Genomic DNA, 72,089 nt, shown 5'->3' on the forward strand with positions numbered 1-72,089 from the left:
ATAATTAAATGACCTAAAATGTTTCAATGAGAGCATAGGCAAATCAGGAAAAAAAATCTCAGATGAGGAAATTATTTCAATAGTAAATGTCTTTAAAACCAGAGGTGGGGCACAATCAGAATTATAGGATGAGGGAATTTCATAAACTGAACGCAACTAAACTGAATGTCTGAATCACACATTGCACAAAGACAAAATGTGGTTGGCTTGGATGCCGTCTGAATCCAGCCATTTGTTTGGTTTGTAAAGCATGGCTTATATTGTACTACTAGGAGCAAAACTGGCCCATTTGTGGCCTGCATGAGCCATCAATAAAGGCTTTGTCTGAATGTCTGAATCAGTAAGAGAGAATCATCCATGACTCAACCAATACTCCATTTTCAATATGGCCTAGAGCAGGGGTCTTCAAACTTGGCCCTTTTATGACTTGTGGACTTCAACTCCCAGAATTCCTCAGCCAGGCACACTGGCTGAAGAATTCTGGGAGTTGAAGTCCACAAGTCGTAAAAGGGCCAAGTTTGAAGACCCCTGGCTTAAAGGAACCAAGGGAGCACTGGGGGACCCTGAAGCTCCGTCCCAAGATATGTACAATTTGGGGAAACAGTATCTGTCACCTTTCAAATTTTCTATTTTTTTTTCTTCATATCTTTGCCACTGACTTATCAGAGCATCATGTATGTCCTTCTGATATGTTAAAGGGATCTGAGCAAAAATGTAACAATATTTGGTACTTGTTTCAGTTACTTCAAAAGCAAAGATATTAACAGCTGGGTGATTTTGGGCCAGTCATTTTCTCTCAGCCTAATTCACCACACAAAGTAGTTGTTGTGGGGAAAATAGGAGGAAGAGCGTGTGTTGGATATGTTTGCTGCCTTGAGTTATTTGTGAAAATAATAAAGGCAGGCTATATTTAAAAAAGTAAAGTAAAACATGTAAATTAACAGTGTGAAAAAGGAGTTCAATTAAAGGGTTAACTCAGGCTAGTTGTGAAATTATTAAATTATTAAATAAGCAAGGCTGACTACTCTATATAAATCTCACACATTTTGACTCCACTTACCATAGTCAATTTCTTACTGCACAGATTGTAAAGGTATGTCATACTTCATTCAAATTCCTGAAATTTCTTTTTAAAAAACACTAAAGTTCTGGGGCTTTACTAATCCACAGAAAGATATCCAGATGTTTCCATAATAGGTCAGAACTTTTTTCAGAAACAGGTAAGTTGATGGCATTGCCCTCTATTAATTTGGAGGGGAGGGGAAACATTTATACCCCAGAAAAGTGGGAAAATGACAAAACAGCATATAGCATACAGTTTTGTTAAGGCAACTGTTATAACCATTCATCATAAAGGCAGTTGTAAAGGGAAATCAATAAGGGAGAAGAAAAGCAAAAACAGTTTGCTTGCATATACACGCATTTTAAAGTTGTAACTTTGTTTGGACGGAGAATGAATACACACACCTATGCGAGGAGAGATCTCTCAATGGGAAGAAACTGGCTATTGCTTTCCTGGTGCAGTAACAAAACAATTGATTAAATTAAGGTGGTTGCATGCAGTCTAGACTGCAACATGTTGTAAATTATCTGAGTCCTGACAGAATTTTCTTAAAGTGGCCTAGAGTCAAGGCCATACAGTATATAGTACATGCACATACCCATAGTCTTGAAAGGAGTTTGGAACTATCTGTCAAAGTATACCTAAGGGACAACTCTGAATTCCCCCTGGAACCCAACAGCACCCATTAGAAATCTGGGAATATGGAGCTTCCTGTTCACCATATAAGAGAAGAGATACAACTCCAGTTATATTTTTAAGTTTAAAAGTGAGTTGGTAACTTGCACAAATGCTTCTTTTAGAGTGGGCAGTTGTCTAAATCCAATGCTTCTTCTCTCCCTGTATAATAATCACAATTCCATTAGCTAAACATGTCAGCTGAAAGTCTGTAAAAAAAAATATACATTTGAAATTGCATGGGTCTCTAGTCATGAAGAGTTGCCTAGAAAACATCCACCATTTAGCATTTCCACAGTTTGAATTGCATGTTCATGTAGAATTATTCAATTTTTTAAAAAACCCAAATTGGGGGCCAAACTACACCATGCAGGAAACAGTAACACAGCCTCAGGAAGGAGACTTGGATAAAACCTTTTTTTCTATTACAGTCAGCTACTTCCTTTCATTTAAGCTACACAAAGTATGGCTGATGGCCTGTTTCATTTGCTTCCCCATGCAGACCTGGAATGTTCATCTACTGAGACAGAAAGCTGGAAATTAGGGATGAACAAAATCAAACCATACCAAAATTAGACTATACCATGGAAATTCTAGCTAAGCAACATAGCAACTACAGCATAGATTTATAGTGTCCAGAGCACAAAGTTTTTCTTCTATCATTAAGAGCATAAAACTAGTGAATGCTACATAGTATTTCTCACATAGCCACTAAACAGCTTGCCTGAAATATTTATTGCCATGTATTAAAAAATGGCCTCACATAATTTAAAATGTTTTATTTTTCTTTAACTATCTGTGGGAAGAATCCAGAGAAAGAAATATTTTAGGAAATATTAAAAAGGCAGAATATATTTATCCAAAGGAATAATGGAGAAGATCTTAAAGGCAGAAAAGCAAGCCCAGTTTTCTTAATAGTCCCAAGCAGAAATTAGGCAGAGGCCAGCTTTTAGAAATGCAAATTCAATAATCCATTCTGGAAGGTTGGGGCCAGGAAGCTAGAAGCTATGAGATTAGGAAGAAAGACCCCTAAACTCTACAAACCCCACCCAAACTCTAAAAGACATGACCTTTGGGGATAGAATAGGATTAACCCACCAATATCAAAAGGGCACACTCAGACTCAGGTCAAAGTACATGACACAGGAAATACAAAGCCTCAAATAGGAACAGCAAACAACCTCAAGAACCCCAGAAGGTATAAAAATCCACCACTCCAGCAACGTGTGGTCAGCTTTCCCAGAGCTACACTTCTGTCTGGCTCTGCTCTTCAATAAACCATAACCTTCTTTCTAAAGCAGTCTCTATTTTCTTTATTCCCAGCTTGGACTACACCCTGATGAAGATTTTTCTTTCTACATATCCAAAATGCTTTTTGCACATTCCACTACTTTCACACTGTAATTTTTGTATTTTAGGTTAAGAAGCTTCCAAGGGAATTCAACAAAAGCATTGTAGATCTGTATTATTCCATATACAGCACATGCAATCTAATAGAAAAGTTAAATTCAAATCTGAACCACCACCACCACCATCTTCCCCTTATTTGCAACTACCTTGCAGTAAGTAGTTAGTAGGTTAGTTAAGAAATAGAAGCACTGAGCCATTGATAGAAATGTTCAATCCCTGGCCATTTCTGACATACCATACAGTGTTTGTGGCAAACCTTTAAAGGCAATTATTCAACTAAGTGTTAATTATTTAGCAATCCATTCAGCCTTTTCAAAGCTAAAGGTGAACAAGGTTTGACCACAACTCAGAGTGAAAATTATTTGTCAAAGCCTCATTGCCATCTATAGTTAAAACGTTCCCAATTTTTGTCAGCTTTGCAAAGAGGTAGAACTGTTTCCTTTTATTTTTAACAACTAGCAGACAAACTATCATCTAACCCAGTGGTTCTCAACCTGTGGGTCGGGACCCCATTTGGGGTCGAATGACCATTTCATGGGGGTCACCAAACAAGCTGTCCGCCATTTTCCCCCCCCTTTTCTTTAGCCACGCCCCTGGCACCCGGTGATGTATAAGTGGTTGGGGGTCACCACAACATGGGGAACTGTATTATGGGGTCGCGGCATTAGAAAGGTTGAGAACCACTGATCTAACCTCTTTTGGCATGACGATAACAGTTTGGTAAAAAAATGTTATATGCTGAGTTTGTGCTGACCACAATAGTTCTGAAAGACAGAGGAGCATTGCAATGAACCAGTGGCCATTCTAGCTGCAGCGTGCAGTTGCGTTGCACTCTGTAGCACTTATCTATTCTATCAACACTCTCTTTTCTCGTTGTGTAACCTTTTTTCCCAACAAAATCACTAGTTTTATTCATTTGAATAATGTGGGTCTGGGACGATTTCTAAACACACCCATTTGGCCCAAGACTTTGCTTGAGGAAAGAGTTCCTATTTTTTCCCCTCTGTATGCCCTATCAACAAATCATGTTTGTCTATGATAGGCACAGTTGCTTGGATGGAGGCACCACTGGTAGGCAATTGGTATGGAATTGGCAAGCAATTGAGATGGAGGCACAATGGGTAGGATCCCCTGGCTAGGAGTATCAGCTATCTGAACAGGGAAAGTAGGACAGGGACAACTGGAAAGGAGGACCAATGTACTTAGGCCTAAATATATATGAAATTACTTTTTCCTAGCATTAGAAAAGCTGGTTTTCCAATCCCGGGAATGTGCTTGACCTGGTTAGGAGGCAAAAGCCTTCCACATGTAACTAATTAAGGTCTCGTCCATTTCAGGCAGTAGCACAAGTCAACTAGAGGGTACAAATCAAGTAATTAAGGTCACAGAGCTGGGCTTGTTAACTTGTGGCTAGCAGCTAGTAGGGAAGGGCTGCACTATGGAGAAAAGCTTCTCAGGATAGCTGATACATTCTCAAAAAAGCTGGACAGCAGTGGATTTTAAGGCTCTGCTTGCAGGATGGAGAACATAAAGACAAAAAGGAAGGCATGTTAGGATCAGTGTATATTTTCTCCAACTTAGGTGCTCACTGGCTTCCTTTCAAAACGCATAAGAATTTTTTTGCCAGACACCTGGTAACCTAGTCTGTGGGTGCTTTATAATGTTTACAGAGACAGACACATCCTAACTCTGTTTAGGTTTTTGGAACTGGAGTGACTGAATCTATATAAGAGAAGAGGAGAACAATATAAATAGTCCTTGACTTACAATTGGTCACTTAGTGACCATTCAATGTTGTGACAGACCTCCCAGGGCTACATGACCCAGATTTGAAGTTCTAAGGGCCACCCTCCCCAGTCACATAAATTATATCTGGAGCACTCAGCAACTGGCTGTTTGCAGCATCCTGCAATTACGTGACCATGATTTATGGCGTATTTTGCAGGACGCCAACATTTACTTCTAGTTTTTTTGGGCAAAAAACACCCTTTGCAAACAATGGATTCACTTAATGCCCATGGTATTTGCTTTATGACCATGCCATTCAGTTAACCACCACAAAAAAAAACATAAAATCAGGCACAATCATAAGATGAATCAGTTAACCAGCATGACTTAAGAACATAATTCCAGGCTCAATTATGGTCAAAATTCGAGGATTTACCTGTAACATGTTTCAGAGACATGGAATGGAGCCACATTTTATCAAAATGTCTTTGAAAAGCAGATCACTTAGAAGTTTAATTAGCACAGAATTTGTGGCATTAAGGGATGGAGATACAGGGTTATTCCTACCATCAATCAAAGCGTAGATTTAAGTAAATCTATGGTTCTTTCTAACTCTGTGAAAAGAAGGGAGGGTTACAATAGTAAGGTGTACCATTATAAAGAAGCTAGGTTCTTTATATTGCAAAAGTGGGAATGCCTGTCTGCCTTTTTAAAAAAAAAAAAAAGCCTGTACTCTTTTAGTAGATACAGCAGGCCCTGCCAAAATGTTGCTTGTGCAGTTCCTTGGCTGCCTTCCTTGTGAACCCTTGCAACTTATTTGCCCTTAGTCAACTCTGGGTTCTGGGTTCTGATAGGAAAGGGAAAGTGTTCATGTAGAGTACTATATATCTAGGAGAATGTCACGCTTTGTACATTTAGTTATCAACCACTCTGGCAAGTGCTTTATGTTATCTCCAAGAAGCAGACTGCAGAGGGGAATGAACTGCAGCAAATCAAAGTATATTACTAAGAAAGAGGGAATAGCAGCCTCCCAGGCTTATGGTGTTCTTCCAGCTGTAGCCACAACTCCATAAATAAATTTGCCATTTTATTACACAGACCAATTAACAGTTGCCTAGACCTGACATACACTAGCAGGCCTTTGAGAAGCTGCCATATTTTTCCTGGCAAGGTTATTGTGTTTCCAGCAACTGCCTGAGAGGCAGACATTCAAAATAGGAAAGCTGTTCCCATGTCCATGATAGAACTAAATTGCAGCCCGAGTTGTTGTAATTTGTCCCAAATGACCCAGTGATCTTTACCTCTGAGCAACAATATTGGCATCTTTTCCTTTTTTTTTAATCCTGGGCTTGCCGTACCTTTAGCTACTGTTCCATGCAGCAAAAAACTTCACTTTTTGAGTTCTGGGCACATTTGCTTTCAGAAAGCACCAGGGTATGCTAAGCTAGATTTTTGGATCAGTTTGCAGGTTTACTGTGAGCAAATGAAATTGTATCAGCATCCCAATTTACCACCTCAAAAAATTAAAAATGTACCACCACAAAAAAAGAATATGCGGCTGAAAGTGAGGGTGGAGGCATCTTATTTATCAACCTTCCCCATACTTTCACTATTGCTTCTTCACAACTGATTGCCCCAACCTCTTTTTTTGGGGGGGGGGGAAAACAGCAATAGCATTCCAAAACACATACTTGTACCGGGAGCCTTAAAACATAACTGATACAAACACATAGAAAGATAACTATTGAGCCAGAATGTTCTGGATCTTGTTAATCAGACTGCTTGAATTGTCCCCTTCTTCTGAGACGGTATAGGTTCTCCTGCTTGAGCAGGGGGCTGGACTAGAAAACCTCCAAGGTCCCTTCTATTCTATTCTATTCTATTCTATTCTATTCTATTCTATTCTATTCCACTGTCACTCCAGTTCCAAAAACTTCTTCATTCTGTTGACTTCCTAATAGATCAAGCTTCATCTCATTTGAAGGACACCATGTTGCGAAAGATCACCTCAAGTCAATCAAATCACAACATATCCTGATACCTGCCAGTAAAGATCCTTAACAACCCATGAAAAGAGAACACAGCATAGGATATCCTTCTACAAGTTAGTGATCTCCATACTGTTGTCCTGAGAGCCAGGAAACTACAGACCCAACACATTGGAAGGGCTTCAGATTGAAAAAGATGGCCCCGTGCCATTGGATGCTTAGGCAGACCCAGGACTACCTAAGATCATGAGTGCCCTCGGTCTTGCCAAGTTATCTAATTTGAAGACATTGTTAAGAACAGAAAGAAGGCCAAATGATAGGAGTGACCAATAATAATGCTGTTCAGTGGTAGGCAAACCTCTGCCTAGATGAAGTTCCAGTGACTAAAAGTTGCAGTCAAAGCTTTCATGCTTACATGCTAATATGATCTGACTAAAAGACCAGTAGCAGCTGGCAGGAAATGGGTAAGAAAGCTGACCACAGATAAACTGTAGGACACCGAGTAGCAGTAGAAGATAGACTCTGAGAGAGGAAGCAGCACTTGCAGGCTGCTTCATCAAGGATTGCATGCAGTACATTCACCCTGTGACTGAAGGATGAAGCCGGCCGATAAAGGCAAGGGGACACAGCTGTCAGGCTGTGATGAAGTAACTCCCCAAGGCCTGGCGCCTGCTGTGGTACAGCTGCGGATGTTTCTGTTAAGAAGGATAAAGGCTGCCTGTCACAATAGGGCTCCAGCCAGTTCAGGATCATGTGATAAAAGATCGTCCCATACAGACACCTTGAAATTGCTTTTTGGAATTCCCACTCATCAGAATAGACAGGCCCCCAGTCCAAGCGTCTGGGACAAAAAGTCTGATTGTTTTTCATTCTTTCTGCATTGGAAAGAGACATGATATTTTCTGGGACACATGTGAACTTTGGATGGTTGAGGAGCCACTCCCAAAAAATAGTGGTTGGGACCAGGGGAAAAAAAATCCAAATTTGGTTTGATTTCAATTATATGTATAATTGAGTGACTCCAAGTCCCCCAGATTCTAGTGTACTCTCATTCTCAGGTATTTCATGGAGGTGCAGTCCTATGATACTTAACAAGAATTTTCTGCCAAATGCATTCCAAGTCAACAGCAATCACATATATTGTATATTTAGGGCAAAAGAAAGAACTCATGACTTTGACATCCTTTCAGAAACAGCTATTTCTGGCCCAGCCTACTTGGATGTTAGAATGGGTGGAAGCTCATCAGATCCACCCTGGAAATAAGGAGCAATTTCCTAACAGTCGGAATGATTAATTAGTGGAACAGCTTGCCTCCCAGAGTGATGGATGCTCCATCAGGGGAAGTTTTGAAGAAGATATTGGACAACCATTTGTCCAAGAGGGTATAAGGACTCCTGCCTTGGGCAGGGGGTTGGACAAGAACAGCAGCCTCCAACCTTTTGGGCACCAGGGACTGGTTCCATGGAGAGAGGTTTTTCTGCAGACCTGAGGAGGCCTGGTTTTATGTGCTGCCTGCATCCCGCAGATGGGGCTTCGCTTGTTTGCACGGCCCAGTTTCTGGCATGGTATGGACAGGTAATGGTCCATGGACAGGAGGTTGGGGACCCCTGGACTAGAAGACTTCCAAAGTTCCTTCCAGTCCTATGATTCTGTAGCCATAACACACAAATGCAAAACTGAACTGAAAGTAGATTAGGATCTACAGACACATCTTTTACTTCTAAAGTATTTCAGTAATGATTTCTGACACCCAAGTGTTTAACAACAGTACCAATACAATTTAAGCAACTAGGGAATAATTGGGAGTGGATTTTTAATTTCAAGGACCTGATGGATTTATATAATATTTGCACCACATATAGCATGTTTGGCTTCTAGTTACAACAGCTATAAAAGATCTGGAAATCTGAAGTCTGCTCATGTTTACAGTAATGGCCCCTTGCATTTACCAGATCTTTAACCTATTGTGCACTTTATTCAACAGACAACATGAGGTGTAATCCTGGAGAAAAATTCCCTTTGCTCACAAGTATTTCTAAAGTTGCCCACTGCTGCCCCTCATTTTACTGTCCTGAATTTCAGCCAGTTGTTCTGAGTTTGCTCTGTGTCAGCTTGAACACTACAGAGGAACACTATCATTTGGACTCTGGCTGACCCACAGCAGATTTAACTGTTGCTGTTTTCAGTGAAACAAGTACAGCAGCGTTCTCCAGGGCTTAGAGAATAAGAAGCTCCGCAAACTCTGGATTGCGGAATCAGTCCATGCAACCATTGTGGTGTCTGGACATATTGCCAAATACCAGCTAGGAGAGAGAGCACTCGGAGCGTTTCAACAATAGGAAGAAGTCTCTGAGTGGATTAAGAGAGGCCTTTCCTCTCCTCCTCCCCAGATTCACACTCTGTGCGGGGGGGAGGGGGGAGAGACCTAAGATGGTGACCTGGTTACAATTCTTAACAACAAGATCTTCCTAAAAACCTTTCATTTAAATTAAGAAAATGGTACCCTCTAGGTTAAATAATCTGGCTGGCTCAGGAATTCTGGGAGTTAAAGTCCACAAGTCATAAAAGAACCAAGGTTGCCTACCCCAGGCCTATAGCTAATTCTCTATTGTGCTTTGATCAAATATTTACTGTCCTTCAAGAGGCAACTGAGAAGTAAAACTCTCTCTGACTAGTAGGACAAGGGATTCAGAGGCAGTTTGATGAATTCAGCCTGAATCCAGGATAGGTGAATGTGCTGCTAGCAAAGCCATGGAAGGCTATTCAGGAAGTTGCATTTTACGTGGCACAAACCTGGCAATCCTCACCCTTTCATGGCTGCCTCTCAAACTGCATCGATGAGGGCCCTCGTCCCCCATTACCTTAAGTTTAATAGCCTCTACTTCCCAGGGCGACAGTCCAGATTAGAGACCTGGGCTATGCGCAATAGGGTGAGCTCCTGTTACTTGCCCCAGCTCCTGCCCACTTAGCAGTTCAAAAGTAAACAAATGCAAGTAGATAAATAAATAAATACCATTTTGTAGATTAGATTACCTTTATTGTCATTTTTTTTTTACTGAGGGCACATTGGCACACATTAACAATGAAATTTAGTTGCTTGCTCTCAAAGTGTACACATACGTAACACACATTTAATTTTACGCGGGAGAAAACCCGAATAACCAAAGACCTACATACAAACACCCGCGAAAACCTCAGAAAACACACACACACATATACATATATACATACATACATATATATATATATATATATATATATATATATATATATATATATAGAGAGAGAGAGAGAGAGAGAGAGAGAGAGAGAGAGAGAGAGAGAGAGAGAGAGCTACACTCTTACATATAGATAACAAATAAATATTAATCACAATAACATGTACATATGAATCATTTTGGTGGCAAGTTAACATGCAGTTCCATGTGCCTTTGACGTATAGCCATGCTGGCCACATGAAAATGGAAATCGTCTTCGCACAACGCTGGCTCCTTTGGCCATGAAACAAAGAGGAGGACTGTGCCCTAGAGTCAGGCATAATTGGACAGGGAAACCTTTACTTTTACTTCCCCAGGGCAGGGCTGTGCAGGTTTTATTGGACCCAGAGCCACACTAGCCTTGGAGTGGTATGTCAAAGGCTGCACTTCAGAACAAGGCAGGCATAAGCCTGGAAATGTTTGGAAAGTGGGTAGGGTATTCAGACAAAAACTGAATAAGTATCACTATTTGTAATTAATTCATTTAACACTCTACTTTTGCATCCGTGATTCCCAGGTGGCAAACAAAGGAAAAAGTCAGTGAACAACCACATTCTGTACAAACCCTATTTATTCATATATAGTTCTTCCCAGCCATACACACTGTACATAAACACAAGGGCTGTGGAAAATATTTGAAAGAGGTGTTTTCAAAGCACTTTGGCACAAGCAAAGCAAAGATCTTGGAAGTGTCCTTTGCTGGCTCACAACCAAGATTTCTATGGGGGCTGCCAGGTGAGGCAACAGGACAAGGCAGAGGAAGACATACCAGTTTGTCTGATGTCTATGGAGATTCTCAATCATCCAGTCATGATTGTCCCAAAGGTGCTTTTTCAAAAGGCAACTGGACTTTCTTATTTTTTCTTTTTCTTTGAAAGCATTTCATTTCTTCAACAGAAGAAGCTTCTTGGATGAGAAGCAAAACGTTTTCAAAGAAAAAAAGAAAGTCCCGTTGCCTTTTGAAAAAGCACCTTTGGGACAGTTGCCTGATGATTTGGGGATGATGGGGAACAGACTCTGGGAAGCATGTACTTACATTCCAGGGCATCACTTCACCACCCATCACAGCTCCTACTGAGCACAGTCTCTAGAAATCAAGCATGAGGCTTTGTGTGTCAGTGTGTCGAGGAGGAAAGACTTCAAAGGGTGAAAACTACTGAAAATCTCAGGCTTTTAACACAGAACAAATTATCAGTAATCTAAAATGTAAGGAGAAAACATGAGCCAACTAGCAGCCTTCCTCATCCTTTTAAAGCAAAAGATAAACCACTATCATTTCCAAAGTTTTACCTTAGCCAGGGACCCTTAGTATCCTATAGGTTTGCATCCTTCTGTAAGGAGTTTCCCAGTAAATTTTTTAAAAAGAATAACTCTCTATTCTAGTTCCCTTCTTCCCAAACTACCCATTCTCCTCTCTTGCAAATAAAAACAATAAACAGCTTATATCTCACTGCAGTATACTTCTCCCTGAAAGAAAAAAAAACATGCAACTGACTTTTTTGTTTGTTTGTTTAAAAAAAAAAAGTACATCTGCAAACTGCTGCCAAACCGTTCTGATTTCACAATATTCCCTGTGACCAGAAGACTTGGGGCCTGGCTGCACTCTTTGTCCAAATCATCTCCTTGGAAGCCAGGTTCCACTCTGATAATTAAACACGATAAAGCCTCACACCTGGACAGCAGCTGTTGCGAGCTGCATCCGCACCAGCAGCCTTAGCTAAATAGTGTAAGAGCTCAGCTGTGCAGCTGACTCACAGTTTGTTCCTGGAACTGACTGAAGGAGGGAAGGATGCTGTGGGTAAGTAAGCTCAGGATCATCTGGGCCAGGGGCCGGTAGCAGACTGGCCTCAAAGCACACTTCCATGTGGGTTAAAATAGAAAAGCACCCACAATCAGCTGAATGGGGAAATGTGCAAACGCCTGTCACAGGAAGAAGTAAACTGTTGCTGCGAAAGCCTTGGATTCCAGATGTGAAAGCCAATCACATGATCTTGGGCCAATCACTTGTCTCAGCCCACCAACACACCTCACAGGGACGTTGTTGTGGGGAAAACAGGAGGAGGAAGGAGGATTAGATATACTCACGGCTTTATTTATTTAAAAAACAATAAAGGTAGGATATAAAATAAATAAAGCATGCAACATTTTGATGTTGCAGAACATATGGTAAAGTATAAACCGATCTGATTTGAATTTTGATTCTGATTCCACTCTGGGGACTTTTGATACCAGAATTATTAGCAGTTTAAGGACATGTGCCCATTTACTGATTTAATGTCATAAATCCTCTTAAATATCAATACAGATATAGGTAGTTCTCAACTTATGACCTCAAGAGAGCCTAAAATTTCTGTTGCTAAGCAAGACATTTAAGTGAATTTTGCTCCGTTTTATGACTGTCTTCCCACAGTTGTTAAGTAAATCTCTGCAGTTGTTTAGTAACACAGTTGTTAAGTGAATCTGGCCTCCCCATTGACTTTGCTTGTCAGAAGGTGATCACATGACCATGGGACACTGCAACCGTCATAAATATGAACCAGTTGCCAAGCATCTGAATTTTGATCATGTGACCATGGGGAGGCTGCAACGGTCATAAATGTGAAAAACGGTCACAAGTCATTTTTAGTGCCGTTGTAATTTCAAACGGTCACTAAATGAACTGTTGCAAGTCAAGGACAACTAGTATTGGCCTCCAGCTGTAATTTTTTTGCTGATCAATTATTGTAAATAAAGCAATCTACTAACTTATTGGAAAACTATTGGGTTAAATCAGTAGCTGACACCTCAGATTAGCTTTATGTCTGCCCACTAAGAAAACTGTTTCAGACAGAGACAATGGCCAAAGAGGATCCATACTTACTATGGTTGCCTAGTAGATAGATAGATAGATAGATAGATAGATAGATAGATAGATAGATAGATAGATAGATAGATAGATAGATAGATAGATAGATAACTTTGGTATTTTTTACTGTGGGCACATTGATACACATTAAAAATGAAATTTTGTTGCTTGCTCTCAAAAATGTACACATACATAACACATATTTGAACCTGTTATATACAACATATGTATAAACCTACATCCTTACATATAAATATTAATCACTGTCCATCTTGCTGTATGACAGGATGCTCTCGATCATCCTTCTGTAGAAAGTGATAAGGACAGGGGAAGGAAGATGTACTTTTCTCATGCAATGCAGAAAATACAGGCGCTGTTGTGCTTGCTTTACCAGTGGCTGTGCTTGCCTTTTCTGAAATCAGTAATGATCTCTTTGGTTTTTCCAGTGTTTACAACTAGGCCGTTTTTATATATTATTTATATTTATATTTATTAAAATTTATAGACCGCCCCACTCCCACAGGACTCCGGGCGGCTAACAATAAAAATACAACATAATTTAACAAAACAAACAATACAATAACATTCATCCAGGGGTCAGATTTTACAAACCCCAGGCCTGCCGGAAAAGCCAGATCTTAAGCAGCTTGCGGAAAACCAACAGGGTGGGAGCGGTCCTAATCTCCAGGAGAAGCTGGTTCCAAGACGTGGGCGCCATCACAGAGAAAGCCCTCCCCCGCGGCCCTGCCAAATGGCACTGCTTGGCCGACAGGACCCGAAGGAGGCCCAGCCTGTGGGATCTAACCGGACGAAGGGAACTATGAGGTAGTAGGCGGTCTCGCGAATAGCCTGGCCCTGAGCCATATAGAGCTTTAAAGGTAATAACCAACACCTTGAATTGGACCCGGAGACCAATAGGCAACCAGTGCAGCTCACAGAGGATAGGTGTAACGTGGGTGTACCGAGGAGCACCCACTATCACTCGCGCGGCTGCATTCTGGACCAACTGTAGTCTCCGAATACTTTTCAAGGGTAGCCCCATGTAGAGCGCGTTGCAGTAGTCCAGACATGAGGTGACAAGGGCATGAGTGACTGTAAGGAGAGGCTCCCGGTCCAGGTAGGGTCGCAACTGGTGCAACAGACGAACTTGTGCAAAGGTCCTCCCAGCCACAGCCGTCAAATGATGTTCCAATTTCAGCTGTGGATCAAGGAGGACACCCAAGTTGCGAACCCACTCTGAAGGGGGTATATTTTCCCCTGCTAGAGTCAACACTGGACAGTTAACATGATCCTTGGGAGGCAACATCCAAAGCCACTCGATCTTGTCAGGATTGAGCCTGAGTCTGTTAACCCCCATCCAGACCCTCACGGCTTCAAGGCAATGGCCCATCACATCAGCCGCTTCACTGAGAGAGCTCAGGGAAGAGATATATAGCTGGGTATCATCAACATACTGATGAAACCTCACCTGTGCTGTCTGATGATCTCATCCAGCGGCTTCATGTAAATGTTAAATAGGAGGGGGGAGAGGACCGACCCCTGCGGCACCCCGCATTCAAGGGGCCTCGGGGTTGACCTCTGCCCCCCCCACCAGTTCACCAGTTCACCAAACCCTCAACTTCCTTATGGTACTCACCCTCATTGTCATCTTGAATAAGGCCCACTACTGTTGTATCATTCACATACTTCACAATATGGTTGGTGGCAAACCTAGCACAACAGTCATGGGTCAGCAGCATGAACAGCAGCGGATTTAGGACTCAGCCCTGAGGAGAACCTGTGCTCAAGAAAATATTTGTTCCAGCTCACACATACTGGGGCCTGTCAGTAAGAAAATCAAGAATCCAGTTGCACAAAGGAGTGTTTAAGCCTAAAAGGCCCAGTTTGTCTACTATATGCTGGGGAATGATTGTGTTAAATGCTGAACTGATGTCAACAAACAGCATACGCACATGAGTATTTCTTCCCTCTAAGTGCTCCAAGTTCAGATGGAGAACCGAAGAAATAGCATCCTCTGCAGAGCGATTTGGGAGGCAAGCAAACTGAAGCAGAAAGTAGAAAATAAGAAAAAGAGAAACAGATTAGCTTTTAGTAGGCTCTTAGCTTCCTGCAAAAACAAATCCTGGGAATTGCTGGAAAATAAAACTTGGGTCTGCAGAGGGGCTCATGTTTGAATATTTTCCTTTAAAGTATGAATGGGCAACTCATGATGTACAGGTCACACGTAGTCCCAATTTCCTCTTTTGTGTCTTTTGACACCTCCTTCTCAGATAGCACTACCAAAATTTAGCTGCAAAATGCCAAAATTTGGAAAGATCAGTAAGGGGGATGAGTTATAGAAATAAGAACCAAAACAAAGGGATTAAATGCCCATCATCTTAAGATACGTATTTTATGTAATGCTATTTAGCTCCTCACAAATAAAAAGGCAATAATTTCAGCCTGGCACATATAAGCCAATGGTTAAGTAATGAAAGGGGACAAAATTCTATGCTCAATTTAACCACTGAATTAAATTCAATTTATGCTCAGGGATCTGTGTTTAAGAGTCAAGCCTTATCCTATAATCCTATGCCATATTTACTTGGAAGTAAATCTAACTTCACTCAAATAGGCTTAATCTTCAGAGAATGAATGATTGCACCTTCAGTTTATTATTACACTTTTCTTTCACTAAGAAGGATAGCAACTGGGACTTTTTTTGTCACAGGCCTCAAAATACCTTTTTCCTAGTTAAGCTAAACATAGTTTCCTTTCAGAAATACTGCTTTTTTCCCTGTCTCTCTATATAAAAATGTATCCACTGGTATTGAACAAATGGATCCTAGATCTTGCAGATACAGGCACATTAGACACCAAAATCCTCTGTTAGGTTATTTGGATATGTTTTTTTTTTATGAACACAGGGCATTTCCCACTTGTTTTGAATACTTTTAACATTTTAAAACACTGCTTCTTTAAAATGTTGACTGCAGCTAATCCTATTAATGAAACAATCTTAAATCCAGTTAGATCTAGCAACACTGGATTTTAATTCAAGTTGTATTAGACCTTCTGTGAAGTTTAGAAAATTACAGGTCGATGTCCCTGTGACTAAAGGTGTTTTTGATCCATACCTTTTGAAAAAAGTTTAGGATAATAAAATGTGTAGCTTCTTATTAAGCTTTTAGGAAATTTTTCCAGCTTAGGAATAAGGTAAAACCTGACTAAAATGATTCTAGTCATATGTCTTTTGAGTAGAACTACACCAGGAAGACTGGAAAGAAATGTATAAAAAAGGAACTACAAAATCTATGAGGTTTCATCCTACAAAGTCACTGCTTGGTCGTAATGTTCAATTGATCTGGAACTCATCAGAGGCTGAATGGTTTCAATGATGGAGCTGAACTTCAACATATCTGGAGGGCCCCAGGTTGAGGAAGGCTATGTTATAATGTTGGAACAGCTGGGGAGTTTATGATCCAGAAAGTGCCAATCTTAATCTCAACAAGAATGAATCTGGAGCTTATGTGGCTCATTGCTCCCATCATTTAGCAGAGAAACAGGAAAATGTTGAGCTGCAACAAGCATAAAATACTATCTTTTGCTTTTTATTTTGTGAAGGCTCATTAGCACAAAGGCAAAGTGTAAATATTTACAAGCAACAAGCTCCTATGTCTTCCTTCCTTCTCCTGATGATTATTTAAAGAAAGTCAGGACCTTGCAGAAAAATCAGATGCTGTGTCTTAACTGTGCTTTTTTGGACAAATAAATATTACCAAAAATAAAATGAAGCATAAAATTCAGTGTATCATCTCTGCCGAACAACAAATCATGCTGGGTCTTTGGCACTTTTCTCTGAGAGAAAATCTCAGAGCATACTAAAGTCATATGACTGTGCAGAATGACAAAAATAAAAGAGTTCTGTATAGCAAAACACCACCCCGTTCTACAGAAACCCTATTTCTCTTTACTTGGGAGTAAGCTTCATAATCAGGCATTCTTACTTTCAAGTAAATGTGCACTTTTCTTGCATATTTAATGAACTTAAAGCTAGATTATATGGAAATGTTATGGTAAGCAAAGGTAAAGGAGTCCCTGCTGATTTTAGCCTGCTAGTTGTTGCCAACTATAGGGGGTGGTGCTCATCTCCGTTTCAAGGCCATTGAACCAGTGCTATCCGAAGACTTTTCTATGGTCATATGGCCAGCATGATGTCACGGAGCGGTATTACCTTCCCACCAAAGTAGTACCTTAAAGAAACTGGAGATGAAGGGAAGAAGCTCTTGCATCATCATAGCATCAAAAATAATGATGGTTTTCTACACATTTTTATGCCTTTAAAAAAAATACCAAAGATTGTGCTGGGTGAGAAACAGGATGGAACAGGAGAGGGGTGGTATAGAGAAATGAGAAGAATTTTAAAAAAGAAAAGAAAAAAACAGAACTGTCACCAAACATGAGTCATGTGGTCCATCTTGCCACATTTATGGAAATGTTAGGCAAAATAGGTTTGCTACAACTGTATGAAAGTAGCCATATATGGATCATTAGAGCACACAAATTTGTTATTTGGGCACCAGCATTACCGATCTCCCTTCTGTCACATCCTGTAATGCCCAGATGCCACATGGGAGTAGTAACAATACAGTCTATGGCAGAAAGGGTACATTTGTCCTCATGGCAAACATTTTGGGGTAAAAACCCAGAAAACACCCTAAGAAAGAGCCCATCCAACAAAGCAGGGCTAGTTTTAGAAATGAAGTTGTTATGGTCCTTCCCAGCTGTAGAATTCACGCTCATTCTAAAATCAAACTGTAACCCCCTGTGTTAACAAGCGGTTCAGGTTTGCTTCCCCCCCCCAAAAAACAATAGCCATGATAGCTACATGTGTTTTGTCTCTCAGGATTTGATGATACAAATCTCAGAGGAGAACCAAGCCAAAACTTATTTGCAAAGTTTTTTTTTCTTTTGTTGATTTATCTATACAATTTTCTGTATCTCTTTGCTGCCATTTTATAGTCAACTAGACTTTTGCCTCACCAGATCTAATGAAGATCCCAGCTCTTCTCCCTATGAAAAAGGGAGAAAATAGGAGTTAGAAGTGGGACTTTAATTGTAATGCACAAACCCACACATTACACAAACATTCATGGGAAGAGTTCATTCTGACCTGTTTTCAAAATATTTGTGAAGTAGGAACATTCATATCTCTATTCCATAAAATGGGGTGTGCCAGTGAGAAGATGAAAACAAACATCTAAATAGTATTCTCCAATAATACTAGAAAGGGAGATTGGCTATAAGGATCAATACGATGCTTTGGGTTTTATGGCTGTGTGTCGTTATACTGAGGATTCTATATTACATTTTAACAAAGGCAAGTGATTGGCAAAAGTTACTGATGTAGGCAACCATCTAAACCTTAATTTGCCCAGATTGTAGCAGAAATGGCTAAGGTATTCAGCTTCTTCACTTACTTCAACAAATTGACTGTGAAACCTGCAACCAGAGATTTGAATGTGGTAATGTTTTCAGTTGCAGTTTGAGAGTAACATAACAGCAGATTTAATTCTCCACTTCACTATACTAATTCAATGAATGTGTTTTAGAAAGAAGCTCTGCAATCCGTAAAAATACAAATATGATATCTATCTGCAGTTTCCGAAAGCAGCTGTATCTTTTCCTGAGATTTCTGTATGGCTGCTTTCAGAAATGGCTAAACGCTGACACAGGACATAGAGGAAATAAATCCAAAGCACTATATATAATGTTAGCAATTTTACTAAAGTGAGGGAAAAGAGGAGACGGGAAGGGCCAGCTAACCAGAGTGTATTGTATGCAGTGCCCAACAAAATCTAAGATCTCAAGAGTTAAATATATGATTCTTCTATAGACTTTCCTTGACAATGACTCTATAAAGAGTACAGAGTAGAGCAACAAAGATGATTAGAGGACTGGAGGCTAAAGCATATACAGTAAGGAATGGTTGCTGGAATTGGGTATGTCTAGTTTAATGAAGAGAAGAAAGAGGCGGGACATGAAAGCACTGTTCCAATATCTCAGGGGCTGCCACAAAGAAGAGGGAGTGAAGCTATTTTCCAAGGTGCCTGAAGGCAGGACAAGAAGCAACGGATGGAAACTAATCAAGGAGAGAAGCAACTTAGAACTAAGAAGAAACTTCTTGACAGTTAAAACAATTAACCAGTGGAACAACCTGCCTCCAGAAGCGGTGAATGCTCCAACACTGGAAGTTTTTAAGAAGAGATTGGACAGCCATTTGTCTGAAATGGTATAGTGTTTCCTGCCTGAGCAGAGGGTTGGACTAGATGACCTCCAAGGTCCCTTCCAACATTATTATTATAATTATTATTATCGATCATCGCACAGTCAGCCAGATGTTCAGACTGGATTTGGCATTTTGTCTACCTATCGAGTCCTTACCCAGGACCTGGGATAGGCAGATGTGGATGTTTGATGGTATTACAGATATCGTCGCAGGATGGAAGCAGTTCCTAATAAGGCTGCCTTTTGCAATTGACTAATAGCGAATTTGTCAATGCCAATGGTGTTCAAGTGGCGCTCCAGTTGTTTTGGGATTGCACCCAAGGAGCCTATGACTATTGGTACTACCCTTGCTTGCTTTTGCCACAGTCTTTCTATTTCTATTTGTAGGTCTTTGTATTTTGTTATCTTCTCCAGTTCTTTCTCTCTATTCTGCTGTCTCCAGGCACTGCCACGTCCACTATCCAGACTTTTTTGTCTTTCTTATCGACAATTGTTAAGTCTGGGGTGTTATGTTGCAGGTGCTTGTCTGTTTGAATTCTGAAGTCCCAGAGCAGTTTAATTTTATCATTTTCTATGACTTTCTCTATTTTATGATCCCACCAGTTTTTGCTTACAGGCAAATGATATTTTTTGCAGATCTTCCAATGCACCATTGTTGCTACTTTGTCATGCCGCTGCTTGTAATCAGTCTGTGCAATCTTCTTGCAACAGCTTACCAAGTGGTCCACTGTTTCTTCAGCTTCTTTGCATAGGCGGCACTTACTGTCTGTTGCTGTCTTCTCAATTTTGACTTTGTATGCATTTGTCCTTAAGGCTTGGTCTTGTGCAGCCAGAATTAGTCCCTCGGTCTCTTTCTTCAATTTTCCTGCTCTTAGCCATTGCCAGGTTTTATTATTATCTGCTTTCCCAGCTATTTTTTTCATGTATTGGCCATGTAGTGCTTTGTCTTCCCATGCCTCTATTCTGTTCTTCATTTGGTCTTTCTTGTAGGCCAGTTTGGTCTCTCCAGTAGTTAGTAAGCCTTCCTGATATACTAATTTCAGTGCATCTTCATCATTGTTCTTCAGATATTCTTCCAAAGCCATTTTTTCTTCTTCAACCATCTGATGTACTTGTAGCATTCCACGCCCACCTATTTGCCTTGGTAGATAAAGTCTATCAATGTCACTGCGTGGATGAAGGGCATGATTCATTGTCATTATTTTTCTGGTCTGCCTATCCATTGCTTTTAGTTCTGCTTGAGTCCAGTCCACTATTCCAGCTGTGTACCTAATGACTGGGATTGCCCAGGTGTTGATTGCCTTTATGGTATTTCCTCCATTGAGTTTGGATTTTAAGATCTTGAAGAACAATGATGAAGATGCACTGAAATTAGTATATCAGGAAGGCTTACTAACTACTGGAGAGACCAAACTGGCCTACAAGAAAGACCAAATGAAGAACAGAATAGAGGCATGGAAGACAAAGCACTACATGGCCAATACATGAAAAAAATAGCTGGGAAAGCAGATAATAATAAAACCTGGCAATGTCTAAGAGCAGGAAAATTGAATTATTATTATTATTATTATTATTATTATCATCATCATCATCATCATCATCATCATCATCATCATCATCATCATCAATCAGAAAGAGAATAACATTGTTTTAAAGTTATTCTAAATGTTTTCAAAGGATAAACCAAAATGCATATTCTGGACAATCTCTTTTGGGTTAAGAGCCTTATTTAATTTCTGGCACACATCAGAGTCAAGGAAAGAAAAACGACATGCATTTGGACATGCATGTGATGTCAACACATATACAAAAGAAGCAAGATTTCGATCACTTGATCGCCACCCTCTCCCACTCACAGATCCCTTCCCCAGTGGCAGGTTTAAAACTACAGTCAAAAAGTAGATACAGTATAGCTAAAAGGAGAAAACTTGACAGGATAAGAAAAAAAAAGAATTATATGCATTAACAACAAGCAAACAATTTTATGTAAAACATAACAGAGACCCCAAGTGAGCACAGCCCAATCACAATTAAAATGATCTATTAAGCAAAAACAAAAAATAAATTTGGAAAAAAATATAAAATCAGTACACGTTGTGATGTGTTTATGCTTGCCATAAAATAATACTTACACAAATATAAAATCTTACACCTACAGCCTGGCACCCTACTATCTGACCTCACTAATAAGATGTACAGCTACCTAATCCTACTACTCTATTTTACTTCCTGCCATTTGCAACATCTACTCATAACCTCTTCCATTAATCAGTCTGGATTATTAAATATTTTCTCAAATGCATCCACAAATATATGGGACCAAAGAAGGAGAGGAAGAGAATTCCCTAATCAAGTTGTGAAACGTGTACACAAAGGATGGCGCAGGACTAAAGAGACAATGGAGATAATTCCCTGTCCTGCTAATTGTATTGTATCAACAAAAGCTAGGACAGGGAATAGGGAACAGCCAACTGCAAGGCTTTCTCAATATATTATTAATTGATGTGTTCAACTTTTTAATTGCTAATAAGATAAATACATTAATAAATTTGCCTCCAGGAGATCAGAAATAGGGCACGAAAGCCTGAGAGGAGATGGAAATAAGTGGTCATTGATCATGGCTTGAATGGGATTACTGACTAAAACTGTCAATGCTGCTAACAACATTGTTGCATTGACAACAGAGGGAAATGTAGCCATCTTTTACCTTTTGCTTTTAGAGTTAGATGATGCTAGGAGGGGGGGGATGTGAACGAGAGTTCAGCTAGACATAACAACACTAAACCTAGTGTGAGAAACAAGGTTATTGTAACCAAAGCTGATAATGAATTGGCAGGCTGGAGAACTGGAGAGGAAGCCCGGGCTTCAAGCTAATTCGGGAATGTGATTTATAACTGTTAATTGGATGAGGGAATTGTGCTTTGATACTATCTGCTCAGGGGAGGGGAATTCAGTTTTTGGCTTCAATTATGCAGTGCCGATGTTGTGCTACTCAAAATAAAGATTCTTTAAGGTAAACAATGCCTCAAAGTTCTTTTGAAGAGTTTCAAAAGAGTGTCAGAACCATGACAAAAACACTGTTAGCTATACTCACATGCACTATCTTAAGGATCAGCAAAAACATTGGGCTCTGAATCTTGAACCGTGTGCTGCTATAGCTACATATTTTACATTTGCCACTTAAATTGAGATAGCTATCACTATATTTTAATATTATCTCCAATGCTTTAGAGATAGGTCAAATCTTTCAAACAGAGCGCCTCACACTATTTTAAAAAAATGATGAAGAAAATGTTCATAAAGCGTTACTCCATTTCTTTGCCTTAGCCATCTGAAGACAGAGGTCCATCCCTGGCTCTGTTCCTTTCCCTTTCTCCTCATACAGAATTCTTCAGAGTCAGCACTGTGAGCTGTGAAGGAAACAGAAATGCAAATGAATCCTAGAAACCACTATTTCTTCTATAACATATGCTTGGCAATTGCCCTATAAAGCTCAAAGCCAAGTAGATGCAGGTGGATTGTCTCCAAGTATTAAAAGAAAAAATGCCTCAGAGGCCAATTGTTAACTCAAGAAATGGGATTTGGGGGTGTAGAGCCATTCTGGCTTCACAGCTGAAGGTTACAACCTTTATTTTGTTCCACTGGCATGTTGGGGATCAGAATGCCTGATTGTTGAGTTTATGAACTCAGATGTTTCTTTATTCCCACCATTAATCTGGTTTCCGAGAAACTTTTGGAAAACATAGCTTGGTGGCAGGGTTCCTTAATAGAAATTCTCAAGTTTTCAGCTAATTGTAATTGCCAGTATTTGGGAGGGAAAAACCACGGAGATAAAAATATAAATTCAAGATACATTTGTAATACAGAATTGCCCTAACAGGAATTATTATCTCAATAAAAAAGCCCTGTTTCCCCCCCAAAAAAATTGCATCAAAATTATGAAAGAATGTTTCCAGTTGTCAAGCCATATAAATCATCTGACACTTTAGAGCAGTGGTTCTCAACCTGTGGGTCGCCATTTCACGGGGGTCGCCAAACAAAGCTGTCTGCCATTTTCCCCCCTTTTCTTTGGCCACGCCCCGGCACCCAGTGATGTATAAGTGGTTGGGGGTCACCACAACATGGGGAACTGTATTATGGGGTCCCGGCATTAGAAAGGTTGAGAACCACTGCTTTAGAGGGACAGGTATTTTCTATGTAAATGCCACAATTCATCCAGCAAAGGTTGCTTTTTTTTTTTCTTCTGAAAACAAAGTCTGCACTGAGGGTCAATGAAATGAAGCAATCATCATTATATTCCTTTCTTCAGTTTGCTTTAATCTTGCAGCTTGGTCACCTGGAAACACTAAGGGTCTTTCTCAAATGCTTAAGCAAATTAAGTTTTATGCATTTGGAAGAGCCAAATGGTTCAGAGACTGCATTATTTATATAGTTGCTAGGATGGGGTGGAGTTTTTTTTTTCACCTATTGTGAAATAATCCTGAGGTAATAAATTTCACCTGCATTCATAAAGTTATTTAGCCTTGGGTAGCTTCAGAAAAAAAATGTTTCACTCTACAGTATGTTGTATTATACAACAGGATGCAAATGTGCTGGTACATGAGACACAACTATGAAGACATGACAGCTGGGATTACTTGGGGGGAAAAAAAGAGTGATGTAAAAAAAAAAACATTCCCAGAACCAGAAAGATAGAAAGCCATTACTGTCCCATATCTCTTTCTCTCCCATTTCTTTTTAAAGTCGTAGGCACATAAGGCACAGCGTGATGTCACTGTGCTCTGCATAGGGATAGGAACAAATGAGTTTCCCCTTGCATGGAGATTTAGCTAATTTCATATTTTCAAACAAATTGATGAACTGAATAAAAGTTAGAATTTGACATTTGCATTTCTATAAATCTGCAGTGCATTTTGCCAGGAAAATATACTACTATTGGCATGAAAATGTACATATTCATGAAAATAATCTATAAAAAATGCATTATATTAAAGGGAAATTGTCAGACCTGTTTACAATGGAATAATTGCAAAGGAAATACATTTGAGAAATGTATGCAAGTTGCATATAAATTTTAATAATCACATTTAAAAAAAAATACAGTTCATGAATGTACTAACCTTACAAATGGAAAGCCAAGGAATTGAGAGAACTCAGAATTAACCATAAATGTGAGAAAACGAATGAAAATGGATAGATTCACCCATCTCTGGTTACACAAGGGTTCACTTACATGTTACAAGCAGTTGGCATATGAGATGGGGCAATATGTATGCCCCATCTATGCACCTTAAGCAGTGGTGGGATTCAAATATGTGAACAACCGGTTTTCTGTGTGGATGCCACTTCCGGAAGTCCATTCTGGGCCTGGACAACAAAAAATTAGCTACTGGTTCTGCCGAAGTGGTGCAAACTGGCTGAATCCCACCACTGACCTTAGGTATTACAAGGAAAAGAAGGGATCAAGGTTGGAAGTAGCAACAGATCATTGCCTTATCCAATCTCAAAATTGGTACATGCTGAGGATGATGCATTCTGGTCTGGTTTTCAGAAATCACTACATAACATTTCCAGTGGTTGCCTGATTAAATGATATTTCTAAATGATGAAGTTAGAGTCAATTCATTCTTATGAATTCTGTCCAATTACTGCCTCAGTTTGCTACTAAAGCACAAATACCTATATTCTTTTTTTCTGAGCTAAGCATTTCATCCAACTATTTAGAGAGGTACGCAATCGGAAGGAAAACTCTACATATAGTCTTATGGCCATAATTAAGCCTGGTAATTATGGCCATAAATCATGATGGTCATCAAGGGGATCATCACATGACCAACCTGATTTTATGGCCTTATTTTGCAGCAGCAGCAGCAGCAGTTGTTAAGCAAATCCCATGGTCTTTAACCAAATCCATTATTTGCTATGGGCCAATTTTTGCCAGAAACCATAAATAAATGCCAGCTTCTGATAAAAATATTGTATATCATGACCATATGACCATGGAATGCTACAAATGGCCATAAATTCAGGCTGATTAACAAGTGCCCCAAATGCAGTCATGTGACAGCTAGGGAGGGGCCTGGCTGTCAGAACTTTGGAACTAGGTTGTAAGTAGCATTTTGGGGCCTGTTATAACTTTGAATAGTTGCTAAATGACTGGTCATAAGTTGAGAACTACCTGCACTTCAGTATCCACAGTAATCCAGGCATTGTGGATCAAAGAAGACTTTGCCTACATTAGACTATGGTGTCTACCCCAAGCTGGTAGGAGGAACTTTAGAAGGTCTTATGCCTTAGAAGTTGATAAGACGATCCTTGGATAAAGATCTTTAACAGTGCTGTAGGTACTAACATTTGAAAAGATCAGGGTTAGCTGTACGGGTCTTCCTGTGCTGCTTCACTGTGAGAATACAAGTTGTTCTGAGTGAACTTTGCTTCAGCTAGCCACGAATAACAAGCTGACTCAGGATCAGCTATTAAGAGGGAACTTCCAGGCTGACTACACTTTTCCTCAGAGACAGGCCCTCCATCTGTTTCAAGGAGGCCTTTAAGGGAAGGGGGGCAGGAATAAGCAGCAGAGGAAAGGATTATGAAGAACACAGGATGAAGGGAACAAGAAGAGCAAGAGTTGGTGAAAAGCCCCTCTTAGCAAGTAAATCCCATCAGCACCAAGGCACGAATGCTTAAAAACTCGCCTCACTTTTTTTTTAACTCTAGTATTGTGATACCAGATGTCCAGCATTAGCAACAATCAGCTGGTAAATGCATCATTATTTAACCACTATTAAACTGGGGAGCCTTTGCTATTTTGTAGCTGGAACTGGGGTTGCAGTCCTTAATAGTCTTATTCTTCTTCTTGTGCCATATCCGTTAACAGATATTGGCGATCATGTTGGCGATCCTGTTTTTATCAGCAGCCACACAAAAAAGTGCTGCTGAGTTTTGTCCAAACCAATCCCTTCGATTTTGAAGCCACAATGTTCTTCTGCCTGGACCTTGTTTGCCTTCAATCTTTCCCTGGAGGGTTAAATGGAGTATGCCGTATTTTTCTGGGTGTCGCATCATGTGTCCGAAATATTCTAAGTTTCATTTTTTAATTGTTTTGATGATTTCCCTTGGCTTTCCCAGGCGGCTTATCACCTCCTCATTTCTGATCTTGTCAACCCAGCTTATAAGTAACAGCCGCCTGTAAATCCACATTTCAAATGCTTCTAGTCTCTTCAGGTGGCCTTCTGTCAGAGACCAACTCTCTACTCCATAGAGCAGGATAGAAAAAATATAGCATCTGACAAGCCTGATTTTCAGTCTTAGGCTTATGTCTTATACAATAAGTTGCTCAGTTTTATAGTCTGGCATTTCTGATACTATTTTGCTTGAAGTGTTATTGTGAAGGGTATCATGGGAGAAAGCACCTCAGATCACTGAATACCGGTATGTTGGTCAAAAAATAAACGTGTAAACTGTCATTTTCCCATTGAGTCCTTTGCTTCTGGTTGCAAATGTATGTTCCAGTTGAAAGGAACTGAAAAGGAAGGGGTCTTATAGCTGTAGCTGTTAAAGAGATAAGTTGGGAGAAATAATAAAACTTAGCCTTACTCTAACCCTTTCTGTGAATAAAATATTACACTAAATGTTATCCTCAGAGAGTGATTTATCTATGAAACAATTATAGTATTCCTGACTCATCTAGTAAAGATGACCTGTGGTAAGACTGAACATTATTTATTGCACAAATACACACTCAGCCTATCTCCAAATCCATCTCAGATCTTATCTTTCCACAGGCAGTCGGTCTACCTTGCACTTGTGGAATAAACATTAAAGACACCCATGACTTGAATTCAACTTCTGATGATCTCAGGAGCACAATCGTGCAGGGTTTTTTGGCATTCTTACAGAAGTGAGATTTAAAAACAAAACAAAACAGGAATTCTTATTTATTCTCTTGGCAACTAAAAGCAAATTAAAAGCAATATAAAAAGCATTAGCAGCAAAAGCATAACATCTGTTATGACTGGCAAGAACAAGCCCAATGATGACTTGCCGGTAACAATAATATATCACAGGCCATCTAATCTGCCCACACCCCCCATGTCTTCACCCCTGTCTTAAGGCCTACAGAGTTGGGACCAATTCCTGGATATTTTCAAGTCCAGAAGGAAGGTACTGTGACAGAAATGTCAGTCCACTAGGTGGACAGACCATGAAATTAATTCCACAGGAAGGCTAAAACTACTTGCACTGATATTTCCTACAATGACTTGAAAGTCTGATTGTGCTATACAGGTAGTCCTAGGATTATGATAGAAGTTGGGACTGAGATTGCTGTCACTAAGCGATGCAGTCAAAGTATACATCATCTGACTACATCACTTAGCAATGGCAATCCTGGGCAGTCCCTATTCCCTTCATAACCCCAAGATGTGCAGACCATTAAGCAGGAAGATGCAAGAGTCCCAGGTAAGGAGCATGGGGGTACTGTGGTGGTGGAGGAGGAGGAGGCCAGGAAAAGATCTGGCAGGGCTGATACAGACTTTGTGTGGGCATAGGGAGTGTTGCAGGTGGGGGGGCGGAAGCAGTAGTAGCTTACTAGAATGAGTTGTGACTTCCACTGTTGGCTTTCCTATTGAATTTGCTTATGAAAGGCTGGCAGGGAAGGTCACAATGGATCCTGAAAGCCCTAAAAGCTAAAGCCATTTGATTTTCCAAGGATTGAGATGTTTTTCCCCATCCAGATCCCCACAGCCTCCAGACATTGAGATATCACCACCAGAGCATCACTTGATTGGCCCACAATAGATATGCAGAGCTGGATATAATCAGCCTATTGATGATACATCACTCCATGCCACTGGATGATCTTACCCAGTGGCTTCATGTAAAGGTTAAACAGGCGTAGGGAGAACATCAAGTCATGCAGGACTCCAGAGAGAAGGAGCGTGGGCTAGATCTCTCCCCCACCCTTGAATTCTGATCTACAGGAAGGAGAAAAACCAATCCAGAGCTATACCTCCCCTCTAGAAGGATACCATGACCTAAGTTAGCAATAGCCACTGAGACATCATGGAGAGTTAGAATGGATGTACCACCCCATCCCTTTTCTTTCACAAGTCATCCACAAGTGTGATTTACATTGCATTGGTCTGAATAGAGTCCAGTTAATTTGTTTCCTCCAGGATTCACTGAAGCAGCAGTGTGACCACCTTTTCAACAAGAGTGGAGATAGGACAAAGGTTACCCAAAATGGTCATATCAGCAATGGTTACCTGGGAAGGGGTAAACCATCAACTCTCCAAAAAGTGATAGACCTACCCTCTCTCTCAAGAATGAGGTCATGAATTCATTCACTACCACCAGGATCCAATCACATGTCATCATTCAGAAGCCTTGACTAACTACGGTAGGAGGGACATGGCTCCAGGCTACAGGTGGCCCAGCTGACATTTCCAAGAGCCTTATCGTCTTTATCAAAATGAACAGGTTCAATTTCATCCCAGATGACCAGGTAAGAGAAAACTTCAGTCATCTCATGGGACCTGCTTGGCAGATTTCTATCCAGGTTCTAGCTCAGTCCAAGGTTACCCAGATGCTTTGACATGCACTGCCAATTATGACATGAAAGAAAAATACAACAGCACATAGCAATAGCTTAAGATATGGTAGCTAATAGTCACCATATTCAACATACATGAAGATCCACACGCTCTCTCTCCAAACAAAGACCTCCTCCCTCCCCTCCAAACACAAATTCACATTAAGACATCAGGGACCCTCAAAATATTTCGGGCGACAATTCCCATGGTGTTTGCAAATTCTGGAAGTTACGGTCAAACCTGCCTGGTCAACAGAAGGCTGCTCAAAGTCTAAGAGGCAAGGAGCTGCTAATGTGAGAATAAACCTTCCCGTTGATGGGTTCCCCCCCCCTCCTCATTTTCAACAGCTAGAGCAGATGGCTGTGGGGCTTAGACAGGGACCATTCAGTGCCAAGGCTTCCACGTCCTCACAAAGCATCACATCTAAACAAGATAACCACAAATTGCTGAGAAACATAGTCGAAAGAATAGAAATGTACTTCATGCCATTTGTTAGGAATGCAGTTTGAACACCAAGAGCCAAAACAAATACAAATCCAATGGCAAAAACAAAGTATTCTGGAATGATTAGCAAACATATCCACAAACCTATATGGAACAGAAGGCATATTTTCTCCAAGGATAAGTTGTCCTTCAAGTTTGTGTGTGTGTGCGTGTGTGTGTGTGTGCGCGCGCACGCGCGCGCGGCACGCACATGCATGGATGTGCGTCTGTACGTGTGTGTGTGTGTATGCATGTGTGTATCCCGGCAACTAACATATTTCATTTTCAAGTTCCTTCCTCCTCTCTTTTTTATTTGAAACAAATATTTACCATATCGGAAAAAATGTCTTATTTCCTCCCCCCACAAATTTATGTTTGCATTAAATAAACCCATCTCGCTTTATAGTATATGATATATGCCTACATGCAGCATATGTATACAGCAATATTTGTAGACTAGTGTCAATCAAATGATTCACTGAGAATACCATGAATTACAAATCTGACAAAGAGGAGGGAGGAAAAAAGGAGAATGTGCCTGGCATAAAACAAAAAAACCATTTCTTTCGAAGCAGAGGGTGAGTTCAATTGTATCATAGTAGATTAAAAGAAGTGTCACTTTTTAGGGTAGTCATATGGCATGCATGAGGTCTTCTCGGCTACATCTGCCCTCAATGGTGCCACTCTGTACTTCAGGAGAGGCGCCTATCTCTGAAAGGCATCAATGATAGTCAGAAAAGTTCCCCTTTATCTTCTTTGTCTTCTTTCCACCCCATCTTGCAAATATTGAAGCAAGGTTGGTTCTTTTTAACAGGGGGAATCCATGAAACCATGTGGTCCAGCTGACTGCAACGCAAAGTCCAACAGAAGCATATACGTAGTCCCCGCTTAATGACGAGTCGCTTAGCAACAGTTCAAAATTACCATTCAAAGCAATTCTCCAGAGCTACTTATAACCCAGTACTGAAGTTCTGAAGGCCGTGCCATCCCACCCCTGTGGTCATGTGATTGTATTTTGGGTGCTTAGCAACTGGCTCACACTTATGGCTGCCCTTGGAGTGTTCTGTGGTCACATGACTGCAATTTTCAGTGTGGGGTTTTTTGTTTTGTTTTGTTTTTGCCAGTTTCCAGCATTTACCTCCAGTTTCCAGGAAAAAAAATACCAATTGAAGAAAACAGGTTTGCTTAATGACCACAGTATTTGCTTAATGACTGTAGCATTCACCTAACGACTATTGCAATAAAGGTTGTAAAAACATGTGTGATCACATGGTGACCCGCTTAACAATCACCAAGACCTATAGTATCTTTGTCATGAAAACCCCATGGACAGTACCAAAAGGCAAAAAGATATGACACTGGAAGATGAGCCCCTTAGGTCAGAAGGTGTCCAATATGCTACTGGGGAAGAGCAGAGGGCTAGTACTAGTAGCGCCAGAAACAGTGAAGCGACTAGGCCAAAGCCGAAAGGACGCTCAGCATCCTTTCATGCATCTGGTGGTGAAAGCAAAGTCCGATGCTGCAAAGATCTTTTCTCCATAGGAAGCAGTAGGCGTGAGCTTAAATCAGCGGTTCTCAACCTTTGGGTCGTGACCCCATTTGGGGTCGAACGACCATTTTATGGGGGTCGCCAAACAACGCGATCCGCCATTTTTTCCCTGGGGCGGTGCCGCGCATGTGCGCTGTGCATGGGGGCGTGGCCATGCGTGTGCGCTGCGCATAGGGGCCGCACATGCGTGCCGCACATGGGGCGGCGCCACGCATGCGTGCTGCATATGGGGCGGCGCCACGCATGGGGGCAGTGCCGCGCATGCGCGGCGCATCCTTATGACCGGGGTTGCCATATAAAAAGGTTGAGAACCACTGGCTTAAATGGAGGCCAGAAGATGGTAGAAGACAGGAAGGCCTGGAGGAACATTGTCCATGGGGTCACGATGGGTCCGACATGACTTCGCAACTAACAACAAAATAGAAATAATTTTGGTCTCAATTATGATCATAAGTCAAGGCCCACTTTATGTGATAGAAAGCTATCCTTCCTATATAAATAGCCACAACAAAAATTAAATGTATTCTGAATGTATCCTGTAATCTCTATATTGTAAAACCACTATTTAGACATCCTTATAAACAGTTAAAAATTAGAATGCTCCATTCAGTATAATATTTAAAACAGTAGGAGCTTTTTTCTCTGTGTCTGGGTTTTCTTGCTGGTCACAAGTGGTTCTAATATTTGCATTTATTTGCTAGCAGATAGGTTGGACGTTGGTGTTGGATAAAGCACAGCACAGATCAGTTCAAATCTATTGGTATCCTTTTTCCTTTTTCAATCCTTTCACTTAAAACAATCCAACAGCTTGAATTGCATCAGTGGGGCAGAGAAAAATAGAAGAAAGATACTCCCTCTTTCAAAGGCATAGGTTTCTTTGTCATTCAACAGAGTTCTTAATTTGCAGAATAGTTAATTGTCACAAAGCAATGAATCTAGATTTCAAATTCATCCTCCCATTTACAATTAAGAATCACCAGGCTGAACAATAGCCCAAGAGATCAGCCAGACAGGTCCTATCGACAAATACCAAAAGGCGGAGTGAATATGTGTCTTCTCAATGAAAGACTGCATGGCTCTTGGTGAGTTATTATCATGCTGTTTAGAAAATGTAAATTCGGACACTTCAAATGCCCCATTGGCTGGACACAGAGTGGTACATGAAGAAGACTGAGTTAGCTGTGGAATTGAGGAAGGTTTCCCTTTCTAGTAGTGCTTTGCCTCCATTTCTCCAGCCCCTTGACCCTTAAGGAAAGGCAAAGAAAAAATCACAGCAAGTCACTGTGAGAAAGAATGTATATAGGCTTGCTTGGACCTGATTTATATTATACATGCCAAATAACCTGACCATCACCACTTTAGGCCAAGTGATAATTTAAAAGAGAAAAGTTTGCAAATGGTCAGCGGAGTCTGCCATCAACCAATGTCAAGCTTGGATGGAAGTTCGACTTAGAATTATTGCATTTTATGTTTTGGTACAATAGACATTATTTGAATAAAACTTTTTTCAAAGAGTTTGTTAATATACATTCCTCTATCTGATCTGATGTGTGGCATTAAAGGAGTCACTGACATAAGATAGAAACCTCTGACCGGTGTTATGTCCTAGGCCGGCAGGTGCAGGTTGCAGCGATTGGCCCGGGTAGACCATGTGGATGCCCAGGACAAGAAAGGCTGCTTCCAGCCTTGCAAATACACGCATGGTGGGAAAAGATCATTTGCAATGATTGGCCAGCAAGGTATTGTGCAGGGGGGCTATAAAAGGGGGCCGCACCATTTTGAAACCTGTTCTGTTGGTGTTTGCAATAAAGGAGAACTGTTGGAACTTGTTGCTTCATCTCAATGCATCTTCTTCTGAAACAGAACATTGGCAAAACGAAGGTGGGATGCCTGCAAGGCAAACAAAGTAAGAAGTCAAGCTGACTCACCGCAGGGGGGCTTGCAGCTCAGAGAAGTGTGGCGCCTGGAGGTTGCGGCTCAGCCTGCCAGCACAGAAACGCAGGAGGTGAGCTCAGCAAAGGGGGGCCCTTTTCAATCCTTGCAGCAGGAGGCATGGACGAAGTCCTGAGCTGAAACAATGGCAAAGATAGGCTGGCTGTCGGAATTTGACACAGCTCACCCAGAACGCTGGAGCTCATACGTGGCCCAGGTGGAGAACTACCTCCGGGTGAATCAAATTCGCAAAGATGACCTCAAAGCTGCCACACTGCTGTGTATGGGGGTGCAAGAGACCTTCGAGATTGCAGAGAATCTGGTCGCCCCAGCATCACTGGAATCAATCGCCTACACAGACTGCGAGAGCATTTCAAATCCAAGCTCTCAGTGATTGCCTGGCGACACACATTTGAGCAGAGGGACCAGTGGCAGAATTTGTTGCGGCTTTGCGACAAGCAGCTAGACCCTGCGAATTCAAGGACTTGGATGAGAGACTGAAAGATCGGCTGGTCTGTGGCCTGCGAAGCCGGGACTTGCAGCAGAAGCTCTTCGCGAAGGAAGGCCTCACATTCCAAGATGCCTTGAGGGAGGTTTCAGCCAAAGAGGCAGCAGGCAGAGCTGTGAAGGCCTTGTGGCTTGCCAAGCCCCCTCAAATTCCAGCCACCGTCAATCAAATACCAAATACTTACAAGACTATGTACGGTCCTTGTCAGTTCATGAACAGGCCTAGTAGTCTGGATTAAGTAATGCAGCTCAAGAGGAGTGGGGAGCATGGCTATAGCAAGACTATAGTGTTGTGTGTGTGTGTGTGTGTGTGTGTGTGTGTGTGTGTGTGTGTGCAACGTAGGCAATGTAATGGAGTGTTGGAGTATTTAAAATAATAAGTGTGCCTTATCATTTTAGCCAAGGGGAGAGGGGTGTTATGTCCTGGGCCGGCAGACGCAGGCTGCAGTGATTGGCCTGGGAGACCATGTGGATGCCCAGGACAAGAAAGGCTGCTCCCAGCCTTGTGCGCACGTGCATGGTGGGAAAAGATCCTTTGCAATGATTGGCCAGCAAGGTATTGTGCAGGGGGGGGCTATAAAAGGAGCCCGCACCATTTTGAAACCTGTTCTGTTGGTGTTTGCAATAAAGGAGAACTGTTGGAACTCGTTGCTTCGTCTCAATGCCTCTTTTCCTGAAACAGAACAACCAGCCTCCCTGAGAAACAGAGGGAGGACAGGAGAAGGAAGTATGATTTCAAAGGGGTCCGGTGGTGTTCTTATTCCAAGCAAAGGGATGATGGTTGTGGTAAACGATTTAATCTCTTTCTTCAGATTTAAAACACACAAAACTGAGAGAAAATGTAACACTGCTTCCACCACAACCACCTTCTGTTGGCTGCTAGTGTTGTGAGGCCCACTCAATGGAAAAGGATATAATCATAAAATGATTATCTTAAGTTTTTTGTTTGCACCACTGAGTTCAGGAAGTTTGGGCTCTGCAATATTACAACAGAGGCTTTTTTTTTCAAAAATAATTTTTATTAAATTTTTAAAATTTTACAAAAAGAAAAACAAAACAAAACAATCTCCCCCCCCCACCTCCCCAACCCTCCCATTCCCACCGCCGATCTTCCCAGAGCTGAATATAGGCTTAATTAAAATTTAACCAAAAAAATCTTAAGAAAAAAATATAAACCATAAATGAGTCTAGCATTAGTTAAAAATCTAAATACATTAATTAGAAAAATTATAAAATAATTAGCAATAGTATATATATAAAAAAGGGAAAAAGAACAGAAAGAAGAAAAAAAGAGAAAGAAAGGAAGCAAAATATTCCATTTTAAATATAAATTATTAAAAAACTAAATAATATTTTTTTATATCCACCTTTCTGCATCATAAATGATGGTGAGCCTGCTCCCAGGACCGAACTATAAAACTCCTTTGCTTTAGTGACTGTGTTAAGTCTATAACGCGTCCCCGCATGGCTCACGACAATACCCATCGGAATCTCCCATCTAAATGGCATCATTCTTTTTTTAAGCTCATTAGCTAAAAAAGCAAAGTCTTTTCTCTTTCTTAAAATTTTAGATGGGATCTCCTTTAAAATAATGACATCTTGAGCAGCAATCTGGAATCTCTTATTATAGAAAGCTTGTATGATTTCATTACGCAGAGATCTCTTTGCAAAATAAATCACCACATCTCTTGGTAAATTTTTTTGTTTTGCGACCCAAGAGTTAATTCTGTAGATTTTTTCAACTTCTCTAAATATCTCTTCTTTATTTCTGTTCAAAATAACAGCAAGGTCATTTACCACAATCTCTGTCAGGTCTTGCTGCATGTCCTCTTTCAGCCCCCTAATTCTTAAAGCATATTCCATTTCCCTATACTGAGACATAACAATGTCATCTTGTGAAATTTCCATCTTTTTTTCCATGCCTTCAAACTTGTCTTCCAGAATATCAACCTTGTCTGCAACCTCTTCCACTCTAGAGTCTAGCTTCTCAACCACAGAAGCAAGTCCTGTTAATGCCATAACTATGTCTTACCTCAGAATAATATTGTTCTGCTCCAAAAGCTCCTTCATTTCCCCTTTAATTTGGATTTTATTCTGCTCTAAAAGCTCCTTCATTTCCCCTCTAATTTGAGATACAGCATTTCCCATTATATCATTCATATCTTGTACCGTTATTGTTGGCAAAGGAGGAGAGGGTGGTGGTATAGTTTTAGGTTCTTGTGCCGGTAGAATCGCAGGAGAAGAAGCTACCTTTGGAACTGTGGAAGCTGCTTGTCTCTTTGAAGCCATTTTTTAAAAAAGAACAAAAGATCTTGTTTCTTCTTTCTTCCTTCTTAAAAAAAGAAAAGCAATAAAAAATATCCTCAAAAAGAATAAAAAAAAGCAAAGGAGAGTTTAAAAAATCTCAAATCCAGCTTTTTTTAAAAAAAGGAAAAAAGTTTAAAAGAAAGCTATATAATCCATAATGTTCCGTTTGACTCACTTTCTTCCGGAAGAAAAAAAAAAAAACTTTCAAATCACCATTTTACTTTCACTCTCCACCAAACAAAAAAGAAAATCAATCTAAACTAAAAATCAAATAAAAACCAATAAGTTCAATCCTTTACCCAGCTCTGTCCGTTTTAAAAATAACTCACCAAGTTTCTTTAAGCACGGAGGTGATAGCAGCATTTTACTTTGTTCCCAAAGGAACAAAGACAGCTGGGAGGCGGAGGCAGCCCGAACTCCGAGGGAGCTCTCTCTTCACCCCCCAAGAAAAAAATTCCTGGGGTGTTTGAGAGGCTCTACCTCTATTCGGGTGATTCTCTTCCCCCCCCTTCGCCCGGGAGGGGGATTTCGAGCCACAGGACAGCTGGTATCTGCTGCGCTCCGCGGTTCTCATGCTCTCCCAGGAGGACGGCTAGAAGGTAGCCGCCATCATCAACGCTATCCACCGGAAGTCACAACAGAGGCTTTTAAGATGAACAAACAAAGCAGATTCTTGAAGTTGGGGACCAAACTTGTCCTTTCCCTAAACTGACAAAAACAAAGAGACTGGGAATGATTTTTTTTTAACATATGCAATTCTTTTTTAAAAAAAATATGTTTTATTGATTTTTTTTTAACATATCCCCATCAGTATTTGGTAAACAGTGTGTTCTTTGGGTTTGTATTTACAAATAATCAATAACAGCTTATGTAGTTTCACATTCTACATAATAGCTTTCCTCGATTTTCTCTTCTTCCAATAATATTCTCTTTTATCAACCTTAAATTAGAACATTTCTCGATAATTTTAGAAGGTAACAGTTAAATATCGTATGCATTTCTTATAGGCTACTTCAGTGGTGACCAGCTCTAAATAGCATATATACCCACCCTTCATAAACAGGTTAAAACAGTAACAAAAATCTTACAGTGGTAAAGAACAGTCTGCGAAACAGCCTGTACTACAGCACACTTACTCACCAGGAAATACAAATGATGTTAATCAAAACAAATACCTTACTGTGTGAGAGAGAGAAACTGCAAAAATGTTGCCATCCAAGGCTTAGTGCAAGGGTAGGCAACCTTGGCTCTTTTATGACTCATGGACTTCAACTCCCAGAATTCCTGAGCCAGCTATGCTGAGGGACAGAGAGAGGTTTCCAAGCTGAGCCATGCTGGCTCAGGAATTCTGGGAGTTGAAGTCCACAAGTCATAAAAGAGCCAAGGTTGCCTACCCCTGGCTTAATGTAACCAGCACTCCCCACTTCAAGTTATCAGTTGATCTTGGATGCATGCAGTTCAAGGTGCTGGTTATCATCTTTGAAGCCCTGAATCTGGAGATCATCCCCTTCCAGCCAGTCTGCTTGTACAATGAGATCTCTGTCCCTCTGTATCTGTGTGGCCTAGAAGCAACAGGGTTAATACAAGCTGCTGCATTTCCATCCAGACCCCAAAGGCTTCCAGGCAATAGACCAATTAATAGGGAGTCAAACTCTCCATCCTTATTAACAAGTTGCTTGGTTCTTTAAATTTATTTATTTATATTTTATAAATCATTTATAATATTATTTATATTGTGCCTTTATTATGACCCAACTTCCCTAGCTGATTGATGCCTGCAAAAGTTCCCGCTCCAGATCTTTGTGACCAGTGGCTCTTTTTTTTTTTTTTTTGCACAATCATTCAGCTGACAAAATACACAATTCCTCAACAAACAGAAGCTTCCCCGTTTCAGAATTACAGCTGTTTTCAAAGGAACAAATGTTTGGGAGGCAAGAGAAACAAACTAGGCGCAAGGCTCACTCTAAGCAGAAAGTCCTCCAATCTATCAAATATTTTGGGAGTTTTACTTTTGAGGAAGTGCTTTTGGACTGTTGAATTCCCCTCCAAGAATCTCATGAGAAGACAAAAAACAATGGACAGCTGCAAAGAGCAGAACTTCCTTCTTTGGGAACTGGAATTGCATTTTCTGACAGTGTATTAAAAAAATACATCAGGCTTTTCTTTTTTACATCTTTAAAGCATATGCCAAAAGGCAGCAACAAGAGAAAAGGTTGTTAATTAAATTATACTCATCAGAGATACAGGAGGGGGCATTCCACATCCTTTTAATGGCTCTAATTACTTTTTGTTTTGGCTACAGTCAGATGCACATACCGCTTTCAGAAATGAATTCCGATTCACAGGTATATTTGGATTACCTTTCATGTAGTGAACATAGGCACCTCATTCCATCCACTGGCCTATCTTTCCTTATTCCTCTTTATGAGTAGCTTCCCTGTATCATGAGCAGAATTACAAAATGCAAACTTAGGGGTGGCACGCCCACATCTAATAATGTTAGCAAAGAGAAGGTGGGTATGGACGGAAAACAGCACTCAAGGAGGAAAACAAACCCAAACTATTTTGGATCATGGCTCGGTGTATTTATATAGAACTGCTTTCCTCGGAGAGTCTCTGTTCATTTTAATTCTGCAAACTCAACTTGAATGAAAAAAAAAACTGGCCCAAAGTAAGCCAATGAGCTTTATGATCAAGAGAGTACCTTAAAGGGAATCAATACTTTAATTGCTACACTGATTCTGCTTTAGCCTATAAAAGTCTCTGTTTGGAAACTGGAAGAAGCAGAAGCAATTGTTCATTCAGATGGATCAGTGCCAGCCTTGGAGCTGGATCATACAGAGAGGCTGCTCAACATATTCCCTGAATGTCCAAGACTACAATCTGAAAGTTCTCTCTAACTGTCTTGAACAACTTGAAGAAACTTAAATGGCACCTCTAGCCAAGAATGCTTCTTCTTATCTTAAGACGGTGTTATTAACTATGGACACTTCCATGCCACTTCCATTTTCACTCCCCAAATACTGAAAAGCAGTTAGAGGGCAAGCTACAGTTGGCTTAACTACTTCAAGCTTGAAATGCTAACAACTTAGAGTCATACTAAAATAATACTAAATCTCTCACAAGAAAATTGAATAGTGCTCAAGACAAGAAAGAATCAGTAAAATATTTTTCGGTCAGTTTCATCCCTCAGTTTTCAATCTAACCATCCAGCTAGACTTCCCTTCACAAGAGCAGAAGCTCAGGACCCGGAAGAGAGGTGAGACTAGAAATCCCTCCAAAAGGGAAAGCAGGCCATCACTTCACAACAACTGCAACTGAACTAAAAATAAATTAGTTTACTCTCCAGCAGTGTTTGACCTTGTGGGAAATGCAAGAATCCAGAGCTGCAGCCAAAGTGCATCGATTCCTTATATGGAAATACTATACCCAATTACTCAATCTGGAGAAAACATTGGGTCAATTACCCATGCATGAATTACTGTAATGCAGTCTTTCATACAGGGCTGCCTTTAAAGACCATTCAGAAATCTTAATCAGATTCAGACTAATATTAAGATGATGTTATGATGTGTAGGAATGACTTTGGGAGACAGGAGGAAGAGCTGCAGACTAGCCAACAATCAGCTGCTGCCTCCGCAGTGGGAATGCAAGTGTGGCAAATGCCCTAGAAGGGACCTTCCCTTTTAAGATGAGGGGGAGAGATGTACTTTCAGACTTGCAAGATTATGTTACTGTAACGTTACAATAAAGTTAGAGCTTTTACTTCTGGGTATGTTTCTTGTCTTTTCTCCTACAAGACCCATAGTCAATTGTTGATGAAACAAACAAAATCTATATTCTGTGAGAGATAAAAGTTTCCATCCCTTCCACTTTTAAAGGTATAGGAGCAGGTTATCTTAAAGTCTACCATCATGGCTGTCAAGCTGTCTAAACTTTGAAATCAACCTTTGAAATCAATTATGAATCCATATGAGTACAACCATGTCCTGTGCAGATGTTTGCTTGCAAGTGAGTAGAACTAAATTGTGATGGGGGAATATCCACATTCACAAGACTAATGCATCATATCCTTTTACATCCAGCTCCTTGGGAAGGTCTGGAAGAGCTGAACATATTTTTTAACCCTATCAATAATCTTGAAGCCTAATAGGAACCAGCTATAAAGGTCACACATTGCCCAATGCTAAGCTCACTCATTCACAGGGTTGTTGTAAATACAAAATGGAAAGGAAACATATTTACTCCTAGGAATAAATCATCTACAGACCTCTGACTCATCCCCCAGAAGTCAAATTACATATAATGTTCAACTGCATGAATATTTTCCATACCAGATTGATTTTTCACAGAAAATAACTGCAATCTGGATTTGAAATGTGCTCAGGGAAAGAAAAAATGTTAAGAAAAATGGTGCAGAGGGAAAGAGACAGTATCCCTCCTCTTTCAGATACTCTATATCCCAAGGGAGAGTTCCTTCTTTGGTACTTTAAATTAGAATGTGTGGGAGGGACTAAAAAATATCAATATAAATATAATATCTAGCTTGACTTTCAATACCCCTCAAATTATGAAAATTTTCTTTTAATATTATTAGGATCCATCCTATGTTCCTACTTCTTGTCAAGTTATAATAACCTTCTTGATGGCCTCCTTTCATTTCCTTTTTCTCCTCTCATATCTGTTAGGTCTACTGATTTTTTTTTTCTTTTTGTTCCATCATATCATTCCTATCCATGGTATTTAAATTGTGGCGTGTTACATTCCTACCTGTGGCATATTACTTTGGTGGGCAAATGTAGCTAAAGATAGCTCATTGTTATTGTCGAATTTGTATAAAGCTCTTCCAGAGTTGGTGCACTATTTCTTCAGTTGATGTTGAAGGACTAAGCATTGATCAACTCTGCTGATCACATGTTGTCCCACTCAAACTATTTCTGGAATTCCTGGCAGAATGGCAAGTATATAACTTGTTAATTTCACTTAACAAACTGGTTGAGTGGGTAATTAACAGGGCTGCTTTAACTCCTTTGTTATACATTGGGATGATAACAATGAGGCCCCATTCATTTGGGATAGAGAGTATTGTTTTCTCTAAGGTGGTGAAGAGCGTGGCTAGGATAAGAACCCACTGTTTGTTACTGCTTATAACCAGTTTAGGTAGAACAAAATCAATGCCTACAATTTTCCCTATCCTCAACTAGGCAATGATTTACCAGTCTGTCAGGTCCCCATAGATCCCTATCAGGACACTGCCATTCTGGCGGGAAGGGGGGCCCTGGAGTTTTTTTTATGATGTATCCATTTTGCTTTGTTTCTCTTTTGCTTTGATGTATCTTACTGGAATTGGGGAGGAGGGATGAGCCATCTGCTCTGCCTCATCTCCAGAGACCTCCACCTGTACCAAGGTCGCAGCGCCTGAGAATGACTTGATTATCACCTTCTCAGCCCAGAGTTCTCACAACAACTACACACCTTTGGATTGGCTCTCCATGGACTGGACAGTTGGGAGGGGTTTGAACAGTGGGGCTTAGTCTACCACTTTCGTGCGGGAACTTTAGACTCTGCCTGCTTTCTCTGCAATCACTTTCGCTCAGTAAAAGTTCCTTTTGAAATAATGCCTTTCTTGAGGGAATAGCTGAGGCAAGACCTTAGGCAGTCATTTTAATTCTGCTATAGAAATGAATAGCCACTTCAGGCATTGCTTGGAAGCCTACATAATACCCTTATTATAAAGCTTGAAGATATAATTCCTAAATCTAGATTTGGTATGGCTGCTTTGATATTACTTGTGGTCAGTTGTTAATTTTGGTCATCTGGATTTGGATCGAGCTCTTCTGTTGTAAATCCTGAGGGTTTTTCCCCCCCATTTTTGGTTAAGAAGAAAGGATTATTGCACAATTCCAGGGTCTATAACTAGTACTGATTCCCTTCTTTACTGTTTTAGGGAGAGGGGTATGAAGAAGTTTTTATGTAATGCAGTTGTTTACAATCCGGACTGTTTACTGATATCCCAATTTGGGGGTTATTATTGTCCATCACTTTTTTCACTAGGCTATGCTACCCAAAAGAAATGGAAATTCATCCAGATGAATCCAAGAACAAATATGCTGAATTCTGCAGTACAAGAATACCCACATAGTACAGGTACAGCAGATTCAAATTCCATGCCAACAAATGTTAGGGACAGAGTGTAAATGTATCAATATGAAACCACAATTGCACTGCATTCAGCAAGAGGATATTGGCTTGGACAGCCAAATAGGCCACATGGTTTTGCCTTGAACTTTAAATGACCCTGACAAAGCAGTCTGTTGACCAATGATGCTAGTAAGAAAATAGATGGTCTGGCTGCCTCTGTAACTTGGCAAATGCACCTCCTTTCACAATTTTACATGGAGAAGGCAGAAAAATCCATAGGATTCCTATAACTAAATCTAAATTATTTATAGGATCAGGAAATAAGCATTCTCTAACTCCAGGTGTGTTTCACTGTTAATTCTATCATCCCAAGCCTTTGGCAATGATCACTGCAGTTATGGGAATTGTGATAGAATAAATCTGGAGGACATCAGATTGGAGAAGTTCAATCTAAGTAGTTCATAAGAACATATCCAAAAAGAACTTAGGGCTATAAAGTTTAGAGAATTCATAGGACCACATAACCTCCAGGGGCTCAGAATGAATGATACACCATCTGATTGCTAAGTCAAACTGTGGTTTAACAGTCATTCCATCTTTAAGAAGAATGAAGGATTCTTTTTTTACTCACAACTGAACCTCAAAGCATTTAAGTGGGTTTGAAATTGTAGAGAAAACAACTTGATATTTAGATGCTGTATCATCTTAGAAATACTCCGTCTTATTCACATGGACATCTGTCCTACCACCCACGATGATCTTTGTTTTCTTTTACATGGACAAGGAAGAGAGCTGACTGTACTTGAAAACCCAAAACACCACTTTGCAATTTCAGACATCACTTGAAATTTCCTTTCAAAAATACCAATATTCGCCCATCCCTTTCCCTCCTCCTTTGCTTCCCATTGCCTAATGCCCAGTTTTCTTTAAAACTTCAGTATGTTAATCCACATCTTAAAATCACTTTTATTCCAAATTTATGCTGAGGAATGCAAAAGCAAAGAGTCAAGTGAGATTAAAGCCCTAAAGAAAATGGTAAAATGTGAGAGAAATCCAAATTTGTGCCTGGCACTCCTGTGTTCTACATAAGTAATAAGAAAGCACTCGCCTCAATTTATGTGCAGTTATTAGCTCTTTTTTTAGTCACTAGATTCAGCTTTATGGATTATTGATCACCATAACAAGCAGGCAGTTGGTGCTGAGTAGGCATTCTTAAGTTTACCTAGAACCATTTTCTCCACAGGTTGCGCTTTCTAGGCCATTTTTTCTTTGGATATTGTTTTTGTTATATACTTCGTTCGCGTGCGAATGATGGAGACACATGGCGATGCTGAACAAACACTTTATTCTCCTTCTACAACAACCAAGTGAAAGCAAAAGGCTTGCAGGCCTTTTTATATGGCCAGAAGCCCGGACAGTGACAACCAATAGGAACAGAGCGTTTTCACGCCTTGCATGTGCGCACAAGGCTGGCACCGCTCTGTCTGGTCCCGGGCAGCTTTTGGAATGCCCGGGAACAATGCAACGTCCCGAGCCTGCTCAGGACACAACAGTTTTGCCATACATTAAGTGCAGCAAATGATTTTTGCCATACTTCCCTAATGATTTGTTGACCCCATTTGTAGATCTAGAGAGGATACAGAACAGTTCAACGAAGTATTCAAAAGTGTTGCATAAAGTTAAAGCCCCCTTATTTTATTTTATTTTATTTTGGTATGATATAAGAGTACAGAAAGCACATCATATTACTTGTCTAAACTGAATGTGTGGGAGCTGTAAGACTTCCCTATTTGTATTCTGTTTATCTGTATGGATTTTTAAAAGGATAAGCACTTCAAATATACTTACTGTACATACATTGCCACAGCTGTTGCCACAGTTCAATTTCTTTAGAAAAGGCAGATTTAATCTTGGGCAAAATCATGATTTTGGCAAGATAAGAAACAACAGATGAAAACTAACCAAGGAGAGAAGCAACCTAGATCAAGGAAAAAATTCCTAACTATGAGAACAATCAACCAATGGAATAGCTTGCCTTCAGAAGTTGTGGGTGCTTCCTCATTGGAGAGACTGGAGTAATGAATTATCCACAACTTCTGAAGGCAAGCTATTCCATTGGTTAAACCTAACTGCAGCTATTATACATAAGAAAGTTATAGGATATTTTTAAAAAAATATATACAAGGATATACTGGTACAAAACACATCCATCACAAGTCTTAGTATGGCCTAATAATTAATGGTAAATAATAGTTACTAATAGGCAGCCACTCTCTTAAGGTAAATTGGATTAAATTTCCTATCCTGGGGAGAGTAGTACGTAGTGTAAGGAAGAGTAGTAAACAGCCATACAATGTATTTAGCTAACATGACTCTCATTCAGATTGTAAGAAATAGGAGTAACACTGTGGAACTAGCATTGCTAATCTAGCTATTTCCACATATTCACACATAAATGTATCTCTGCTTATTTGTCAGTGAAATTCTATGTCTCCGGTGCTCTCAATTCACCTTGCGCAGTCTGCCTGCAACCTTTTACTGCTTTGGAATGAGGAAACATAGGCGAAATATATTATTAAAAATTCATATGGGACCAGTAGACCACAGGGAGAATGTCGGGACTCTTGTATCTGATGTCTTTTGTTAATTGTTGCTTTTTAATTAAACCAGTTAAATGAGTCCTGAAGAGAAAGAGCATTTTAAAGAAATAATTCCAGCTGTGTTTTGTGTTCCTGAAGTTGGAAAACAAAACCCATTAATTCACACCACATTTTTTCCAGCAAATTCTTTGCAAATTGTATGGAAAATATGATTTGTTCGCAAGCTACGGAAAGCTTTCAACAAGGATCAAATGTCGAGTCTAGCTCTTCATATTGTACACACTATCCCTGCCTGCTGAGAGAACAAAGCCTTTTAGAAATACATTGGCCAGAGGCTTACTAACTCTCCCCACTCTCCTCCATGAAGACCTGCTATTCACAAGCCAGATTGAGTGCAGTTTATCCCTATCCCTTGGAGAACAGTGTCTTAATAACACTGATTTACAGACACTTTGCTCACTAATTAAAATCCAATTCTTAATCTCATCATGAAAATCTCTCTCTCTCTCTCTCTCTCTCTCTCTCTCTCTCTCTCTCTCTCTCTCTCTCTCTCTCTCTGTAATTAGTTAGTGTAGAGTTGCAACTACAGTCACCCAACTCCTTGTCTACCATTTCTACCGTAAGTAAATAGAAGCAAAGAAACAGCTTCCTTCAAGGGACATGTATTCATTCCTTGGAGAATAGTGTCTTAATAACATTCTGATTTACAGGCACTTTGCCTACTAGTTAATATTCAATTCTTAATTTCATCATGAAAGTCTATCTACGTGTATATATCCATGTAATTAGTAAGTGTAGATAGAGTTGCAGCTACAGTCACCCAACTCGTCTTCTATAAGCATATAGTATTTCTACCATAAGTAAATATAAGTACAGTTTACTTCAAGTGACAGTTCACTCCCTTAACAGTAATAATAATCAGAATAATGTTAATCTTCATTATCATCACTGTCTCGAAAATATTTGTCCAGTGAAGGCTAAACAATTTTCTTACATTATTCTAATATTTGGCAATGTGGTGCCCTCCAGAATAACCCCCCCCCAAATTCCTTACAATTAGTTAGGTAGTTTGTGGGGCTCAAATCATCTAAAAGACACAAGATTATTGTCTCACATAAATCAACCATTTAGTTTTGCAATTAATACCATTAATCAAAATCAAAATCAGAAAACGAGTGATCTAGTTCAAGATGATACAGCTTGAATATCAATGCACAAAAAAGATATAGGAAAAGATGGAAAGTATACATTGGAAAGTCAATTCTTCTTTGTTCAAGAACTTAACTTAAAACTGACTTTTGCCATACCTGGGATCCTTCCAACTGCATCACTGAATATTGATAGCGAAGTTGATGCAACTTGGTGAAATATTTTCCTGCTGTTCTGAAGAAGCAGTGCATAGAAGTTGTGGTGCATGCAACAACAGTGGTGATTTTTTTTTTTATTTTTACACAATCCTGAAGGTTTGCAATTTTCTGCTAAAGAGGTGGGAGGAAAGGGCTAGAGAAAAAAGTTTTTCAAACCAGTGTTTTAGATAAGCCTAACTGTACTGCACTGTGGGATTCCTCACCCCCAGCTTTTCTTTCTCAATGTCGGAGAAAATGTTTCTAAAGTACAGGTAGTCCTCAACTTATGATGATAATTGGGATCACAATTTCCTGTTGATAAGCAAAGCAGTTATTAAGTGATTCATGCCTCATTTTAGGACCTTTTTGCTCCAGTTGTTAAGCAATCATTGCAGTTGTTAAATGAATTGCATGATTGTTAAGAGAATTCAGCTTTCCCATTGCTTTATTTGCCAGAAGCCATCTAAGAAGGTAATAGTAATTGTGTGGCCCTAGGAATGGTGGGAAGATGGTAAATACATACCAATTGCCAAGCACCCAAATTTTGATCACGTTACCATGGGGATGCTGTGATGGTTTTAAGCGCCAAGACCGGTCCTATGTCACTTTTTTCAGTGACACTGTGAACAGTTTCTGTTGCTAAACAGTTGCCAAATGAACTGTTGTAAGTCTACCTGTAGAGTAAATTAGTGCAATCATAATACTATCAAATCAGTACAGTCACAACTGGGGTTGTTTGATCTGGGAACTTCAGGGAAAGCAACCAAAGTTTTTACCTCAGAGATCATGAAGCTCAGAAGACATCTCAAAACTCAGGTACTTTTTTCTTTCTGTATTCTGGAAGCAATATGATATGCCAGGAACCTGATTCATTATCCTGGTTCTCTTATATAAGAACAGGTGGATTTAGAAGAAAATAAAATTTCCCGCTCTATATTTGGAATTAACATAAAAAAGGGAGAGACACATAGATGAGGAAAATTATCCAAATATAAATACATAGAAGTCTGTGTGTTTCTTCAATGTCTGGGGCCAATTTTCTTTAACGAATTTAAACAGTAATATCCATGGTAAAAAATAAAACAACAACAATAACTAAACCTTGGGAAACGTTTCAGCCTCATAAAATGCTTCTGAATTGCCAAATGCCAATGTTAAACAAAATTACTACAGCACACGCTGTAACTTATTTCCTTCAAATTGAGCCAGAAAGGAACTTATAAAAGTGTCAACTTGAATTTGTGCCGCAAAGTTGCTGCTAAGACAGAAACATGCCCAATATCTTTGATCTATTACATGTTCATGCATAGGTGAATCAATATTATCACTCTTGCCATCATCACTGAGTGTGGCAGTTAATATAAAAGACATAATCAAGACAGACTGGATTTAACGAAATGTCAAAAATATTTATATTTTCCTTAAAGGCCAAACAGTTAGGAAATGGAGGGAAGATTCAAAGTGCAAAAACAATACTTTGACAGCACATCAGTTGCAAGGGGATTATTCTGGCACATCTTCCCAGGCCTTTCAGAACAGTAAACAATGAAATAATGCAACATGAAGTTGCATAGGAAATGCCTGGTAAGCAAAAGCTAATTGGACTCAGCTAAAAAAGAGCAATGCAAGCAGTCCTTGACTTATAACAGGGGTTTTCAAACTTGGCCCTTTTATGACTTGTGTACTTCAACTCCCAGCATTCCTCAGCCAGCAACACTGGCTGAGGAATGCTGGGAGTTGAAACCCACAAGTCATAAAAGGGCTAAGTTCGAAGACCCCTGACTTATAATCATTTCTTTAGCAACCATTTGAAGTTACAACGGCCCTTTAAAAAAGTGACTTATGACCTGTCCTCTGACTTACTACTGTCACATCATCTCCATAGTCACAGGATCAAACTTTGGCCACTTGGCAACCAAAGTTGTATTTATGACAGCTGCAGCATCCCAGGGGTCATATGATTGCCATTTGTGACCTTCCTAACTGGCTTCTGACAAGCAAAGTCAATGGAGGAAGCCAGATTCACTTAACAACTGCAGTAATTCACTTTATAACTGTGGCAAAAAAAGGCTCTAAAATGGGATGCAACTCACATAACAGCCGCCTTGCCTAACAGAAATTCTGGTCCCATTGTAGTTGTAACTTGAGGACTACTTGAACTGTACTGGATCATTATCTGGCTGACCAGCCCAAAACTGCAGAAAGGGCAGAACTTTAGCAGTGGTCTTCTACTACCACCATCCAGCTTTTGGTGAGGGTGATGGGTAATTACCAATCCTCTCCCTTGGGTCACATCAAATTTGCCAGCAACACAACATTGGGTGGGTCAGAAGAATGAATTGGACATCAAATTCTGATAAGTTAGAAAAAGGCATTGAAAACTATTCAGTGCGATTTGCAAAATATGAATTTAAAATACTGGCATGATGCAGCTACAATATAAAAAGCAAATGTATTTGAGGCTGCATCCACATAAATAAGTTTTCCAATATTGCTGCACTTCAATCATCATTGGTAGGATTCTTCTTGATGTACAGTGTTGAATTATGGAGAAGCTCATGAGGATGAACAAGAAATTAAAATTAAGTCCTGGGAAGAAAGATTGAAGAAACTAGAAATACTTGGTCTTGAGAAAGAAAGAGTTAGAGGGGGGGATATAATAGCACTCTTTAAACATCTGAACTGATGTCACAGAGCAGAAAACGAAAAGCTGTTCTTCCTGGTTCCAGGGAAACATCTAATCATAATTTTGAGGAAGGCTGATCCCAATGTAATGTTAGTAAACATCTCATAATCTTGGTGGAACCAAGCAGAGAGAGAGAGTGAGATCCCCTTCACTTAGATGAGATCAAGCAAAGGCTAAACCAGTGGTCTTCAAACTTGGCCCGTTTATTTATTTATTTATTTATTTATTTATTTATTTATTTATTATAAAGTTTTTATTGAATACAAAGAAAAAAAAGGATTAAAAACATTGAACATGGTAAATCGTCTTTGACTGACATCTCAGTCCATATTGTACATTACTTACATATAATATATCTATATACAAACTATACATTTCTGGTCTCTACCTTAACTTATCTCTTTATTTGTGACCTCCATTTTTTTCCCCTCCATCTATAAAATTGATTCCATATTCGATAAAATTCTGTTTCTTCCTGATTTTTTAATCTTTTAGTTATCCTATCTAGTTCTGTGCAATAGATAATTTTCTTTATTAGTACTTCCTCACTCCGTACTTCCATTGCTTTCTACTTTTGAGCAAATAGTATCCTTGCCACCGTAACCACATGAATAATTAAATATGTGTCCTTTTTATTTACATTTTTCTCTAGTATTCCTAATAGTAATGCCTCAGGTTTGTATAGAATGTTTTGCCTAGTCATTTCTATTTCCCATTCCCAGACCATACGCCAATACACCTACATGCCTCTACATGTCTCTATATATCCACCATACATGAAAAAGGTGCCCTTTTCTTTTTTACATTTCCAACACATAGATGAATATCCGTTATACATTTTGGCTAATCTGGCTGGAGGGAGATGCCATCTGTAAACCATCTTATACAGGTTTTCTTTATATGATGTCGCCAATGTGTCCCATACTTGCTGCCATTGATCCATATTTATATTATATCCTAGATCTATTGCCCACATCACCATTGTTTCTTTAACCTGCTCCTCATATAGCTTATGTTCCAACAGGTGTTTATAAATATTCTTTATTTGTTTTTTCTCCAGGCCTAGCAGTATTTTATCTAACCCCGTATCTTGTCTGTTAATACCCGATTCTTGCTTATCCTTCATGTATCTTGCTTGTATCTGGAGATAAGACCACCACTCCATGTCTATTCCTTGTTGTTTTAGCTCTTGTTTTTGTTTTAAATAACCGTCTTCTGTCAAGATGTCTTTATATATAATAGCCTTGTCTTTCCTATACAAATTGGGATATGTGACTGAAACTTGGCCCTTTTATGACTTGTGGACTTCAACTCTCAGAATTCCTCAGCCAGTGTGCCTGGCTGAGGAATTCTGGGAGTTGAAGTCCACAAGTCATAAAAAGGCTAAGTTTGAAGACCCCTGGGCTAAACCATAGTCATTTGTTTGGCATGACTTAATCTGTATCCCGGCATTGAGCAAGAGGATGGACTCAACAGTCTTTTCCCAATTCTAATTGAATAACCCCTGCATTAGCAATTACCAATGGTCGTATCACTCCTGGCCCAGTTGTGTCAAATTTAAGAAAGACAGCTTATATAGATGAAACTTGAAAGCTGAAAATAAATACATTTTGAAGTCTATTAAAGTAATTTAATTAATATGACTTCACCTTCTCTCTTTCCCCAACTAAGTGCCTTCCAACATTTTCAGTCAGCGTGCCTAATTCCTGCAGTTTCAGTTCAGGTCTAACATGAGAGGGTGTCAGGCTGGTTTAGGCTTACCCATCTCCTGTTCACACATTCTCAGGTTTCTCTTTAAGCCTGAATTCCAAAAGATATGAATCATTTATAAGGTCACAAGCCTATGTGCTAATCTGGGACAGAGTTACATTAATGTATTCCCCACAACCCAGATATAAGAGATAAGCAGGGATAATTCAGTGCTGACAATGATATATTAAGTTTTAAAAAAACAGCTCCTTTTTCTTTTTTAATAATAGATTTTAATTATGTATTTAATTAATCTATATACAAGCCATCTGCCAGGACCACCTTTCATTATTTACAATTTATATAAGCAACCTGGAAATCAATGAGGGATTGTGGGTCAGTTCTTTTCTCTCAGTAAACCTACTAAATCAGTGGTTCTCAAACTGTGGGTCGGGACCCCATTTGGGGTCGAACGACCATTTCACGGGGGTCGCCAAACAACGCAGTCTGCCATTTTTTCCCCTTTTCCTTAGCTGTGCTACTCCCTTTTATTCTATTGGCTTTTGAAAGCTAATAGAATAGACTCTCTTGAATAGAGTCTAATTCTATTGGCTTTCAAAAGCCAATAGGAATTGTCCAGGCTGTCTCTGCCCTGCTGAGCCCACCAAAAGTCCCATTCTGCAAACAGTGCTGCACCAGTTGAATAGTCCTCGACTTACGACCGGTCGAGTAGTCCTCGACTTACGACCGGTTGGGGGTCGCGGCATTAAAAAGGTTGAGAACCACTGTACTAAATAAAGTGACTGCTGTTGGGTTAAAATCAGGCAACTACCGTTGTACACCTCACTGAGGTTTCTTTTTGGGGGGGAGGAGGAAGGTAAATTATAAATCTAAGCCATAACTGAATACAATTTTTAAAAAAACTGGCTTTAGCCAGTTTTATCTCATCCAAATAACATTAAAGCAAATAAAATTTGCTGGCTTTTCCTCACCCATAAGTCTGTAAAGATAGATGGCAAGCTTGAGCTTCCTGTTCTATAGCTTGTCCAAAATGAATCTGTCCTCAGAATGTCCTTGATAGATCAGGGAATTACATTCAACTGTTTAACACTGTGAATAACACCAATATGCTTTTGGTGCTTGAGTGTTATTGATACAGCCTTTTTTCTAACTTAGCTACCCAACAACTGAAAAGGTAAGGCTGTGCTTTGAAGATGGCGAAGGAGAGGAAGATGAAAGAAGGAGAAGGAAGTGGATCTGCTATCTGCTCTACTGAGAAGCCATACGCCAGTGGTGGCGAACCTATGGCAAGGGTGCCAGAGGCGGCACTCAGAGCCTTCTCTGTGGGCACGCGTGTCATCACCCCAATCCTAGGCCTTCAGCTGGGTTTTATAAAACCTTTTCACTTTAGGCCTCTGCCGCCATGTGCAAAAAAAAAAAAAAAGATTCAATCAGTCAATTTCAACTTCTTGCAAAGTTGATTGGAATTGATTGATTGAACTTTTTAATCCCACCCAGTCTGCCATTACCACTGCAGCCATGCCCACCCAATTGGCCACACCCAGCCAATGGGCCACACCCACCCGGCACTCGACGATGCATAAGTGAGTTTTCGGTTGCAGTTTGGGCACTCAGTCTCTAAAAGGTTCGCCATCACTGCCATACGCTCTCTCCACTGGCTCCTTCTCTCTCCTGTCCTTATCCAGCAGCCATCCTATTCTATGCAATCGGCCGGCAGCAGAAAGAGCATTGAAAACAAAGATTGCTCTTTTGGTCCCTTGTCTTCTTCAACTGTGCCCGGTCACTGCTGGTGATGATCTTTCCATAATAGTTGCTACAACAAGTTTATAAGCTAGTTTTAAAAGTCATACCTGGGCCACTTTCTTCCAGTCAATCTTTTTTCCTTGTGTGTTACATTTGTATTGTAAACAGGAGGGTGAAGGTAGGCTTATCACTAACTAGTCCAGGGGAGGCAACCTTGGCTCTTTTATGACTTGTGGACTTCAATTCCCAGAATTCCCGAATCAGCATGGCTGATTCAGGAATTCTGGGTATTGAAGTCCACAAGTCATAAAAGAGCCAAGGTTTCCTACCCCTGGACTAGTCCAACCACTCTAGCAGCTTTTTTTTTAGGCCGAAAACAACAAATCTGAATTGAATTGTAAACCACCCACAGTCAATGATGGAGATGAGCGGCTGTAGAAATTGAATAAATGAATTTAAATACCATATGAAATTTTAAATTAGCACATTCTCCATTGTACAAGGCAGTGATTATATTATGCCGGTGGTGCATCATTCTGTGGATATAAATCTATTTCCTTGATGTCACTGTAAAAATGCAATGGACGCATAAAGATCACGTGATGCAAGAAGCCTGCACATTGCCATGAGATACCAGGCATATCTCCATGCTTCCAGAATTCCCCAACAAATCTGTTATCGATAGCCAGGCACTACAACTGTACTTCTTCTGACCTATTCGACAGAGATGCTTAATTAAGGGAGCTAAAGCAGTATACAAGAAATTCACCCTCCCAGGGCACTCAGTAACATATTTCAAAGTCATTGTTTTGGAAAAGCAGGATTTTACAGCAGTATCAAATGAGAAATTATTGATCTCACATCAGATTTCAGGCAATCTCAAAAGGGCTCAGCAAATACAATAGATTTGTGCAATATAACCTGGCCTGTTCTCTCCCCCCCCCCCCAACACCCTCACTCCATTTCCACCATTTCACCCCAATTTAAATCCTATATCAGTCTACCGGCTCTGTGCATCTGATGAAGTGGGATGCAGCTTGCAAAACCTTATGGCTTTTAATAAAACTCATTAGTCAGAGGAGGTGCTACCAGAATCCTGATTTGCTGCTGCTGCTGTGCATGAGTTTGGTTGACTAGGAGGGAGCCATGCAGATGTTACCCAAATGCTTCTATTAACTTAATCTTCCTCAGAAGAGCCCTTCTGCTGTCAAGTGCTTAAGAGTGTCATTTGGGATTTAGATGCCATTTTTGTTCACTGCCAAAGACTAGTCATGTGTAGGAATCTGCAGGCTTGATAATAAAGCTTAGAAGAGAATGCATGCTAACCCATTACTTGCTGCGGATGAAACACAAGATACAGGCAAGCTAAAACAGTAACAAGTCTTGATCTACTCCTTCATATCTAATTCTTAAATATTGCTTTGGCTATTTTTCATAAAACAACCAAAATCCAAAGAAAAGTTGTTATCTATCCCTTGTAAAACAAAGTTACTGTTTCTCAGCCTCACTCGATTGTGCTATGACTTTGGGTCATGCAAGGCATTAGTCCATTAGGAAGATCTTTTATTCCGATTGGTAATAAATCGGGGAAAATGCTACAAGCGTAGTCCCTTTTACAAAATAACTTTAATAATCTTTCTGCAGAGCAAATGCATCAGGCTTTGTCCAGTTGTCTTGGCATATGGTGTTGTCTACGCAATGAAGCTTGCCTTTATGTGTTTCTAGTTCAGTTGTTATGTGGGAGGAAATAATTGTATAAGAAAAGAAAAAGGGAAAATATGCAAAAAAAATGAATGTTAATAAATTTAACTGATTATACTCCGGGTCACTGTACATTAAAAATGGGGCAAGGCAAGATGGTAACGCTTTATCTTCACCAATATACAGAGAGTGCTTGTTTAATGATTGCCTCATTTAGCAACTATTCTCAGTTACGCCGATCAAAAAGCTTCAGATTATGACCTTCATGGGCTTGTAAAGCAAAGGAAGACTGAACTACAGTAAGAACATAAGCACAGTTGGGAGTTTCACTTAGAGATTGCCTTGCTTAATGGCAGAGCTCCCAGTTCCAATTGTAGCTGCTAAATGAGAATTACCTATAATCACCTTGGAGATGACCAAAGAATTGGGTAATAAGGTAATAAGCTTTCGTCTATGATTTAAAGAAATACAAAATGAACAGTGAATGAAAAGATATTTTTTTCTTATCACAATCCTTGTGCTGGATACACTGACATAATGCTAGCATACACTATAATCCTCACAATCTTTCAATTTTTTAAAAAATGAATAGATTTCCAGGTTACCTCAAGTTACCTCCATTTATGACCCTGTCTCCCTTTTATTTGCTTATTTGATTTAGGCACCATCCAACTGTAGATCAACTCTGGGAGGCTTGCATGTTGAAATAAGCAAGATAAAATCCAATATAAAAACAGAAAAGAAGATAGCAAATCCAGCCAACAATAAATATCAATACAAGGAGGTCAATGCCACCTTAGCCAAGGCCTGGGAAAATATCCATGTCTTTAAGGCCCTCTATAATGCTATGAGGGTGGGAGTCATTCAGACTCCCACCTCCCGTCTACTACTACTACTTATGCCATAGAATTCCAAAAATCCTTAATACAGATTCCCTTAATCTGTCAATCTCTAAATAAACTGGTTTACAAATTTGAGTGTCTTCTAGTCAACATATGTGGAGAGTGCCGAGTTAAGGAACACTGAAGTATACCCAGAATCTCCTGAACAAAATGCTAAACTGCCATTTTGGCAGCTTTCATAGTCCTCTCCTGCTCCATTTCATGTGCTCTGTTTTGCTTCCTGTATCCTGCTAAGCAAACAGTTTGAACCATTCATATGTTCATATTAGTAAAGTTGGAAGGGACCTTGGAGGTCATCTAGTCCAACCCCCTGCTCGTGCAGGAAACCCTACACCATTTCGGACAAATGGCTGTCCAGTCTCTTCTTAAAAACTTCCAGTGTTGGAGCATTTACTGCTTCTGGAGGCAAGCTGTTCCACTGATTAATTGTTCTCACTGTCAGGAAGTTTCTCCTTAGTTCTAGGTTGCTTCTCTCCTTGATTAGTTTCCACCCGTTGCTTCTTGTCCTGCCTTCAGGTGCTTTGGAAAATAGCTTAATTCCCTCTTCTTTATGGCAGCCCCTGAGATATTGGAATACTGCTATCATGTCCCCCCTTGTCCTTCTCTTCGTTAAACTAGACATACCCAATTCTAGCAACCGTTCCTTATATGTTTTAGCCTCCAGTCCCCTAATCATCTTTGTTGCTCTTCTCTGTACTCTTTCTAGAGTCTCAACATCTTTTTTGCATCGTGGTGACCAAAACTGGATGCAGTATTCCAAGTGTGGCCTTACCAAGGCATTGAAGAGTGGTATTAATACTTCACGTGATCTTGATTCTATCCCTCTGTTAATGCAGCCTAGCACTGTGTTGGCCTTTTTGGCAGCTGCAGCACACTGCTGGCTCATATTTAGGTGATTGTCTACTAGGACTCCGAGGTCCCTCTCACAGTTACTACTATTGAGCATGGTGCCACCTATGCTGTACTTGTGCATTTGGTTTTTCTTGCCTAAATGTAGAACCTTGCTTTTTTCACCATTGAATTTCATTTTGTTAGTTAGTGCCCAGTGTTCAAGTCTGTCCAGATCCTTCTGTATCTTAAGCCTGTCTTCTGGAGTGTTGGCTATTTCTGCCAGCTTGGTGTCGTCTGCAAATTTGATGAGTTCCCCATCTATCCCTTCAGTCATTTGCTTATCATTTTGTAAAATTTTGGTTGGTCCTGATGAAGTCCTTTTGTTGTACCGTCTGAATGGTTGTTGCAGTATTATGGTTCCTGAACTAGGGTCTCTAACGCGGGGACCGGCTTCCTTTAAGCTGACATAATTTTTGGGGAGAAGCATGTCACACATTTGAAAAAGGAACGTCATCTTGTATTTGTTTCCCTCGCTGAGTTTTGTAAGTTCTTTCCCTTGTTTTTTAAAACTCTGCTGAGACCATTTTAGTACTTACACTTTGATCTTTACATTTTTTAATGTCTTTTCATCTCAAAATGGAGTGAAACCATGCCAACAGTTTTAACAACTGTGACTAACAGAGGCCACCAAAACATGGGCCTCAAGTAGCTTTGAGGGTTCAGACTGCCCACTCTGCTATATACATGGCCTGCTGCATAAGCTATATAAAGGTTGCATCTCATACAGTAGGACTTGCCTGCAACTGTTGTTGTCATGATTTGACTTCAGTTCAACCTCCTTCAATTTGAGGCCCTTCAGATGTGTTAGCTGTTGGCCGTGCTAGCTAGGAATTATGGAAGCTGCAGTCCAGCACATCTGGAGGACAGCAGGGTGGAGAATGCTATTTTAAGCTATCAATGTGGCAGCCAAGAAATTAGAAGCAACATGGCACAAGACAACTTTGCCTTGCCCCCATGAGTAAGAACTGCCCTCAAGCCTGATTTTAGGCAAAAAAATTGTCTCCATTTTTTTCTCAAAATATTTAAGGAACATAGTATTCCAGCCAACAGCGTCAACACCATGGAACTCTTCTGGCCAACTGAAAGTCTATGCTCTGCTCCTGCCAATATTAATAAATACCATTTGTGTTATTGCTAAATATTAAAGAATCAACAAAGAGGCAGATATGTCTGATCTACAATTATAAAAGAAGAGAAATCTGTTTCTTTATAAACAGCATATATAATATTTACAATGTGAAATCAAAACAGAATTTGGAATTTAAAAAAATAATGAAAAAGGCGATGAGATTCATAGCTCAATGTCATCATTTTAGTAGGCCTGCACGCAACAGTACATTACAGAACAATAATGTGTGTAAATGATTATACTTTTAGGGGTAAAAATCTGGAACATACTTGCTGAGTTTAGATCTCATTGAACTGAGTGCAATTTACTCTGGAATAAATGTGTTTACATTCCTGCATGTCAGCTGTACTGATCTATTTCTCTGAAAGTAACTCAATGAATGGTCATTGACTAAAATATATTTCTGCATTGCTAATAGGGAATTAAAAGATACCAAGAAAACCTCCAAACTTGAAATGACTTAGATTAGATAATGGACATACTAGAAGCTTCTTATTTATTTCTCACCTGCCCTCAAAATTATGGCATTCCCAAAATAAATTACTCTGCCAATTATTAAGATTCTGGGTGAAATTATAAAAGCTTCTTAAATTTAAATATTTAAATTTAACATATTTTAAATGTTGCAGGATTGCCTGGAGCGATTGATCTGCTGCATAAAGAAGTAACGATTCTATCATCCTGACCTCCAAATCCAATTCCACTCAGAGATGCTGAAGGACAGAACTCGGTGGAACTAGAAGGTCTAACTAATTTCCAATCCCTAAAATAGATCACGAACTACGGCAACCAAAGTTCTCCTTATCCAAAACCAAATCTACACTGGGATTTGAATGGATCCAAATACTCTGTAACCTCCTGCCCTATTTGGATTTTGGACCCAAATTTAGATGTCCAAGGCTTAAGCCATCCTTGTTTCCCTAACCTTGATCACCTGAAGATATGTGGACTTCGACTCCCAGAATTGCTCAACCAGTCACATGTCCACACATCTTCAAGGGGCTACGGTTGGGAAACCCTGGCTTAAGCAAAACACATCTTCATGGACAATCATGGTTCTTTCACAAAATAATGTGTCATACCTACAACCTTCTATGCCAGGGGTCCCCAACCCCCAGTCTGTGGACCGGTACCAGGCTGTGGCATGCCAGCAACTGGTCCGCACAAACAAGCAAAGCCCCATCTGCGGGATGCAGGCAGCACACAAAACTATGCATCCTCCAGTCTGTGGAAAAAACTCTCTTCACATAACCGGTCCCTGGTGCCCAAAAGGTTGGGGATCTCTGTTCTATGCTAATTCCATTTTGAAAATCCTGACTGCCAGAAAGTCCCTAACTGGACTCAGAGAAGAGATGAGCAAAAGGGAGCCTTGATTCAGAGATATTTTTTCCCCCTCTCTGAGACATTAGCGCACACTTAGAATATCAGACATTCAAACAATGCAAGTTCAAATAATTCAATTTCTGTCTCTTCTACAGTCTCTTTGCACAGGTGTCCATATGCAAAGCAGTGAGAGCTTGGCCCGGCCAAATCCCAGAGACAAGTAGTTAGTCTTTTCATTCCTGTAATAAAATAAATCTAGATACGTTGTCTCTGGTACAATTAATAAATAGTTCTTTTTAAGAGCATACTTTTCCCACATGCTTTTTTTATTGGCGTAACAATCACAAATTTAGAATTTTAGAAAGACAAAGTAAAAGACAGTTCTTCAATCTGTGAGTCTTTGGGGCTTTACTAAACAATCATCCATTAATATTTCTTCTGCCTCTTTATTTTTTTAAAAAAAAAATTAAAGCATTTTTATTTTTTAAAAAATGATTAAATTTAAGCTGGTCCGTCTATTTGTAATTTTTTTAAATCATAGCAATCCTGCAGCTATTTATGTATAAGAGCAATTTCAGCTAAGGGATCATCCATTAATTTTTTTTCTGTCTCTTTATTTTTTAAAAAGAAATTAAAGCTTTTTTTGAAAAAAAAATGACTAAATTTAAGCTGGTCCATCTATTTGTAATTTTTTTTAATCATACCAGTCCTGCAGCTATTTATGTATAAGAACAATTTCATGCATATGAATTTGATTGTTGTTCATTTTTTGCCAACTTTATGCTACTTTTAAACAGATGTTTCCTCTTCCTATGGCTAGGACTAGTATTTTGCTTTTTTTTTTTAAGGCCCTTCAACAATTAGGGACTGCGTGGATCAATTTACCTCTCAGTAAACGAACAAAATCAGAATTGGGACTCAGACTATCTGTCTATGGTTAGTGGAAAACATGCATGAAGATTCCAAATACGAACAACGAAGCTTCCGAAGTTATCTCTATTTTCTTTGTTACACATTTCACCAGAGTTGGGGGGAGATGAGAGTAAAATTACATGAAGTACAGTGGTCCTTTCCGTATATTTTTGTTCTTGTTGTTCTTCAATTATTGACAGCAAGTTCAGGTTGCAGCATTTAGCTGAATTTGGCCAATCTTGGGGAAAGCTAAGCAGGGTTGTCCTGGGTTAGCTCATGGCTGGGAGACCATGAGAAAATCTCTGGCTGAAAAGTAAACTGGAAATTGTGAGTGTGTATGCCAGATGAAGACAATGGAAAACCAGTTCAGTACTGCTTGCCCAAGAAAACGTTTGCCATACAAATCACCAAGAGTCACGGTCCATTTGGGGAAATACTTACTTTTACCTATGGAGGGGAATGTTCACAATTTTTTCATGGGATACATTCTTAATCCTAAACAGCAGTAATTTGTCTCTAGATTAAGAAATTCCTTTCCTTTTTCTTTAAGCATACAGGAACTGATATTTAGTGTGCTGCAAACAATGTATTTTGATCATCTGACCAATTTCAATGCTATGCGGCACAACTCCTTTCTCCAATGTCACTTTCCAAAGATATGTAAATATTATTTTAATTCAGTGTTTACCAAACAAATGCTCACATCCTATATTGTTAAATATAAATCCAATAAATTAAAAGAACAACAACAAAAATTAGGATTAGCACAGGAACAGTATTAGGAGAAAGACATAGCGTACCTGACGCAGAATTTGCACTACTACGAGCAATTTAGTGAAGAAGGCTGCTCTGTATATTCTCTAGATCAGGGGTCTTCAAACTTGGCAACTTTAAGACTTGTGAACTTCAATTCCCCAAATTTCTCAGGGCTGGCTGAAGGATTCTGGGAGTTGAAGTCCACAAGTCTTAAAATTGCCAAGTTTGAAGACCCCTGCTCTGTATGCAAACATCCTGCCTGCTGTCCTTCACAGCTCTTGTTAGGAAAAGCATCGGATAACAACCTTATCTGAGTTGCAAAATCCATTCAATAGATGGCAGCAAAGAGGTATAGAAAGTGTAACTTCTTTGCTGGCTACCATCTAGTGATAGTCTGGATGTTTGCAGCCAAATAGTTAAAGCAATTTTATTTTAAAAATGAGGAGGGAATAGTTAATGACCTAATACTCTGGACTACACTGAGGAGCCAGATAGCAAAGTTGCTGTTTTTCATTCAGTTAAAATATATAGTTCCTATGCCTATAGTGTTACCTGGTATCACAACATTTACAATGTGTTTGGTTATATGCAACATTCTAAAATATGATTATCCTATTAGATAATAAAAGATTCATTTCTGATGAAGAAAGAGGTCACTACTTACTCTTCCTGGCAGGGAGCAGAGTCCTTAAAAGATGCATGCATGCAGAAGTGCAACTGAAGATGGATTGTGGGAAGAGCTAAATTTCTGATTTATGGTCCATACAACACCTAGTGAACATATATGCAAACACGGTTGCAAATCCTCTCCCGCATCCTTCCTATCCTCAGTGCAAGTCAGATTACTAAGGACAGAATGCATAATATTGCAGTATCACTTTATTTACAAGAGTATCTCCAATCTCCTATCAACCTTAGAGGCATTTTGAGAAAATAAAAACAATAGGCAACTGTTACAAATTGATATAGTTGGATATGAACTAACCAATCAAAAAAAGAGAAGGTAGAGACCAAGATCTGGTAAAAAGAATGACAAAGAGAAACATCAGTAATTTGCCTTCTGGAATATAATGACAGCAGTGTTCCAATATCTCAAGGGTTGCCACAAAGAAGAGGGAGTCAAGCTATTCTTCAAAGCACCTGAAGGCAGGACAAGAAGCAATGGATGGAAACAAATCAAAGAGAGAAGCAACCTAGAACTAAGGAGAAATTTCCTGATAGTTAGAACAATTAATCAGTGGAACAACCTGCTTCGAAAAGTTGTGAATGCTCCAATACTGGAAATTTTTAAGAAGAGATTAGATAGCCATTTGTCTGAAATGATATAGGGTTTCCTGCCTGAGCAGGGGGTTGGACTAGAACACTTCCAAGGTCCCTTCCTATTATTGTTGTTGTTGTTTGTTGTTGTTGTAATTTGTGACAAACTATACCTATCATAAGAGCTGTTTTCTGATTGAAAAGATAATCTACCTAGAGAACACAATGGTCATAGAATCACATTGTCCTTCTACCTCAACACCTATTCAGCTATCCTGCCCAGAACAGAAATGCCAGTCTCTCTCTCTCTCTCACTTAAATAATAGGTAATTATTTTTTTAAAATGTGTATGTGTGTGTATAGATAAATGATAGACAGACACACAGACAGAATTATTGATCCATAGCAATCCTGAAAACAGTTGGTATATGATACTCATGTAACACTTAAGGTTAGGGCCTATTCTTGTCCTATCCTCTAATGGTTATATTTGAAAAAGTATGGAGCTGAAATATCAAATCCATTTTTAGATGAAAAATAAATAAAGGCTAACTGGGAAATTGCATTTCCTGGTTATTTTTATTCTTTTTTACCAATGAAAAATATAATAGACAGATTCTACAATATCTTGCTACCTCAGCATAAGAACTGACTGGATATTAATAAAATGCAAGAGTGAGAACCAAAACAAGAAAACAATTTTTTTTAAAAAAATCCTGCAAACTGAGTCTTGTGAGTCTTCTAATTTAATTTAAAATCTCTGTGTTCCCCCCGCCCGCCCCCGACAATAAAGCCCTGTATTGTCACAAAAAATAATATTCTCTGCCTCCCCAGTTCAAGCTTCTCGGGGGACTCTCCCTGGGGTGACAAGTGACAGAACTAATCCGTCTTCACTTGGACAGCACTGCAAATATGCAAAACCCAGATGGCACTAATGGGTTTACAGTCATAACTATGGAATTGAATATACTATGTTACATGGTGTAAAAATTCCCATAGATCAATTTTGCAGCGAAGGTTAAGCAACAAACAAGGAACCCAAATCTTCTTGTGGTCTTGCCCTATCTTTCTCTTTCTTCATGGATCTGTTAAAATGTTTAAACGAAAAGAAAAAGATTATCCTACATTTAAAAGCACTTAACAGCATAAGAATCAAAGAGCCAGCTATCCTATTCTATCTTGTTAGTTAATTAGTTACTTCTCCAGAGAAGTAAAAGTCCTTCTGACTTTGAAAAGCATTTTCAAGCATTTTGCTGCCTTTGGTATGAGCATGTGCCTAGTTTTTGAAGGGCAAGTTGATGCCCTCTATATGTATGGGAACTACATCCCCCAAAATTCAAACTACTGTGGTCCATAACAGAGATGACATGTCTATGGCACTGCACAGGAGGAAAAGGGACCACTGTAAAAGAGACACCTCAGCCCAGGAAAGAGACTCACAACAACTTCACCTTAATTTTCGAAGGTATCATTTGATTTGGGGAATTGCTTTGACAGACTTTCAAGATTCTGTTACTTTATCCTCCAAGCAATATAGGTCTTCCGGAAATCTAAGTTTCCTGAGTCTCTTAGGGCTTGACAATAACTATGTGGACTAGCAATTCTGGGAGCTGTTAAGGGCAGCTGGCATAAGATGACATCACTATGGTGATCACTGCATCACATCAGGTGATGTGGCATCTCCCGTGCAAAAAGAAGGCACAGAGATTACTGCCAAGCAATCTCCAGTTCAGACATGCATGTCTTTATTTATTTGTATGGCCAGCTATCTTTCCTAAAAACTCTGGGTGATGGTGAACAAGGTCAAAACAAATACTCATTAAACCAAAAATAAAAGAAAATTCTATCAAATCTCAGTAAAACCACAAAACTACTAATCACATACATTTGTTCCAGAGGGGGGAAAACACTCCCCCCCCCCAGGCTAATGTCCAAACCCCAATGCCTGGGGGAAAAGCCAGGGCTTCACAGCCTTCCAACAGGCCAATAGAGTAGGAGCTGTTAGTATTTCAATAGTAGGCCCATGTTGCTTGTCGCCAAAGCCTGCCCACTTTACTGGGTCAAGTGGGGCAGGTGAAACCACACTTGGCTTTTAAATGGTATGTGAAATTACAAATGAATTACTGTGATAACTTGTTTCTACAACTGCTCAATTTGTAGCAACAACTATATTATGCTTAGTTGCTGGGGGGGAAATAGACCATAGAGCGATCAACCTGTCAGTTTATTTTGAGCCAGAGAATGCACCATTCAGAAGGACTTTGGAAACAAAGGAAAGAGATTATTAGTGTATTGTTAAGGTGACCAACCGTCCTCCTTTTGGGAGGACAGTCCTCCTTTTGTGAGTTCTGTCCTCCCTCGAAAATGTCCTCCTAAATGTCCTCTTTTTCTATATTTGAAGACTTATCTGCAGGGCTTTTTTTTCCTCATAGAACGCCCAGAAGGCGTTCTGGGACCTTTTTTTGATGTTTTTTTTTCAACTTTTGCCTGAGCTGTGCTACTCCCCCTATTGGCTTTTGAAAGCCAATAGGAATTGCTGCTGAGCACACCAAAACACCCAGGTGGCAAACTTTGTACGTGCAAGTTGCAGGAATTTTGCACCCCTCACTGCTACCCAACTACATCATCTCTTACTTAGTTCCGCAGATAGCTGGAGGAGACTGGAGCGGTAAGTTTCTCTTGATCTTCCCTGTTCAGTTCTACATGGGGATGCACAGGGTAGGCGGTGGTGTGGGGGTGGCTGCAGGGCCGGAGCCAGCACGGCTGGTGCTTTGCGAGCTGTGGGGCCAGCTCTACGGGGATGCGCAGGGTGGGCAGTGGTGCTGGGGGGCGGCTGGGGGGACAGCTGCAGGGCTGGAGCCAGAGCAGCTGGTGCTTTGCCTTTGCGAACCGTGGGGCCGGCTCTACGGGGATGTGCAGGGTGGGCGGTGATGCTGGGGGGCAGCTGGGAGGGGCGGCTGCAGGGCTGGAGCTGGCGTGGCTTTGCGAGCTGTGAGGCTGGCTCTACGGGGATGCGCAGGGTGGGCGGTGGTGCTGGGGGGTGGCTCAGGGCCGGAGCTGGCTCGCTGGTGCTTTGCGAGCCGCGGGGCCGGGTCTCCACAGCATGGCAGCGGTGCTGGCGGGGCGGCTGTGGGCGGGACGTGGCAGGCAGTTGACCTTCCATGGGCTGCGCCAGTTGGTGGTCTATGCAATGCTGACTTGCACTGCCACCACCTCACCCTGCACATCTACGTGGCCATCCTGGAGCGCCTGGCTCACAACACCTGCCTCCCCTGCCCACCCCCGCGCAGTCCAGCCATGTAGATTTTTGGACAAGTGAGAAATCGAGATTGAATGTTGATACTCTAGCTGCAGCACTTGCCGTAAAATTCAATATGAAGGATATTTCTTGTTCAGATATTTCCAATATATTGTTAGAAGATGATACATTGACAAAAAATATTCATTCAATGGAAAAGTACTCATTTAAATAATTAATAGGCATGTAAGCATAATTATAATATAAAATGTTATTGTTACAAATGTTTTTTATTATGCATTGATCATATTATAGTGTATTCTGTATTATTGTTGCAATAAATACAATGTTTCTTTTATTTACGATATTTTTTTGTTCCATTTATTCGTGTCCTCCTTTTTGTTGTAAAAAAGTTGGTCACCTTAGTATTGTTATAAAACACTTTCACAGGAAATGGATGAAACCTTTCTGATTAAAGAAGACCCTACCATTATTACCGAAACAGTGACCCAATTACTATTGGAAAGTATACAGTATATTATAGGAGAGAAGTATAGGCCCAAAAGGTGACAGGCTGGTCACTGGTGATCATTTTATATTCTCAAGGCACCTTTTGTAAGTTCACTACTTTTAACGTCTATAAACTGATTGGATTCTCCGCATTGATAATACATTGTATTATTTTCTGACTCAAAAGAGGAACATCTTCCAACTGCCAAACAGAAGTTTTCATCCATGTGAAGAGTATATTAATGTGAAATCTTTATAGCTCAATAATAGTGGTGATAGAGGAAGACACTTTAGTCCCACAATTTAGAATGAAAGTTCTAAATGAATAAGTAATTCTCTTATTCTCTGCAGATATTGTGCCTGTTATTTTGATATTAAAAATGAAACTTGTTCTGTGATGCATATACTTTTGGATTTAACTCTGCACTGTCAATCCAACAGGGGCTATCCCCATTGCCTAGTTGAAATCTGTTCCATCTACTTGAGTCACCATAAAATGTATTTATTATAGACCACTCACTTCCAGGAACTCCAGATGGTTTATAACATACAAAATATAAGTCATAAAACTATGAACCTAGGTCTTCTGTTAGGTATTTACGTCAGAAGAAGAAGGCCCTTTGTTACCCTTGATTCTCTCCCTGGCAGCTGGCTGACTGAGGGGCATTTCACCACCACTTTTTCAGTATTTAGAAGAATGTTAAAGATATATCAGTTATAATGTTAAACTGTTTTTGGCAAGTTTTTAATCATTCATTGGTTTTTTTTTTATTTTGCTGATTTTAATGGTGCTGTTAAATCTTTGCTTGACTGATACAAGCTGCCTGGAATGCTTATCTAGGTAGAAAAGCAGCACATAAATGGATAACTCTCATAAAGTTGTATTTCAGATAGATGCCCAGCTCTGTTATGGGACTGTGAAACAACCTGTAGCTTTGAAGGAAGAAGAGGTAAAGGAGTAGGGGGGGGGAGAGGAAAGAACACACAGTCAGGCAAGATTACAGACCATTCAACTACTCTGAGATTACACAGCTGTACCTAACTCCTCCTTGTCTGCCTTTCTACAGTGGAAAAAAATAAAATCCAACACAGTGCAATATTTCTACCTGTATCCCAGGATTTATCCGGCTCCTCCCCCAAAAGTCTTTAGGAGGGTTGAAGGCAATAGATTTGTATAAACTTAATGGGAAAGGACCAATTTCTCCAATTCTGTTGACAGAAATCATGTTCTTTCACTACTGGAAATGCAATTGATTTTCACCCCTTACTTGGCAAGGGAGTTAGAAATGCATAAGTCCGTCATAAAACCTGAACACAGTAAAGTTGGCGTATAGATTCAAGTAGAATTTCTTCCATAAATGAAGACGAGGTAATCCAGATCTAGAAAGAGGCTAGCACAACTGAATGTCCCTCTAGCTCCATCATTATTAATTGAAAAATTCCAGAAATAGGGTCCATTACTTCCAAGGTTCTTTCCTTCATACTTCCTTCCCTCCCCATAAATGCTCTTGCAATTAAATGATCTCTGATCATTCTTTCGCCTGTATCACTCAAGGAATAACTGGATATCATTCAACCCAGTAGAATGAGTGGATTTCCCAAAGGTGCTTTTTTTCAGAAGGCAACTGGACTTTCTTGTGTTTCTTTTGAAGATGTTTTTCTTCTTATCCAAGATGGTGGGAAGGATTTTTTTTTTCCCAAAACAATTTTTATTAGTTTTCCATTTTACCCCAACACAGCTTAAGAACTCACATGGAAACATGGTGATCCATTTTTTTTAAAAAAAACAAGCAATAACATAGTACATATATACCCAGTATTTCTTAAAAATTTCCCTCTCTATCTATATAGAATATTATAATCAAATTAATACATTTTCAAATAAATTCATTCATCACTATATCTTACCATCAACTCCATTAATCAATACAAATTTTAATCTATAAAACTACATTTCTTAAGAACATTATAATCAAGTCAATATCTTTCTAAAACCAATTCATTCACTAATATAACATTTCATCCAAGTTATATGATTAAAAATAAGCTAACATTCTCTGTCTATTTATGTTATTATAGGCTTATTAAAACATTTCTAAAACAAATTTTTATTGAATATGTCACTCTATATGAATTTCATTAATCAATACAAGTTTACAAACTCATTATCCATCCCAAAAATCCTGTATTATGCTTTCTTAATTTTACAAATATTTAATCTTAAACTAACATATTCATTTACTATTCAGGTGCCCCAATTGTTTTTTTATTTAAGCATTATTAACTCCAAAAATAAATTCTTCTCTTTCTCACCAATTTTCTATTGTTTTTAACTATGTCTCCAAATCTCCAATAATTAATTCCATCATTTCCCATATTTCAGTTCTTTTCTCATTATACCATCTCTAATATTAAAAACATATAAAGCCCTTTTAACAAAATCCAAGTCCAACTCAATCCAAATCGCTATAAGGCCTTTACCACATTACTATAATCAGATTTAATATTTGTATCTTATTCTGGGTTTCTTTCTAGTCCAAACAGGTTTCCATAATCGGGCCTCTGCCTGCCATACTATACACTCCAAAAAGAAAGCTCCCCTGATACATTTTGTTAAATCAGTGTGATTAATTTGAATGACTCGTAGCAGAACATCATTTCCCCTTTCTTTTAACATTAAATCAATTTCACTTAAAATCCTTTCTTTTATATTGTCCTCTTTATTCACATGATTCTCTTCTTCCCATGTTTTTTTCTCTATCTCAAATTCAAATGGTGTCTGCAAACCAACTTGCCATTCTGAAACAAGATTGTCCAGTTCCTTATCATAAGTCCTTTGTCCATTGATATCAAATCTTTTTTCCAAAATCAATTGATTGTCCAACTGTGGATTTACTTCTTCCACCTCGATAAGCAGGGCACAAGCCTCTTGTGTATAAACTGATGTTTCACTTAGTCCTTGTCTTTTGCCTTGTCAGAACAAAGAAATCTCCTTTAAAGAGGCAATTATCTTTTCCGTATTTTCCAAAATTTTGCCCAAAATATATTTATAAGTAATACTACACCGGTTTCCTCCATCTTTATTATCTTTCAAATCTTTATCCTTTTAAAGGAGACTATATGTAAAAAGCGATCACAATATCCATCTCCTCCCAGTTTCCTCGCCTTTTTCTTTTGTACAAAATAAAAGCTTTTCCAGCAAAGAAAAAGTAGCAAGTTCAATGAATAAATTTGTCAGAGAGTGTCTCTCAAAAAGTAATCAGATGTTCAATCCTTCCAGATACCATAAAGGTAAAAGCAAACAGTATTCTTCAAATATTATAAAAAACTTTCTTGAGGCTCCAATCTCCAAAGATAAAATCAACAATAAAACAAAAATAAATTTAATCCTTTGTGCTTCTCTTCCCCCATTTAAAAAGCCGCTTCATCAAAAAAGGGAATAATTCCAAAGGGAAAAAAAAACTTTTCACAGACAAAAAGAAAATAGAGGTAAAAGGAAAGTCTCACCGAGTTCTCCATGGTGGGTCCGTTTGCTTAGCTGATCTTGTGGCTTGCGGTTGGCACAGCTAAATGATCGGCCATTTTACTGGCCGATCTTTACCCTGTCGGCCCAAAGGAGATACTTGGTGCACAGAGGCTGACGACGCTCCTCTGCAACTATCCGAGAGCCTCCTCAACGGAAGACGCTCCTCCAGAGCGTCTTTTCGACCCTCTAAGGAGTCTACCAGCAGGGGAAACTCGATCAGCGAAGGGACGACTCCCTTCGCTCAACCGCAATGGTGGGAAGGATTTATATTGCTTGCAGACAGATGGTCATTTGCAATCTTTAGAGGGTCGTTGAAACCATTTGGAGGTTTACCTGTGTCCTCAGGGTCACCTGAGTAATACAAATGTGTGTGGAGCCTTCTTGGCTGCAGGATGTGTTCTGCCCTGTGTCCTTTCACTGTTGAAAACAGGCAACAGGTTGATGGGGATGAGTCTGTGCTGTCTGAATCTCAAACAGAAGCAAAAATGGTTCCTGTAGTCTGCAATGTTTTCTGGAAATCCATTCATGCTCTCTCACCCTTCCAATGGTTCCACACACATTTGCACTACTTAGGTGACCCTGAGGACACAGGCAAACCTCCAAAATGGTTTCAACGACTCTCTAAAGGAATGCAAATGACCATCTGTCTGCAAGCAATATAAATCCTTCCACTCCCCGCCATCTAGTCAGAGCTGAAGAAGCTTCTTGGATGAGAAGTGAAACATCTTCAAAAGAAACACCAGAAAGTCCAGTTGCATCCTGAAAAAAGCACCTTTGGGACAACCATACCTAGATGACCGAGAACCTCCATAGACAATGAGTGAATTTATTCTGCTGGAGTCTATGTGTACAGGTAGTCCTCAATTTACAACAGTAATCAAGCCCAGAATTACAGTCATAAGTTGTGCCAATCATTAAATGAGTCACCATTGACCGTGCCCAATTTTACAATCCTTTTTGTGGCAGTTGCTCAGTCCCTAAGCAAATGTCTTTAAGCAAATACTATGATCATTGAGTCAGCCCACTGACCCAATGGGCATTTTTTGTTAGAAAGTAGAAATAAATGCTGGTTTCCGGCAACAAAAGTCATAAATCATGGTCTGTGGACTCGGGGGGGGGGGGAGGCTGCAAAGTCGTCACAGCATGTCTGTGAAGGCTTGAAGAAATGTTATGATTTAAATCCTGAATTAGGTCTTGGTGGTCCATGGCCACAGTCCATGCCACAAAAGATATTTAAAGGGGATCCTTGTTAAAGAAAAGTTTGAGAACCACTGGTTTATGGGATGCCGCAAATGGCCATTCATGCAGGACAGTTGCCAAGTGCCCAAAATGCAATCACAGGACTAGGTGGGTGGCCATCAGCAGTTCAAAGCCACATCCTAAGTAGCTCTGGGATGTCCGTGGTAACTTCGAACGGTCGCTAAGGAGCCAGTTGAGGACTAACCATATATCTATCTAAGAAACTCATGGGACAAAACAAAACTCTCTTATGTTGATGCTGAGCGTTTTAGTGAAATAGATGCACAATATTTACTTTAAGAGCAGAAACAAAAACAACAAACAATCATTGAGCAATGATCCCAGAATAAACTGATACTATACCAAAGGGAAAACAGAGGGTTATTTTTAATTTATCCTTTGCCACAAAATGGATTAGTTATATTTGCAAGGCCAGCCCATTAGGCACAGTGAAGTGTATAACCTGTCTCAGGTGGCAAATATTGCTGTACAATTAAAAAGCAGCAAATTCTCAATTAAACAACCCAATCTTATGCAAGTTTAATTGGAAGTATTTTGACAGATGGCTGTCCAACCCTTGTTTGAAATACCTCCAATGAAGGAAAGCTAAGCACCTCCCAGGACAATCTGTTCCATTAATTTTTTTCCTAATATTTAGTCAAAATCTGATTTCTTTCTATGTCCATCAGTGGTTCTAATCTTGCCCTTTTTAAAAGCAAAAAACAACTCTGAGCTTCTCATAGCCATTATTCAGATTGATGAATACTAGGCTACATCAACTGCTCCCTATTGGACTTATTTTCCAGCTTGCTCACCATCCCAGTCACTCTCTTTTGGAAATACTTGTAAGAGGTTTTTCTTTTGTTTTGTTTTTTGCATTCCAGGGACTGGATAAACCACAGCACAGCAAATCTACATAAAGTGCTTTATTGCAGCACACATCTTCACCAACAATAGACTATTGTTGTTGTTAATTGCGAAGTCGTGTCCGACCCATCGCGACCCCATGGACAACGTTCCTCCAGGTCTTCCTGTCCTCTACCATCTTCTGGAGTCCATTTAAGTTCACACCTACTGCTTCAGTGACTCCATCCAGCCATCTCATTCTCTGTCGTCCCCTTCTTCTATTGCCCTCAATCTTTCCCAGCATTAGGCCCTTCTCCAGTGAGTCCTTCCTTCTCATTAGGTGGCCAAAGTATTTGAGTTTCAACTTCAGGATCTGGCCTTCTAAAGAGCAGTCGGGGTTGATCTCTTCTAGGACTGACCGGTTTGAACGCCTTGCAGTCCAAGGGACTCGCAGGAGTCTTCTCCAGCACCATAATTCAAAGGCCTCAATTCTTTTGCGCTCAGCCTTTCTTATGGTCCAACTTTCACAGCCATACATTGCAACTGGGAAAACCATGGCCTGGACTATACGCACTTTTGTTGGCAGGGTGATGTCTCTGCTTTTTAGTATGCTGTCTAGATTTGCCATAGCTTTCCTCTCCAGGAGCAAGCGTCTTTTAATTTCTTGGCTGCAGTCCCCATCTGAGGTGATCTTTGAGCCCAAAAAAATAAAATCTGTCACTACCTCCATTTCTTCCCCATCTATTTGCCAGGAATTGAGAGGGCCGGATGCCATGATTTTGGTTTTCTTAATGTTGAGTTTCAAGCCAACTTTTGCACTCTCCTTCTTCACCCGCATCAAGAGGCTCTTTAGTTCCTCTTCACTTTCTGCCATTAGAGTGGTATCATCTGCATATCTTAGGTTGTTGATATTTCTCCCGGCAATCTTAATTCCAACTTTTGATTCATCTAGCCCTGCCTTTCTCATGATGTGCTCTGCATATAAGTTAAATAGGCAGGGCGACAGTATACAGCCTTGCCGGACTCCTTTTCCAATTTTGAACCAATCAGTGGTTCCGTGTCCAGTTCTCACTGTTGCTTCTTGACCCGCATATAGGTTTCTCAAGAGACAAATGAGATGGTCTGGTACTCCCATCTCTTTAAGAACTTGCCACAATTTGTTGTGATCCACACAATCAAAGGCTTTTGCATAGTCAATGAAGCAGAAGTAGATGTTTTTCTGGAACTCCCTAGCTTTCTCCATGATCCAGCGTATGTTGGCAATTTGATCTCTAGTTCCTCTGCCTCTTCGAAATCCTGCCTGTACTTCTGGTAGTTCTCGATCTTCATATTGCTGGAGTCTAGCTTGTAGGATTTTAAGCATAACTTTTACTAGCATGTGAAATGAGTGCAATGGTGCGATAGTTTGAACATTCTTTGGCATTGCCTTTCTTTGGAATTGGAATGTAAACTGACCTTTTCCAATCCTGTGGCCACTGTTGAGTTTTCCAAATTTGCTGGCAAATTGAGTGTAGCACTTTTACTGCATCGTCTTTTAAGATTTTGAATAGCTCAGCTGGAATACTGTCACCTCCACTAGCTTTGTTGTTGCTCAGATTTTCTAAGGCCCATTTCACTTCACATTCTAGGATGCCTGGTTCGAGGTCAGTGACCATCTCATTGTGGTTATCTGGGATGTTAAGCTCATTCTTGTATAGTTCTTCTGTGTAGTTTTGCCATCTCTTCTTAATCTCTTCTGCCTCTGTTAGGTCTCTGCCATTTTGGTCCTTTATCATGCCCATCTTTGCATGAAACGTTCCCTTCATATCTCCAATTTTCTTGAAGAGATCTCTGGTCCTCCCTATTCTGTTGTTTTCTTCTATTTCTTTGCACTGTTCATTTAAGAAGGCATTCTTATCTCTTCTAGCTACTCTCTGGAATTCTGCATTCAATTGGGTGTATCTTTCTCTTTCTTTGCCTTTCGCTTCCCTTCTTTCCTCAGCTATTTGCAAAGCTTCCTCAGACAGCCATTTTGCTTTCTTGCATTTC

This window comes from Crotalus tigris, unplaced genomic scaffold (assembly GCF_016545835.1).
Source record: "Crotalus tigris isolate CLP2741 ecotype Arizona unplaced genomic scaffold, ASM1654583v1 scf7180000024439.5362192, whole genome shotgun sequence".
Lineage (NCBI taxonomy): Eukaryota > Metazoa > Chordata > Lepidosauria > Squamata > Viperidae > Crotalus > Crotalus tigris.